This window comes from Nicotiana tabacum, chromosome 20, assembly GCF_000715075.1.
Source record: "Nicotiana tabacum cultivar K326 chromosome 20, ASM71507v2, whole genome shotgun sequence".
In the NCBI taxonomy this organism is placed as follows: domain Eukaryota; kingdom Viridiplantae; phylum Streptophyta; class Magnoliopsida; order Solanales; family Solanaceae; genus Nicotiana; species Nicotiana tabacum.
This window is the reverse complement of record NC_134099.1, coordinates 36,921,215-36,993,258: the sequence shown is the minus strand read 5'-3', so window position 1 is coordinate 36,993,258 and position 72,044 is coordinate 36,921,215. Positions and strand designations below refer to the sequence as shown.

Genomic DNA, 72,044 nt, shown 5'->3' with positions numbered 1-72,044 from the left:
CGATGCACAAACACCACAAAGCTTCGCGAATGCATCTAAATATTCACTAACGCATAAAACAAATAACACCTACCAGCATTAACTCTACGCGATCGTGTCCCTTACTTTGCATCGCGAAAGAGGAAACCAGAAACACAGATTCAGCAGTCTTCAAAGTCCAAAAGTGAATCTGACAACTATCTAAAACACCCAAGGGGACCTGGGACCCCATCCAAGTATACTAATAAGTCCTAAAATACGATACAAACTTACTCAAAGCCTCAAATTACGTTGAACAACATCAGAACCATGAATCGCACTTCAATTCAAGCCTAATGAACTATTGAACTTTCAACTTCTAAAACTAATGCTGAACCATATCAAATAAACTCCGAATGACCTCAATTTTTGTACATAAGTCATAAATGACACAAGGTACCTACTTGAACTCTAGGAACCAAAATCTGAACCCGATATCAATAAATTCAACTCTCGGTCAAACCTCTCGAACTTTCCAAACCTTTAACTTTTCAACTTCTACCAATTCAAGCCAAAACGACCTATGGACCTCCAAATAAATATTTAGACATAAGCCTAAGTCACCATATGAATCTGTTAGAACCATCCAAACTCCATTCCGAAGTCGTGTATACAAAAGTCAAATACCAATCAACTCTTTCAACTTAAGTTTTCAACCTTGGGATTAAGTGTCCCAATTCACTCTGAAACTTCTTCAACAAGTCACATAACCACAAATAAATATAGGAGAAGCAATAAATATGGAAACATGGCTACAATACAATGGTTATCCATCCCATGTATTAGATTTCAGCTCAGTCTAATTGGACAAGGATTTGACTTATGTTGAAGAGCCGGTGGCCATCTTGGACAGGCAGGTTTTAAAGTTAAGGTTAAAGAATATTGCTTTAGTGAAGGTTCAATGGATGGTTCATCATGTTGATGAGGCAACCTAGGAGACTGATCACGACATGTATAGTCGTTATCCTCACCTTTTCATCACTTCAGGTATGTCTCTATGCACATTCGAGGACAAACGTTTGTTTTAAGAAGGGGAGAATGTAACGATCCGATTGGTCATTTTATGTATTTGAGCCATTTCCCCCTTTGATGTTTCGCACATGTGTATTTGTGGTTTTATGACTTGTGGGGTTGATTAGTTTCATTCTGGAAAGGTTTCGGGTTGATTTGGATCCCTTGATTCTTGGCTTAAAGGCCTAAGTTAGAAATATTGATCAAAGTTTGACTTTTGTAAAAACAACTCTAAAACGATATTTTGATGGCTCATATAGATTCGTATCATGATTTTGGATTTGGGTGTATGTCCAGAATCGAATTCGAAGGTCCATAGGTTGATTTGTGTTGTTTTGCCGAAAGTTGGCAATTTGAGGTTTAGGGGATTTCTCAAGTTTGACTGTATGTTAGTTTTTGGATATCGTTTTCAGAATTTTATTTTGGGACTTGGAATAGGTCTGTTATGCTATTTAGAACTTGCCCTTAAAATTTGGTGTCATTTGGAAATAATTTGATAGAGTTCGGATGCTTGGTTACAATTCTAGACGTTCTTGAACTTTTCTTTGAAATTCATGCGTTTTGATGTCCAATATGTAGTTCTAGTTATTATTTTTGTATTTTGATCACCTTTGATGCTTTTAGACTTGTGTCTATATTTGTTTTGGAGCTCTGAGGGATCGGATGAGTTTCAAACGTGTTTCAGAAAGGTTCCGACTGAAAATAGGATTGTTGGTGTGAAGGTTTGGTTGGTAGCCGCAATTGCGAAACTTTCTTCGCAATTGGGAACTCAGTGTCGCAATTGCGACATCTGAAACTAAACAAAATATGAAGAAGTCGGGATTTTAGTCTTATTTTTCGTATTTTAGAACCCTAGACTTGGTGTGAGACGATTTGGAGAGGAAGTTTTCGCTACAAATATTGGGTAAGTGATTCTAATAAATTTCTTATATTTCATGATTATATCTTATACTTAACATCAAATTTATGAGAATCAAAGAGGAAAATTGGGTTTGTCAAAGTTTTAAAAAATAAATATTTGAGTTTTGAGAGTCGATTTAGGCTCGGATTTGAAAACAAAATACATATATGGACTCGTGGGGTTCTAAGTAGTCGAAATCTACCCTTAGACTCGAGTTTTAACCGGGCGATCCTGGGGTTGAATTTTATTGATTTTTTAGAAAATGTGTAAAGATCATGGCTTTATCTATTGTAATTGATTTTCCTTGCATTGTTTGATGATATTAAGTCATTTCTGTTTAGATTTGAGCATTGTGGAGACAAATTTTAGGGAAGAGCTATTTTTGAGGGTTGATTTAGCCTAGCTGAGGTAAGTATCTTGCCTAAATTTGTGTGGAAGAACTAACCCTTAGGATTTGGGTTGTTGTGTATTAATTATACTATATGGAAGACGTATACACAAGGTGACGAGTGTTTACTCGAGCTATATATGGTATTTTGATCGGCTTGGACTTTAGACTTCTTCCATGTATTTAATTGAATTTGTTATAACATGTTACATATTTCATTGCTAAATTTACTCTCATATGCTCTAATTGATGCGGTTAGCATTTGTTTTATCTTTTATTATTGTAATTGCTCTTATATGCCTTAGTTGAAGTTGTTACCTCTCTTATTGTCTTGTTACCTCTTTTATTGTTGAACCTCTCTTACTTGAAGTTGTTATTTCGCGGAATATCTTTTTGTTGAGTTATTGATGTTGAAGTTATGGAAGTTATCATCACATTGAGGTTGAAGTTGTTGATTATTGATATATTTTTCTTGTTGAGTATTTCTCATTCATTTTGTCATCATTGAAATTCTTATACACATTGTGGTTGAGTCGTGGGCTAATTATTATGATAATATTGGTATTATTGATTTAGACAAGTGATATATGGGCACATGTGGTGCGAGTTATTATTGTGTTGTGATATGGATATACATGCAGTGGTATAAGAATAGGGGTTGATACGAATGCGGTGAGATAAGGTAGAAGTTATATGCGTGTTGCTAGTAAGAAAATTACTTGAAGCCACGTGGTGAGATAAGGGGGGCTAAAACGTATGGTGCTATTTCGAAAATATATTTTTAAAAATAAATGCAAGGCTTATTACAGCGGCCCGACCGGTCGTTTTGAGCATTCGCACTTCGCTCAGTAGTTTGAGGGTACAAGTAGCTCCGTATGATTTATTATGACTTGTGTGAATCGTCGGTTTTAGTTTTCTGTCACGACCCAGATTTCCCACCCTCGGAAGTCGTGATGGCGCCTACTCGGGAAAGCTAGGCAAGCCGAGTATTATAAATTCATTACCCTTTTTATTAAGCATATTCAATAATTTAAAGTAAAAAGTGATTTAAGCAGCGTAATAAACTAAATAACCAGAAATACGGAAGACGAAAACTTAATCATTAACCGAACATTTGCTACATGATCTGAAATACAGCACTACACCGAATTTGGTGTCACAAGTCACAGACTATCTAAGAATACTACATTTAAGGTTTGAATGGAAATACACAAGTCTGTCTCTGAATAAGTAAAAACAGAAAGAGAAAATATAGGAGGAGACGACAAGACCCGCGGACGTCTGCATGACTACCTCGGGTCGCCTGAATGGACTAAAGACAGCACCCTCACTACGGTCCAAACGCTCCGGTATGAGTATCTGCACGCAGTCCAGAGTGTAGTATCAGCACAACCGACCTCATGTGCTGGTAAGTGCCTAGCCTAACCTCGGTGAAGTAGTGACGAGGCTAGGACCAGACTACCAAATAAACTTGTGCAGTTAAATCATATACAACGAAAATAAAAGCAGATAAATTACAGCTAATGTTGGGCGGGGAAACATGCTACAGAGAGTAAAAAATAACAACAGAATAACAGTAGAGAAATGTAAGGAACGCCATAAATCAATTACCAGCAAAAGATAAGGAAATAAGAAACAAGTACACATGTAATACCGTTGCAATCGTGCAACCTGATCCCATTTCATATAGTATCGTTGCAGGCGTGCAACCCGCTCCCATTTCATATAGTACCGTTGCAGGCGTGCAACCCGCTCCCATTTCATATATTATCGTTGCAAGCGTGCAACCCGCTCCCATTTCATTTATCAACACCAATCATAAAAGAATCCCGGCAATGGAACAATAGCATAATAGGCGTGCAACCCGCTCTCATTTCATTTATCAAAACCAATCATAAAAGAATCCCGACAAGGAAACAATAATATAACAACAACATCCCAGCAAGGGAATAATAATATAACTACAACATCCCGCCAAGGGAACAATAATATGACAACAACATCTTGACAAGGGAACAATAATATCACAACAACATCCTGGCAAGGGAACAATAATATGACAACAACATCGCGGGAAGGGAACAATAATATCACAACAGTTACAATACAAGACTCACAGGCATGCTTGATACCGACGTATAGATACTCGTCACCATGCCTATACGTCGTACTCCACAATTAATACATAGCAAATAAGACACAACTCCTAATCCCTCAAGCTAAGGTTAGACCAAACACTTAGCTCAAACTTCCACGGCCAACTCAAGCCTCAAACACTGCTTTTCCTTTAGAATTCGCCTCCAAATAACTCGTATCTAGTCCAAATTAATTTAACAACATTAATAAATACTAAAGAATTCATACCTAATGCTTAATTATAGGTTTTCTATCATTTCCCCCAAAAAGTCAAAAATCGACCTTGGGCTCGCTTGGTCGAAACTCGAGGTTGGGACCAAAACCCGATCACCCATTCACCCACGAGCCCGAATATGCAATTAGTTTCGAAATCCGACCCCAAAACGAGGTCTAAATTCCAATTATTCAAAAAGCCCTAACTCTACCCAAATTCCTAATTTCTACTATAAAAATTCTTAGTTTTTGCTTTAAAAGCGATGAAAAACAGTAAGGAATTGAAAGAACAAAGTTTAGAATTGATTACCTATGACTTGGGGATGATAATTGTTGAAGAAAATCGTTCTTAGGGCTGTAAACCTCGAAAATATGGTGAAGAAGAAGGTCTGCCCGTTTTTAAAAGAATATTTATATTAGCTGGGCAACAGACCTATGCGTTCGCACTCAAAAGCATGCGTTCGCATAGGGTAAAGGAAACTGGGCAGTGCGTTCGCGTGGGTGGGGGGGGGGGGAGGGTCAGATAGAGTACTGGCCCTCCCCTCCCCCAGGCCTGTTTTAATTATACGCGTTCGCACAGAAGGGAGTGCGTTCACACAATACATAAAATAGGCCCCCCTGAGACTACACTATGCGATCACGAACCTACCTATGCGATCGCATAGCACAGAAACCTGGACACCAGCAAACAACAAAAACACCAAATTTTATAAGTCCAAAAACACTCTGACACCTATCCGAAACTCACCCGAGCCCTCGGGGCTCCAAACCAAACATGTACACTACCTCAAAAACATCCTATGGACTTGCTCGTGCGATCAAATCGCGAAAATAGCTTCTTAAACAATGAATTAAGCATAGAAATCTAAGAAAAATCTCAAAACTTTCAAAGTTTCAAACTTCATAAATACGGGTCCAAATCATATCAAACGACCTCCGTTTCTTACCAAATTTTACAAGCACAACACAAACATCATATTGAACCTGTACCGAGCTCTGAAACCAAAATACGAGCCCGATACCATAAAGTTCAAATATAATCAAATTTTCAAAAACTCTTATATTTTCAGTAAAACAATTTCTTTCAAAAATTCATTTCTCGGGCTTGGGACCTCGGAATTCGATTCCAGGCATACGCCCAAGTCCTATATTTTCCTACGGACCCTCCAGGACAGTCAAATCATAGGTACGGATCCATTTATCCAAAATATTGATCGAAGTCAACTCAAATTTAATTTTAAAGGCCAAATTAATATTTTCATCATATTTCCACATAAAAGCGTTCTAGATATACTCCCGGACCGTGCACGCAAATCTAGGTGAGGAAAAAGGAGGCTTCTAAGGCTCCGAAACACAGAATTTACTCGTAAATCAAGTGATGACCCATTTTCAGGTTATACAGAATCGATTTGGAAGAATAAATTTCATGATTGAAGCTTTAAATTAGAAGAGTTAACCAAATTTGACTTTTTTTAGTATTTGACCTTGAATTTGAGTTTTGATGGTTTAGTTAGGTTCGGATAGTGATTTTTGACTCGGGCATATGCCCTAATTTGCATTTGGATGTTTCTAGAAGATTTCAGCGCAAATTAGCGAAAGTTAGAAATTTGAAGGTTTGAAAAGTTCATAAGTTTGACCGAGAGTTGACTTTGATGATATCCGATTCGAATTGTGATTGCGTGAGTTGGAATAGCTTCATTGTATCATTGGGAATTGTATGCAAAAATTTGGGTTCATTCCCAGTTGATTTGATATGTTTTGGCGCGAGTTTTGGAAGTTGAAAGTCCAAAGTTCAGTTAAGTTCGAATTGAGGTGCGGTTCGTCGTTTCGATGATGTTATGTGTATTTTGAGGCCTCGAGTAAGTCCATGTTATATTCTGGGACTTGTTGGTATGTTCGGACGGGGTCCCGAGGGGCTCAGGTGAGTTTCGGATAGGTTTGGATTGTGTTGCACTCGTTTTTTTAATGTTTCGACATCGTTTCTTCTCCAATTTTTGTTTTGATTGAAGCAAAAGATCTGTATCGTAATTTTAGAATTATAGCAACTGGAATCATCAAGTTTTCGATATCGTATGAGGAATTTATGATCATTTTACTAAGAATTTAGTTGCCAGATTTTCAGATTATATATGAAATTGCCACTAAATTCGTATTTAAAAATCTGTACTATTTATAAATATTGAAACCAACATATCTCCTTCATTATAAGGTCAAATAGAATGATTCAAAATTCTAACTTGAATGGAATTTCATAAGAAATCCATTGGAGGTATCAAAAGTGAGTTTTAGGGTCATTTGGAACGAAAAGCAAGGCAGAACAGCTGGGCAGAAGCATATAAATCAAGGGTTTGTTCATTTGGTTATATTTTGAGTTGGGGAGCTTGTATTTAGACCATTTTGAAGTAATTTTCACTACATGGATCAGGATAAATGTTCTCTATTCATTTTTAATTATATTTTTAAATCTATCTTCGTTTTTGGCAATTGGTTGGTGATTTTAAAAGTGAAATTTGGAGGTTTTGTCTAAAATTTCATAAAGTATATTTTTGAGTTTTGAACATCGATTTGGAGTCAGATTTGAGTGAAACTAGTATGGATGGACTCATAATTGAATGTATTATAGGATATTATAAGTTTCATCAAGTTCCGAGGCGCGGGCTCAGATTGGACTTTTTGGTTGATTTCGGGCTTTTGAGTAAATATTTGACCTTTATCAATTCGAATTGTTTCCTTAGGCTTTATTTGATGTATTTGAGTTATTTTTGGCTAGTTTTGAGTCGTTCGGAGGTCGGTACGTGTGACGACCTGGCCAGTGGTCTCATGAGTTATCGCTTCGTTTCTCCTTATTTTCGCTTCTTAGTGCTTTCTATAATGGTTCTACATGTGATCGGGTTGATTGGTTAGGGTTCAGAAAGGATTTGGTAAGGTTTGAGACACTTAGTCTCTTTTGAGGAAGGTTAAATTGGAAAAGTCAACCGGATGTTGACTTATGTGTTTGAGGGCTCGGATGTGAGTTCCGATGGTTCAGTTAGCTTCGAGAGGTGATTTGGGACTTAGGAGCGTGATTGGAATGAGTTTTGGAGGTCCGGAGTAGATTTAGGATTGAATTGGCGAAAGTGGATTTTTGGCGATTTCCGGTTGGTAGGTGAGATTTTGATATAGGGGTTGGAATGGAATTCCAAGAGTTGCAGTAGTTCCATTGTGTCATTTGGGATCTGTGTGCAAAATTTCAGGTCATTTAGATGTTGTTTGGTTGGGTTTTTGATCAAAAGCGTAATTTAGAAGAATTTGGAATTCTTAGGCTTGAATCCGATGCGAATTTGGTGTTTTGATGTTGTTTTGAGCGTTTTGAAAGTTGGAAAAAGTTTGAATGAGGTTATGGGATATGTTGGTATGTTTGGTTGAGGTCCCGGGGGCCTTGGTTGAGTTTCGGGTGGTCAATCGGACCATTTCATGATGTTTAAAATTGCAGAAAAATGTTGTGTGTTGCAGAAAATTTAGACCTTCGCGTTCGCGAAGGGTCAGTTGATGAAGGTTGAGATTTAAGCCTTCGCATTCGCGAAGGAAGGCTACGCGTTCGCGAAGGGCTGGGTGTTTGGTCATCACGTTCGCGTAGAGGAATTTGGTCAGGTGGACTTGAGGTATTTTATTCATCGCGTTCGTGAGAGGGGTAATGCGATCGCAAAGAGTGGTCTAAGGAAAGCATCACGTTCGCGATGGGAAGGTCACGATCACGAAGAGTAATTTTTGGTCAAAGTTGATTTATGCTTCGCGAACGCGAGGCATTGACCGCGTTCGCGAAGAAGGATTTCAGGCCTGGGTAGAAGGTTTAAATAGTCGTCTTGTCCGTGAATTTGGGGTTTATTTCTTCCATTGTTGGTCGTTTTTGGAGCTTTTTGAAGGGGATTGAAGAGGGATTCAAGGGGAATCACTTGGAGGTAAGAATTTTGGACTTAAAACTCGGTTCTATTGTGAAATATACCTAATAAATCATGGAATCTAAGCCAAAAAATTGAGGAATTAGGGCTTGAGATTAAGAGATTTTAAAATGAGAATTTGAGGGGTCATTTGGACTTCGATTTCAGTGTTCTTGGTATGTATGGACTCGTGGGGAGATAAGGAATCTATTGATGTAAAAATTTTCGAATTCCGAGACGTTGGACCGATGGTCAGGTTTTGGTAATTTCGAAATTTATGTTGTAAATTGATTATTTTCGCTTGGGCTTTGTTCCCTTAGCATATTTTGACGTCTTCGTTCTTATTTTGGATAGATTCGACGCGAGTGGAGGCTTATTCGAGGGGCAAAGGCGTCGCGAGCTAGAGATTTGACCGGATTGAGGTGAGTGAGGATTGTAAATGATGTTCTGAGGGTATGAAACTCCGGATTGCACATCGTTGTGCTATATTGAAGTGACGCACACGCTAGATGACGAGCGTGGGTCGTGCACTGTTAGGGATTTTGACTTAGTCCGTCCCAAATGACTATTTTACCGCGTATTTGACTGAAATCTATTTGCTATCATCATTATTTGGGCTTCATGCCATATTTGGGCTTCATACCAACTATTTGAACCCTTAGGGGACTTTTATTGATATTTTCTCACTGCTTTGACTTTATACTTGAACTCAGTCATGTTATTTTCTTTCATACTCAGCCATGTTTACTCTGTTTTAACACTTAAATGATCTTTTAATGAGAATCATGTTTTACTATTGCCCAAGTGGTTTGTGAGGATTTTGACTGAGTAAGGCCGAGGGCCTATATTGTGAGGAAACATTTGATATTGGTTATGAGGCCGAGGGCCTAAGATATGTATGCCACGAGGTGGCTTGATTGATATGAGGTCGAGAGCCTAGTGATGACGCCACGAGATGGCTTGATATTGTGCTTGGGCCGTAAGGGGCCCCTCCAGGAGTCTGCACACCCCCAGTGAGCGCGGGTACCCATTGTGATGTGAGATATAGCCCGAGGGGCTGGCATTGTTGTGAGATATTGCCCAAGGGACGGATTTGTTGATACTGTGCCCGAGGGGAGGACCTTTATGTGTTAATCTTTCTTAATTGCATGTCATTATCTGTTTAATTGTTGAAAGGGTATTTTTCGAAGTTTAAACTGAACTTAAAGGATTATTCGTATCTTTACTGATTTATTGTTTTTAATGGTTTTACTGATTCATTATAGCATGTTTTGTGCCTTACGTGATTTTCTGCTTTCAGTCTTTATTTATGATTATTACTCACTGAGTTGGAGTACTCACTTTACTCCTTACACCCTGTGTGCAGATTCAGGCGTTGCGGATCCTGCTAGTGCGAGTTGAGAGCTCCCGGAGTCCACGAGGTAGCTGTTTTGCGTCCGCAGTCCCGTGTTTCTCCCCCTTATCATTTCTATCTTTTTATTAGATAGTTTGTAATAGTTTATAGACTTCTCAGACTTGTATTAGAACTTGTAGATGCTTATGACTAGTGACACCCCGGTATCGGGTTATGTTGGGTTGTTCTTCCACATATTTATACTGTTGACTGCTTAAACCTTGGGTTATTTATCATACTTTAGACTTGAATCTTATTGTTTAATTGCTTAAAAATCGAAATGGGAAATGCCGGCTGGCCTTGTCTTCACGAGAGGCGCCATCACGACCGTGTTTGGGTTTAGGGTCGTGATAGTACGCGCGGGATGGCATTTTTAGCGCATCGTTTGGCTTGCTTGATGTTGGGTTTGACTTGTTCGAGGTAAGTAATACTTCTAAACTTGGTGCTGAGGGTATGAACCCCGAATATACGTGATATGTGTTTGGTGTTGAGGTGACACACATGATAGGTGACATGCGTGGGGGCATGCACCGTGTGAATTGTGACTCGGTTATTTCTATGGTACTGTTAGTCACCTAATCTTATTTGTATCCATGAAATCTCTACGTGCTAGAGTAATTGAGCTGTGATCCATATTAGAAACCATATCTAGGCTATATGCTTATCCTATTGGGACCCACTAGGGTCATTTCTGCTGTTGAGCTATCTGTTTATATTGAAATTACAAATCATATCTCATTCTCTGTTACCATTCATTGATACATCACATCATTATTTTTGGGCTGATCTTTCATAACATTGTGAGCCCGAGAGACTGGAGAGATTGATGAATGAGTGAGGCCGAGGACCTGAATGTGAGGATATCGATGGGATCGGGATGCACGCCGTAGAAGTTATTATTGATTCATGCCATGATAGAATTATTATAGCTCTTGGACTGAAGGAGCCCCTCCGGAGTCTGTACACACTTCCAATGAGTGCAGGTACCTACTGAGTGCGAGTGCCGAGTGATTGATATGACTGAGTGACTGTGGACTAAGTGACTGTGAGGATTGAGTGACTACAAGGATTGAGTGATGGGGATGACTGAGTGCATTGATGCACCAAGAGTATGCATATGGTTTTATCACTGCATGGTATTACAATTGGCATGTATACATTGACATGTAGGCATAAAGATGTATTTTCCTCATGCCATTTGAAAATGAAACATTTACCTGTTGAAAGCTTTTGGAAAAAATCACAGTTTTCAAACTTACTCATATTTTTGGAAATTTCAGTAAAAGATTTAGGTTTTTCACTAATTTATACTTAAAAGGTAGACCTATTTTCTGGAATTGTGAACGAGTTGAGCATTTTATCTCTGAGTTACTTCTTTTATTAGTTTCATTATGTTGTTATGAACTCTTGTTGGCTATTGGTGTTGGACTCCGACCTATGTTCTAGCTCATCGCTACTTTCAACCTAAGGTTAGGTTTGTTACTTATTGAGTACATAAGGTTAGTTGTACTCATACTATACTTCTGCAGCTTGCGTACAGATGTTGGATGCTGATGTTGCTTGTACGGCGGAAGCTGGATTTGAAGATGTATCTGCATTCCGGTTACAACTGCCTCTTGTCCTTGGTAGCTTTAGAATTTTTAATCTGCTCATGTATATTTCAAACAGATGAAGCATTTATTTCATACTAGTTTTGTAAACTCTAAATCTTAGAAGCTCATGATTTGTACCACCAGTCCTTGGGGAGTGTATTAGAGTCGGTTAAATATTATTTGAATCAGATTGTTGTTATTTGGCTTACCTAGCTGGTGAGGTTATGTGCCATCACGACTAGCTGGATTTTGTGTCGTGACATTTATGAGGTGATATAAGGAATGATTGTGATTGAAATTGTGAAATATGAATAGGAGGCGGGGTACCTCGGTTGTGATTCTTGTTGTGCATCCTATGTTAAAGAGGCTTATTGGTTGAACAATTATTGTTATTTTCTTCATCGTCTTACTTGTAATTGTTTGTGTTAACTACTTGTTGTTTTATCATGTGTTCATTACTTGTTGCCTTTACTGCTTAAAATTTCCATTATTAGCTTATTTATTTGAACTGTTTATCTGTCATTTACTTCCTCGCTTTCCATTATTAGACTATGATATATCTTGTTTAGTTTTTCTTATCCTAGTTGGTGTCTTGACCTGACCTTGTCACTACTCTATCGAGGTTAGGATTGATACTTACTGGGTACTGTTGTGGTGTACTCATACTATGCTTCTGCATATTTTGTGCAGATCCACGTACATCTGCGCGTACTAGACACTAGTGATCATTCTGCTATTTTCGGAGACTTCAAGGTATATCTGCTCGACATCTGCAAGCTTAGGAGTCACCTTTTGTTATTTCTTTTACTATTGTTACCCAATTATCAGTGGTGTTGTATTAGAGATGTTAGTACATTCTGTAGAGCTTATGACTCAGTTCCATCGATTTTGCGGATTATGTAGTTAATGTTCTATTTTGGAGTTATCTTGAGCTTTATCGCTTTATTTTAGTATCTCGGTTTGTTATCTCTATTAAGTTATTATTAAATGTTAGGCTTATCTAGTCTTAGAGACTAGGTGCCATCATGACATCCTAAGGTGGGAAATTGGGGCCGTGACATATCTTGTACATGTTTAATGTCTAGTGAGTGTCTCGACTTTCCTCGTCACTACTCCACCGAGATTAGTCTTGATACTTACTGGGTACCGCTGTGGTGTACTGATGCTATGCTTCTGCACATTTTGTGCAGATCCAGGTACTTTCAATTGCATTATTTTGGGGAGTTGTGTCCGCGTGGCTGGAGACTTCAAAGTATTCCTGCTTGACATTCGCAGGCCTCGTCACCTTCTGTTGCCTTTCATTTCCACTGTTTTCTATTATTCCGGGATAGCGATGTACTTGATATTCCTAGTTACTCTTAGAAAAGCATATGACTTGTACAAACGGTTTTGGGATTGTATGACTAATGTTGGTCCAGCTATGTTATTTCAGTTATTAACTAATATTTTGCAGTTAAATTGGTTAAATTTCGTTAATTCTCAGCATGTGTTAGACTTTTTTAGGGATTAGATGCTATCACAACAACAACAGCAGCAGCAACAACAACAACAACAACAGCAGCAGTAGCACCAACAACAACAACAAAAGTTCAATACAGTGTCGGTATTTTAACTTAAATCCTTCCTCTTACATAAATACTGCTGCCTTCTTTCTCATTTGACCTTTTCCTTTTGGTTTTAAAATGAGAAATTTACAACAACAACAACAGCAGTTCAATACAGTGTCGGTATTATAACTTAAATCCTTCCTCTTACATAAATACTGCTGCCTTCTTTCTCATTTGACCTTTTCCTTTTGGTTTTAAAATGAGAAATTTAGTACTCCACTTGGATTCTTAACTCATTGAACTCAATTTGAGGCATTGAGCTGTATAAGATAAATCTTTATGGTAAGTTTCCACTTGCATTACATTCACACTTCTTTCTCGGGAAATCTTCAAATATCAGCCAGTAATTTTAATGTGCAAAAAGTAGATTTGTCATTATAGTCAGTAATTGTTACAATGGATAAAATTTAGTTATTTTAAAGTACATTTTTTTTCAACTTTATCGTTATATTGAGGTAAATTTTAATTAAACTTTATCATTATATTGAGGTAAATTTTAATTACTACGCTATTATAGTGAACAAAATTTAGTTACTAGCTTTAACGCGACAAAAAGTAATTTTGTGATTTTACTAGTATATAATGGATAAAGTTTAGTGACTACACGTAAATTTACTCGCTTGATTGCTAGGAAAATTAATCATGCAGGAGGAAATCATCATGCCTAATTTATACATGCAGATTCTTATGGATTGTGGTTTTTAAAACACTTCTGATGCATAAATACTTTCTCATCACCATATATCAAGTTATTACTCTCTAGAAGAAAAGGGTTCCCAAATTAGATCTTTAAAATTTTGAAGCATGAAGAGGCAAGTATTATGTACTTGTGAATAAATGAGTTAAAAAGATTCTTCATGTAGGTTACTTCCACGTACTCATTTCCTCAAGCCTTCAATTTGCAAAAATATCACTCATCATTCTCTTTTATACGTCTTTTAAGAAAATTAATTAGGATAGAATTTTAATTACTTTACCCTTATTCATGTCTTATGTAATATTTAATTTTTCTTCATTGGTATTTGAGCAAAGTTAAGTGTTTGTTGTCTTCAAGAATAATTATTAATAAGGGTAAAAAAAAAAAATAATCAATTTTGTCTTGAACTTCTAAAATGATTTGAGACAACTATTTTTAATAACCACAACTGATAATATGACACCGAGGGAGTAGCACTGAGCAAGCCAAAACTCGTGTTCACATTTTTTGTGGAGGAGGATAATCATAAAATACGTTAAGAAACGCAGAGGTCTTAATTAACATATATATCCCTTTATTGGCCAGCATAGTAGTGCATTATTCAACAACGCAATACAACACATCATCAACATTTAGGTAAAAGCATATAATCACATTGTTTCCCTTCTGCCTCGTGAGATAAACTACTGCTCCCACCATGGCACATGTCTTCACTTACATTATTATTATTATTATTATTATTAGATATTAAATCATAGTTAATTATTAGTCACACGGTCACCCCTGACCCTGAGTGGACGAAAAAGAAGGGATTTTTCGGAGCAACCCCAGGTTCCAGAGTCAGGAGTCAACTTTTCCGCATGAGCATTCGGTACATGTATCAGTCCACACCCACCTCAATTTACTTCTTTATCATAGTAAATTAAAATAGTTTTGGTGTAAACACGGGTGCGCATATATTTTCATCGCAAAAACAACAGAGAATGTGTTTCTTCTGGCAACCTAACTTTGCAGTCAGATTGGTTTTAAGAGAAGTGAATTTATTGGCATATATGTATGCAATGCAGATTATATCAAGATGGTATTGACTATCCCACCTTCATAATGTGACCTCCAATCAAACTCCATTGAAATGGTCACTGCTGATATATCTGGATTCTAAAACTTGGAAATTAGAGGAGAGGTCAAATTAGGTTTGATCAAGCTGAATTAACCCAAGATCTTATTGCACCTTAAATAACAAAGAAAAATCAAGCCAGAGGGACAAAAGGAAGTCACAACACATTCAAAGACAGTCATAGTGTTACAGAATAGTCATGAAGCACCATTTAAAAGCCTATTCTCGGATTGTTCCTCTTCCACCTCGAGCAATAAGCTACTCTTAACATCATGGTGGTGCTCATAAAACCGACAAATGAAGAGAAAATAGAGGAAGTTAATTATATTTAAGAAAGTGATCAGCCAATAATAGTAATCCAGGTGACCTCTATTTATGTTACGCGAGAGCCAGCTCGTGTTGCCTCCAGCTGAGGTAACACCATCCACCACACTCACCAAAAGACTGCCAATTAAGCTCGAAACAGCAAGGCCAACCGAGTAAATAGCTGCTGAAAAGCTGGACATGCTTTTAGGAAATAGTGTGTATATGAACTCAATCTGTCCAACCACATTCAAAGCCTCAGCCACTACCATTAGTGCAAACTGTGGCACGAACCACATAGCGGACATGTTTATCACAGCCTTCGGGTCATCCTTGAACCCTTCATCAATTGCCTTATTGCGTCGTATAGTTTCTGTTATTGCTGATATTGCCATAGACACACAGGAGAAAATCAAGCCGCTCCCCATTCTGAACACTGGACTTAGCCCTGTCGGCTGTCCGGTATACCTTGATAGTAAAGGCACCAAAGCACGATCGTATAAAGCAACCCAGATTGTCAAAGTTAAAACAGTAAACACGCCGAAAGATCCTGCTGGGATTTCAAACTCAGGGAACATGTGTCTATCCATGGTCATCAGTTGAAATATTGAAAATGACTGAGTTAACGACACAAGAAGCATAATACAGGTAGACTACATGGGAAGAACTCTAAGAAAAGACTTCATTGTTTCCACTTGTTCCACACAGCAGAGACTCCATGGATCTGAAGCTTTTCCATCAGGTTTCAACTCCCGTTAAGGATCTTGAATTATGCAAGCTCTATTCAAGCACCTATAAAATACAATGAATGGAGCAAGCGTATGCCCATTAGTAGCATCATGAAACTGAAAACAAATTTCCAGCTAAAGGCTGGTTAGATTATTTTCATGAACTCTCTATCTCCTGTAACGTACGTCAAACGAGTAAGAGATGGATAAAAGCAGACCCTTCAATACACAAATTTTGCTAAGTTAAATGTACCCGGCTACCCACATTACATGTATCCGAGTTCATGTAACATAACAAGTCGGTAAGACAAATATCGTATCACAGTAAGTGCATGAAGGGACATTTAAGAAGCTATACCATTGAGGAAAAGATAGAGGCGGTAATACCTGAAGTCAGATGAAGGTTCCAAGAGCTTTGATTCAGGTGCCCTATAGTAGTGGATGTCATTATAATTCAACTGAACATTTATATGTCTTTTTCGAAAGGCTGCCGTTGCTACTTGAAACAATCCAGTGAACAAACTCCCTTTAGCTTTAACTTTGATATAAAGAGGAGTTCCCATTAAGAATATGGAAACAGATAAAACCATGAGCATAGCAGGGACACCGAATCCAACTTGCCAACCAAAATGATCTTGGATATAAACAATAACAGTAATTGCAAGAAAAATTGAAGCTCCTACACTGGCATAGAACCAGTTGAAATAGCTATCTATAACCCTCTCGTTATCTGGATTTTCTTTGTTGTCCAATTGGTCAGCACCCAATGCTATAGAACAAGATCTAGCAAAACCAGCACCAACAGAAATGAGCCCAAAAGAACACAAAAGTACAGCAAGTTGACCTGCTGTTGTTCTATTACAACCATGTTGATACGAACTGCAGGGTAATGACCTGAGTTGTGGAAATATAGCGGTAAGCCAAAGAACAAAGATTCCCTGTTGAGAGAAAAATTAAAGAATAAAAATCTACAACCAAAATAGAAGCATTGGTTTCTTCTCAAACACAAAGCCTAGAAATAGTCCAGGAATAGAGGTTATGAACGACGTCTCTGGAACAAATCATATGATTTTTTTTTTTGATGAAGTAACAAATCATATGATATTGTATGCTGAGAGAAAATATTTACCATCTCCAAACAAGAATAAAGTGAAGTGATGAGTATTGAGCGCTAAAAAGTTACTAAGAATATCATAGCTGTATCAATAAAATTTGCTATTAAATGGATGGAGCAAGTAATATAGTACAACAAACAAAGAACTGAGTAATAAAAGTGGCAATTGTGCTACTTTCATATTTTGTTTGTATCCCCCAACATTTTTCGCAACAGCTGATGTTATACCAAACCTTAGTTCAGTAGTAGAGACATCTTTTTATCTATTCACTATCAGTAACAATTTGTGATCTAGGAGAGAGCTCCAAGTATGCAGAGTTTCAGCATTCTTTTACTTATAATTATGTGTACATTTAAGTTGAAAACTTTCTTGTTAGACATTCCCATATAACAAATGCTAGATTTTTCTTCATGCTGCATTAAACAGAACCTTTTCATTTAACAAGAGTTTCTCATATAAAAAGTTTTAGCATTTTTCAACACGCCGCATTAACAAAACAACTCCAAAAAGAGTCCGGATCTCTCTGATTGAAGAGTCACTATATGTTCACCCTCTCATCACATTAAGATGAAGTTTGTCTCTAAATAATGAAATACTCCATATGTTCCATTTTATTCTATACTTTTGCATTTTAGTTTGTTCAAAAAAGAATGTCACGTTTTTATATTTTTTTTTAAAGACTATAAATTTTGAACTTCCAATGTTACCCTTAATTACAGACACGATTTTAAATAATTTTATAGTCTTATAAATATCTTGTCATGTTTAAGACCACAAGTATCCAAAATCTCTCTTTCTTTCTTAATCAGTCATGCCTACCGAGAGTTTATTAGAAACAACCTCTTTATGTTCACTAGGTAGAGGTATAGTATATACACTTACTCAGACCCCACTTGTGGGAATATACTGAGTTTGTCGTTATGGTTGTTAAGCAGTCATACCTAGTCCAACACTTACACATAAAATGAAAATTGACAAACAGGGAAAATTGACAGAATATCAGAAAAAATTAAGAGGGACCACAAAATGACTAACCATTAAGCTGGAGATGGTACCAATAGCAACAACCCTAAACCTTCCCAAGTAAGAATAAGAAACAAAGGCCCCTAAAATGGCCAGCCCATTTGAAGGTGCTGACCACATTCCAAGTAAGACTGATGCAGGTGCAGCTTCCTTGTGATAAAATGTTGTGATGTAGATTATCATATTTGGGAGCAACCCAAAGCTTGCCACTCTCTCAAATGATTCATTCACTAAATAATTCAAAAGAAAAAGAAACATGCAACACAAGGGGGAAAAAATTAAAGAAGAAAGAAAAAAGACCAAGAAAATGTAAAAGAAAGAAAGACACATAAACATACATACTGTTACGCAACACCTTCCTGATGTTCTTTGGAAGGGAAACGTAAGGCTAAGCAACCGATGTCAGTGCGGTTGTTATCTGCCAATGAGGTCCCCTCCGCACGCTAGACTAGATTGTCAGTGCCGTGCGGGAAAACCAATTTCACGAGCAATTGCGGAAGCTGAGAGAAAATTGGGTTTTGAATGATGATGATGATTTTATTGATGACTGAAATGCTGATTACAAAAGATGCGGTGTCGAGGGGGAGAGACACCAGAAAATTGCTTGCTTGAAAATGTTTGATTGTTTGGTCCCCCTTAATAATGTTTTAAAAAAATAAACCAACATTACATGACTAGTCCTAATAAAGCTGTAGAAGCACACTGAATGAAAATGATGTAAACTAGCCTATAATTACAATGAAAAGGACTTAATTTATTACAAGATAGAACTAAGTCCGATGGCAGCAACTTTGTCTTGCGGGTCAGGGTCTGCGCGCGCGTTGCTGTGGGCGCGTACGACACTTGCTGTGTTGGCCTGAGGCTGGGCGCTGGTGCTTGGCATTAGGGTCTGTGCGCGAGGCGCTGTTGGAATGGGCCTGCAGCTGGGCGCTGGCGAGGCATCAGGGTCTGCACGCACGACATTGTCAGGGCGCGCGGCGCTGTTGTCATTGGCCAGCCCTTGGGCGCTGGTGAGAGGCATCGATGTGGCGATAGAGGCGCATGCGCGCTTGTCACTTGGTGCAGCCAAGACCACGGGGCTGACCATGGTGCTAGGCATTGTGAGGCTTGCTAGGCCGCCATGGGGTGTGGCCAAGGGGTCATGGGGCGTGTCTGGAAAGCGGCCCATGACATTCTCCCCCACCTGAGTTGGCGACGTCCTCGAAGCCTTATGATGATGATGATGATGATGATGCTTCTGTTGGTTGTTGGATGGGAGGTCTGCGCCCCTCTGTTCTGTGAGCTTACTGTTGTAGCGACGCAATGATTTCATGCGGCTGACATGGAAGACTGGATGGATCTTCCACCAGGATGGAGTTTTCACCTGGTATGTGGACTTCCCAATGCGTTTTTCGATGGGCAGGGGCCCGATGTATTTTTGTTGCAGGCGAGGGTCATGGGTCCTCTCTGCAAACAAGTATCGCTTTGGGATGCATAACATTACTTTGTCCCCTGTTTGATGTTGGGCAAAGCAAAGATTTTGTTCGGTGAATCTTTTTGCACGCTCTTGGGCTTTGACGAGATAGCTCCGCATTATCCCCATGTTGCGCTCCCATTCGCTCGAGAAGTTGGAAACTCGAGGAGATTTTGGCATGGTTGATGCATTCACCGTTTACGGGAGAAGCGGTTGCTGTCCGGTAACAATTTCAAAAGGGCTTTTGTTTGTATGATGGCTCTTTTGAGAATTGAAACATAGTTGAGCAGTATCCAGGAGCTTCACCCAATGCTTCTGTGATCCGGTTGCAAAGTTGCGGTGATATTCCTCCAGCATGTCGTCGAACCGGTCTGTCTGGCCATCCGATGGTGGATGGATGTCTGAGTTGTGACTCAATGTTGACCCAAAGCACCTGAAGAGATGGGTCCAAAAGTTGCTAGTGAAGCGTGAGTCGCGCCTACTAACAATGTCTTTGGGCAGGCCCCAATGTTTGACAATGTGCGAGAAGAAGAGTCGAGCTGTATCTTCTACTGATGCATTTTGCGGGGCTGCTATGAAGGTTGCATAGTTTAAAAACTGATCTATGACAACCATGATGGATGCAAGATTACCGACTTGGGGCAATCCCGTGATGAATCTGAGGGAAACACTTTCCCATGGTCTCTGTGGGACATGTAATGGCTGCAAGAGTCCCGTCTGTGATGAGTGATCCGACTTGTCCTTATGGCATGGATGACAAGTCTTCACACGCTGAGGAGCGTCACCAGTCTTTTGAGGTCGATGACATGATGGCTGATTGTTGCTGCGAAGAGTAGCCGGAACCAGGGGTTCATGTCTGTTGACTACCTTCTCCAACTGCATGGCCGAGATGTTTTCAGCGGCCATCTTTATGGGAAAACATGGTATGGTGCAGGGCTTGGCCCCGTTTTCTCCCATCATCAGGAGCATGTTGGCATATGGTACCGGTATGGTGTTGGTTTACCTCATGAACTCCAAACCCACTATGATGTCGAAGTCATCTATGATTGCGATGCGCAGGTCGATGCTTCCTTTGTATGGGCCAAGTTTCACCGGGACATTTGTAGCTGTTCCACCCAATGTCTGGGGTGGTGAGTTGAGCCTTGACGCGGCCTTTGCTCTTTTGCACGACAAGACCCAGGCGCTCTACTTGAGTTGAAGCCAAGTAGTTGTGGGTAACATCCGTGTCTATCAATACGTGAAGGGGCTTGCCATTCACTTTCAATTCGACGAATATTAGGGTCCTCGCTTGTTTAGGAGGCCTCTCGTCTATCTTTTCCTTCCCTTTCTTGGTGATTGAGACTGATGTTTTCTTAGGAGGACATGCACTGGTCCCCGCTAATGCATGCGGGATAGAGCCAACAATTGCATTGAAGGCGCCTACCTGGTCTTCTTCTGATGTGTCTGATGTGTCTGACTCATCCTCGACAGTCTGATGAGCATTAACCTTTATGTTTGGGCATTCATTGTTCCAATGTGCCCCGCCGCAATGACGACATTCTGAGGGACGCTTTCTCCCCGATTGTTGTTGATGGATGCAGCACTGTTGCTGTTGGAGGGAGGAGTCTTAGTTTTGGATGCACTCCGATCTCCTCCACTTTTGTTTGGGCCACCATTGCTGGGATGGTTCCCATTGAATCCCCCTCGGACAGACGGCCGGGGTCTGTCGTTCTGAGTTCCCAAATGATAATCGCCAAGGCATTCTGCAGCTTGAATGGCCTTGGGCAGGGTGTCTACCGGTTGTCTTTGTAGTTCCATACGGGCATGAGGTTTCAAGCCTTCCATGAATGCGAAGAGTTTGTCTTTGTCCCCCATGTAGCGTATGTTTAGCATGAGTGTGAAGAATTCGCGCACGTACTCCCGCACTGATTTGGTGTGGCGGAGTTCCCGTAGCTTTCTCCTTGCATTGTATTCCACATTTTCGGGGAAGAACTGCAGGCGTATGGCTGCCTTCAATTCATCCTATGTCTGAAGAGAATCTTCACCGGCCTTGATGGGTTCGTATTTGACCGGCCACCAAAGTTTGGCATCGCCCTGAAAATACATGGCAACAGTCGCTACCTTTTTGGATTCTTCCAAATGGCCCACGACATCGAAGTATTGTTCGATGTCGACGATGAAATTTTCCACTTCTTTAGCATCCCGGGATCCGTCGTATGACTTTGGCTCCGGTATCTTAAGCTTTTGTGGAATGTGGGTGAGGTTTGCTGCACCCCTGATGTGGTTTTCGCCTCCTCGAAGTAGGCTCTATAGGGCAACATTGACAACATTGAGCTTGCCTGTCAAGTCATCTATGGTTTGTTGCATGACAGTTAGTCTGTCTGCCTCTTGTTGCTGAAGGGCTAAATCGTCGCCACGCTCCTATTGGAGGTCCTCAAATTTTCCATGAATATTGGCAGTTTCAATTGATGCCGTTTGTCGGTCCTTGTCAGAGTCACGACTGATGTTTGCAATGTCATTTTCCGCTTGCCGCATTCGGCGGTCCAGGTCGTCCAACCTTTATACTAGGTTGTTGTTTTGATCAGGCACCGTATCCACGATGGGTCGTAATCGGTCAACCGTCTCTTCTAGGGATGCTAGACGCTCCCCATGATTCACCATGGTGAGAAATGGTGATGATGGCAAATGTGTTCCCTCGTCCGATGTCGAGCCTAGGCTCTGATACCAACTGTTACGCAACGCCTTTCTGATGTTCTTTGGAAGGGCAACGTAAGGCTAAGCAACCGATGTCAGTGCGGTTGCTGTCCGCCAATGAGATCCCCTCCGCACGCTAGACTAGATTGTCAATGCCGTGCAGGAAAAACAATGTCACGAGCAATTACGGAAGCTGAGAGAGAATTGGGTTTTGAATGATGATGATGATTTTATTGATGACTGAAATGCTGATTACAAAAGATGCAGTGTCGAGGGGGAGAGACACCATAAAATTGCTTGCTTGAAAATGTTTGATTGTTTGGTCCCCTTAATAATGCTTAAAAAAAATAAACCAACATTACATGACTAGTCCTAATAAAGTTATAGAAGCACACTGAATGAAAATGATGTAAACTAGCCTATAATTATAATGAAAAGGACTTAGTTTATTACAAGGTAGAACTAAGTCCGATGGCAGCAACTTTGTCTTGCGGGTCAGGGTCTGTGCGCGCGTTACTGTAGGCGCGCACGACACTTGCTGTGTTGGCCTGAGGCTGGGCGCTGGTGCTTGGCATCAGGGTCTGTGCGCGAGGCGCTGCTGGAATGGGCCTACAGCTGGGCGCTGTCAAGGCATCAGGATCTGCGCGCGCGACATTATCAGGGCGCGCTGCGCTGTTGTCATTGGCCAGCCCTTGGGCGCTGGCGAGAGGCATCGGTGGGGCGACAGAGGCGCATGCGCGCTTATCACTTGACACAGCCAAGACCACGGGGCCGACCATAGCGCTAGGCATTATGAGGCTTGCTAGCCCGCCATGTGGCGCGACCAAGGAATCATGGGGCGTGTCTGGAAAGCGGCCCATGACAATACCTATGATGAAAGGCATGGTCTTGAGACCACCCTTGTTAGAATTGTGTGAGTGGTTCAGTAAATTTTCTTGTTCTGGTTCATTGTCCCATTTTTTCCTTCTTCAAACTCTTGCTTACTCAGAGCAAACTGAGAGAGAGAGAGAGAGAGAGAGCGCATAAAAGGCCAACACTTTCTGAGTCTGAAGAGAGCTTTAGTTTTGTGGTTCAAATGTCCGTACACAGGAGATATTAATGTCCACTCGTTACTTTAAATATAATATTTATTTTGATTGTTACTTAAATTTTATTGTATTGTATCGTTAAATCCGTCGTTGCATAATAATAAAATGTGTCACTTTATGTAACGATCGATTTGGTGTGATCGTGTCGTTATCTTGTATTTTTCTCTCAATCTCACCCTTTATTATTATTATTATTAAATAATTTTATTTTATCATTTATCCTACCTTTTTGTATACAGTATCATAATTTTTCTTTATAATATTACAAGTATATTCATAATATTACTGGCGCGTGATACCATGAAACGACGGCAAAATGACACAATCCATCCAAACATTGTATTCACCAAACGATGCACTACACTGCAATACGATACGATACGATACATTATGAAACGATATGTAACAACCATCCAAACAAGGTGTTACTGGTCCCGTGTTTCGAAGCATTTAATTTCTTTATACATTTACACATTAATTTTAAATAAAAATATACTGTTTGGACGTAAATTTGGTTGAAACTTGAAAAGGTTTTTAAAGTTTTATTGACTAATAATTTTTTAAAAGCTAAAGTTGTATTTAGACATATATTTTATTTGAAAAAATACTTAAAGTTTTGTGAGTGGAAGAAAAAATTTCTCCCGAAAACTGTTGTTGCAATATTTCATGAATAAACATTATTTTCAAATAAAAAGCATCTTCTAGGTGTATGATCAAGATTGATTTACAAAAAGCATATGATAGAGTTGAATGGTGCTACCTGGAACAAGTTATGGAAGCACTGGCTTTTCCTGGAAAGTTTATTGCATGGCTTACGAAATGCCTTAGAATAGTTAATTATACTATAGTGATCAATAGTGAGCCAACTGAAACCTTTGATGCTGCAAGGGGCCCGAGACAAGGGGATCCAATATCCCTTTTCCTTTTTTCCATAGCAATGGTATATCTAAGCAGGCAGTTGAACAACTTGAAAGAGAGAAGGCCTTCAGATTTCACCCAAATGTGCTAAGCTGGGGATTACACACCTATGTTTTACAGATGACCTCTTACTCTTGGCTCGTGGAGATGTGGTGTTTGTATATTATCTCCATTGGTGCTTTATTCAATTTTCTTCTGCCACGGGCTTACGAGCTAACCTAGGCAAAAATTCATTATACTGTGGAGGAGTAATACATGAAGAAAAAGATAACCTTCTGCGGCTACTGGGATACACCTATGGGGAATTGCCATTCAATTACCTTGGTATTCCTCTATCTACTAAGAAGTTGACAACAACACAATGGCAGCCTCTTGTTCAGAAGATAGTGAACAGAATTTCTTCATGGACTGCTAGAAAACTTTCCTATGCTGGGTGTAGACAATTGGTTAAATCTGTCACATTTGGCATCCAAGTATATTGGTCCCAAATCTTCATGATTCCTGCCAAGGTATTGGATATCATAGATGTATACTGTCGTAACTATATTTGGTCTGGGGTTAACACAATTAGTAAGAAGGCACTGGTAGCATGGGAAAAGGTTTGCTCATCTAAATCTGCAGGTGGCCTCAATCTCATGAATTTAAGGATATGGGTCAGAGCAGCAGTAGTGAAAAATTGCTGGGACTTAGTACATAAAAATGATAGGCTATGGATCAGATGAATTCATAGCTACTACATTAAGGGCAGGGGCGGATTTACCTTGGACAAGGCGGTATCATCCAACACCGATTCGTCAGAAAAAATTTATTGAATAACATATGGTATATAATATGAAAAACGGGTAAATAAAAAAAATGACACTACATAACAGATAAAATGCTGCAGCTCACTGACTGAGAGCTTCTTTTCCCTGGCATAGGTCGGGAGTTCGATCTTGAATTCAACGTTTTTTTGTGAGTTCGAGAGTGTATTTTTTGCCTAATATTTTGGTCATTAGTTGTTTTAAATATAATACTCAAAAAGGATCAATCCTCTATCCTATTTAAGGGTGAGTGCATACTGAACCGCTTTGCCCATACTCCTTTTCGTGCTTCATGTCAACAAAGATTAATTATATTTTAATGAAGCTATTATAAAAATATTTCATAAGGTGTAAACTTATTGAGGCGAGTTATAATAATGTAGTTGAATTAAGTTTATTAATATAATATTAATTATATTTCTTTTAAAGTACATTGTCGTTAATGATTTGTTCACATGTTCATTTTTTAAATATCGATAATGCTTATAGAAAATTTTACGTACGCCCTTATCAAGGGGCGACAACTTGCAACTATAGGGGTGCCAAGACATGCATGTTGGATAAATAGGAAGATTTTCGATACTAGGGATATCATGATGCAAATGAAGGGCCAAACTGTAACAGGGAAAAACTTGATTAAGCAGACTTATTTGCATCTCTTAGGAGCCCTTCTAAGAATATCATGAAAATGCCTACTGTTCTCCAATGATTCCAGACCTAGAGCAAGATTCACCATGTGGCTTCACTTGCATGAAAGACTTCTTAGTACAGATAGGATAGTGAAAATGGGGCATCAATGTGGACCTAAAGTGTACTCTCTGCCAGAAACATAATAAGACAAATGAACACTTCTTTGTACAATGTAGACTCTCGAGGAAGATATGGGAAAGAGTACTACTATGGGGAAGAAAAGCACAACCTTTCCAACTGCATGGATACAATACCAACAATGGACTATTGAGAATGCCAATTTACAAGATTCTATATACTGAAAAAGTGCAAGCTATATGAATAGAGAGAAACCAAAGGATTTTGGAGAAGAAGAGTAAAGATTGGGTCACCATTGCAAAAGAGATAGCTTATATGTGTTGTACTAGATCACTTGTCAGAATTAGGAGTTATTTCCAATCTTGTTTATTCTAACTTCTCCTATGATGGCAGGTAGAGGAAATTATTAGCTATTATTTTTTTAGACAGTTAGTCGAGTTAACTAATTATGGCTTTGTAAAGATCTCCTTTGGTGATTAATAAAATATTTAATTACCACAAAAAAATTAAAAAAATATATTCAAAATCTATGGCTAAATGGGTGCTAAAGATGGTATCAGCTCCCTCTACCGGACCTCTTGGACTTACCTTCTAAACGGACTCGTGGAATTCATACCCAAATTTCTATACCAATTTATCCGATGCGAAAATCCGCCGTTCGCCATTTAAGCCATCTCTTTCATTGTAAACATGCTTCATCTAGCATGCGTCTATTAACAGTTTCTTGGGTCCTTTGACTTCTTTTTCTTTTTTATTATTTTATTCTCTCCATGCAATAAATATTTATGCTGCCATTTTCAAATGACCTTCCAAGAAAAAAATATATAGAGTGGAAAAATGAAGATATTCTTTTTGTTGGAGAAATAGAAAACAAATGTATTATTTGTTGATGAGTAAGTAGAATTTGTATGAGTCAAAATCTATCTTTAGAATATTTAAGTCAAGGTAGTATTAAGGGAAGAGTTCCCAAGTTGTCATTTGTTGAAATGACCCAAGAAGCGGCGAAGTCTGTAGACAAAGAGTCAACAAGGGCCGAAGTTGAAGAATCGACAAGGGCCAAAGTCGAGATATCAACAAGTGTCGAGGCTGAGGTCGAGTACCTCTGACAGGGTTATAACAACTAGTTTCAATATGGGATATTGAAGAGAATATTCTAGTGGATATTCTCTTCACTTGTACTATTAGGGTTTCTTAGGAACATGTTCCCTATAAATAGAAAAAGATACTACGATAGGGGACATGTGATATTCATTTGTAAAAAACACACTTTGACTTAAAGAATCAGATACAAATATCACCTTTTCACTGAGATTCTTGTCTATACTTTTCCACTAGATCTTAGAATAACTTAAATATTCAAGCGATTGTCTATCATTCATTATTGTCAAAAAGAACATCCACTTATACCATCCTTTCTTGGGTGACTCATTCGTTCGATTTACTTAAATGTCATTTATTGCTATTCATTATCGTTGATTGCTATATTATTGCCTTTGATTTCTAGAATGTTTACTGCATGCCACTGCCACTGGCCGACCAGATCTACGTAGTATTTGTTGCTTCTTTAAGAACTCCATCTAGAAATATTATTGTTAGCTAAGATTAATCCTTATTCGTATAAATTTAATTATTTGAACCAAGATCTATATCTTTTAGTCAAATAATTTAGCACCGTCTATGGGAATTTCTTAGTTAAATTCTTAGTCTCCTCTAGATCTACAATTAACACAGGTCACTAGTGTCAAAAAACTCGAGATCTTATTTCTTTGTCTATACAAAACCCTACATGGCAGGTAACCAAGGAGAAAGGATGAGAATAACAAGCGACTTCCCAACCGACCTCATGAATGTCAACAACGAAAGCTATGAAACAGTAGGCGAGGACACGACACCTACCACGTCTCCTAGGCGGGGGAGTTCGGGTTTATGCATTATGTTCCTCAATTGGTAAGTAGTTACAGCACATATGAGGTGACATTGAAAGTATGGTTTTAGCTTCCCAGAGGTGCTTAGCAAAGCGAGCTCCAATTTTTCTAGGTGAGGATACCTAGTTTCGACCTCGCCTAGAGTTCTACTAACATAATAGATAGAAAATTACGTACCTTCTACTTTCCGGACCAGGACTCCACTTACCGCCACAATACTGCTAAGTATAGGTACAACTGTTCGTCTGCCTTCGAAGTGTGAAGTAAAGGTGGGCTCCAGAGGTACCGTTTGAGTTCTTTCAAGGCTTGTTGGCATTCCCGAGTCCATGAGAAGTTATTCTTCTTCTTCAACAGAGAGAAAAACTGATGGCTCTTGTCGAAGGACCTTGAGATGAATCGACCCAAAGTGGCTATGCGCCCGATTAACCTTTGTACGGTCTTGACGTTGTCCACTACGGTAATATCCTCTATGGCCTTGATTTTATCAGGATTGATCTTGATCCCCCGGTTGGACAACATGAATCCGAGAAATTTTTCGAATCCGAATCCGAATGCATATTTTTTTGGGTTCAACTTCATATTGTATTTCTTCAATATGTCGAAGGTCTCCTACAAATTCTTCAAATGGTCCTCTACTCTCAACCAACATATCGTCAATATAAACCTCCATTGATTTTTCTATTTGTTCTTCGAACATCTGATTTACTAGGTGTTGGTAAGTCGCACCGACATTTTTTAGTCTGAATGACATTACATTATAGCAGTAGGTGACGTACTTAGTGATGAAGGAAGTCTTTTACTCATCGCCCGAGTCTATCTGAATTTGGTTGTAACCAAAATAAGCATCGAGAAAACTGAGTATCTCATGGCCGGCCAGCACATCGATCATGCGATCGATGTTGGGTAAAGGGAAAGAGTCATTGGGACATGATTTATTTAAGTTTTTATATTCTACACACATTTTTAATTTGTTTCCCTTTTAGGGACTACCACTATATTTGCTAACCAATCCAGGTATTTAACCTCTCGGGTGGACCCTATTTTAAGGAGTTTAGATACCTCATCCTTGACGAATGCATACTTGACTTCGGGCTGGGGCCTCCTTTTCTGCTTTACCTGGTGGAACTTTGGGTCCAAGCTCAACTTGTGAGTGGTTATTTCCGGCGGGATCCCTGTCATATCAAGGTGGGACCAAGCAAAACAATCTATGTTAGCTATAATGAATTAAATGAGCTTTTTCCTGAGCTTGGGACTTAACCCTGTGCCCAAGTATACCTTACAATTGGGAAAGTGCTCGATCAGTACGACTTCATCTAGTTCCTCGAACATTGATTTGGTGGTGTCGGAATCATCTGGGATTATGAAAGACCTGGGGACTCCGTAGTATCCGTCCTCAACTGTCCTCTACTTCTCTGGTTCGGTCAGGACCGGTGTTGGTGATTGCTATTTGGTTCCTTCCTTGGCGGCCGAGTTCGGATCTTTTGTCTCTGTAAGCGTAGATATCGGGATCACCTCTTCAACTACGAACATTTCCTTTGCGGCTGATTGTTCCCCATAGATTGTTTTAATCCCTCTTAGAATTGGGAATTTCAACACTTGGTGCAGAGTCGAGGGTACTCCCCTCATGTTGTGAATCTATGGCCTCCCGAACAGGGCATTGTACCTAATATCTCCTTCGATTACATAGAACTTGGCTTCCTGAATGATCGCGGCGGCGTTCGCCGGTAATGTTATCTCCCCTTTAGTGGTTTCACATGCCATATTGAATCCGTTTAGAATTCGGACTGTAGGCACAAGTTGATCTTCTAGTCCGACCTGTTCCACGACCCCCAATCTAATGATGTTGGCCGAGCTACCTAGATCAATTAACACACGCTTAACTAGAGATTTATTTATGAGTAAGGATATTACTGGTGCATCATTGTGGGGCTACGCAATCCCTTCCGTGTCCTCGTCATTGAAAGAGAAAGTTCCTTCTGGCACGTAATCCCAAGTCTGTTTTTCCTTGTGATGGATACTTTGGTGCAATTTAGCATCGGCCTCCTGGGGGACATCAACCCACCGATGATCATATTAATGACGTGATGAGGTTCTTCCTGCTCGATCTATTTATTAGAATCTCTATTCCTGAAATGATTCTTGGCTCGATCCATTAGGAACTCTCGGAGATGTCCGTTGTTGAATAGCCGGGCTACTTCCTCTCATAATTGTCAGCAATCTCTGTTCTGTGACTGTGAGTGCCATGATATTTGCACATTATGTTAGGATCCCTTTATGCTGATCAGACTGTAGAGGTCGAGGTTATTTGGTGTCTTTTATGTGTCTGATGGCAGATACGATGGTGGCAGCGTCGACATTAAAGTTGTACTCCAATAACCTTGGCGCTTCCTTAGGCCCGATGGGCCTGTCGAAATTGTTTTTGCTCATGATTCCCCGATTGTTTTGACCTCAATCACTCCTCCTTTCACTTCTCATAGGGTTTCACCTAGACCCATTACCTCTTCGGTCTCCATTGTATGGATGATACCGATCCTTATTTGGTCTTAGTTCACACTCAACATCTATCTTGACTTTATCGACGGCTCTGACAGGATATATGAACCCGGAAAGAGCCCCAAGCTGATCATCTTCGACCCTGATTTTTGATTGATACCGTATATGCATGTCGGCCCAAGTAACAACTGGATATTCTACCAGATTTTGTTTCAACTGCTGTGAAAGCCAACGAGCATTGAACATTGAGTCCTTGAGTGAAGGTATGAACGACCCAATCATCCGCGACCGGAGGTAGGTCCATCCATTCGATTTGAAATCGGGACACGAATTCTCTGAGTATCTCATTATCCATTTGTTTCACATTGAAAAGGTCTGACTTCCTAGTCTCGACCTTGATAGCCCCGGTGTGTGCTTTTAAGGAATCTACAAGCATAATAAACGAATCAATAGAATTAGGAGGTAGGTTGTGATACCATATCATAGCTCCCCCTGACAGAGTTTTCCCAAACTTTTTCAGCAGGACAAATTCGATCTCATCATCCTCCAAATCATTTCCTTTGATGGCGCACGTGTAGGAGGTCACATACTCATTTGGGTCGATTGTTCCATTGTACTTAGAAATCTCGGGCATGCGGAACTTCAAAGGGATTGGCTTTGGAGCTGCACTCGGAGGAAAAGGTTTTGAAAAAACTTCTTGGAATCTAGGCTTTTTAATATCAGTGGCGCTCTTGGGATTTGGTCGACCTTGGAATTGTAGGTGTCTACCTTTTTGTCATTGGCTTAGATTTTTTTCTCCCGATTCTACCTATTTTCTCAACTCCTCAAGCATCTTTATGATCCCGGGGTTGGCTCCCAATTCATTTTTGTTTGGCCTCTTCGTGACCGGTTCATTTATGTGGATGACTTTTCGGGACGACAAGGGCTCAATTATGCTCGGGGCGCGGCTTTGGTTCTGGAGCTGAGCTATTGCTGCCTGTTGAGCCTGTAGTATTTCGAAGATCACCTGCAAGTTGATCCTATCATCTTCGCCGCCATGCGTATTTTGTGTAATGGATCAGATTTCCCTACAGATGTTGTTCTCAGGATCGGTAGGCAAATTTGCATTGATGGCCACATGCAAGCTAGCGTCGACCGGGTCCGCGGATGGAACTACCTTGAGGTTGACGTGGGGCACCTCATTATCGGGTGCTACATTATTGTTCTTGCTATTATGGCCTGATTCAACATCCATGTTTAGAGGGGCAGACTGGGAGTTCGTCATTTCAAACTTTAACCTGAAATCAAAGATACTCCAAAGAACAAATGTAAAATAGGGTGTGTTATAGAATTTTTTATCAAATAGCAACTATTATCCTTATCCCCATGGTGGGCACCAAACTGTTTTCTCTCAAAGTCGGATAACAATTAAATTTATAAGTGTTTTAAGGATACATGGATTAATTTGACACAAAATAATAAATTGAATTAGATTGAACAAGCAAAGATAAAATGAATTCAAACCACGCGAGGAGGATGGCTTTAGCCTTAGTGAAATATTTGCCTTCGATCCGGGCTCGCGATAACCAACACTGATGAACGGGAAAAAGAGCTAAATAATATAAAAAAATAATAATATATTGCTTTGAAATGTGTGATATAATGTGCTTCATGAATTATCATCTCCCTTTATATAGTTAGGGAATCCTACTCTACGTACAACTCCACAATAGGTAAAAAATCTTCTATTTAACTGATTGTCGGTTCTTCATCGATACATGCCGAGATTCACGCCGTGATATCCGGCCGGTCGTGAATATTACGGCCTTCTATCGGTCGTGCTTGATTGCCCGACAGTGTTCTTCGAGGTCGTTCAGTGCTAGGACGGATCCCGGACCATGACCCCGATATTTCTGAGGGAGGGCGTCATGCCTCCGAACTCTGACTCGATGAGGCCCTTGCCTCGATTTCAGTCTCATGTCATCATGTCTTGAGCTTGACTTATCTTATCAGAGACCGGGATATACTATGAGCCCGATTCCACCCGTATACACATGTGAGGTTTGATATTTATGAACAATACCTGGCAGTCAGTTTCCATCATCAGTGACATTAAGTTTTTAGTAAAGGCCAACTCCAATCCCTCGAGTAGGGTTGTGATTTCAGCTTGGAGTGGCTTAGTTGCCACAACGTGGCTAAAAAACCCTGATATCCATCATCTATGCAACAAAATAATGTAATGTAATAATTCCAAAGATAGTTCATGAGGATTATAGTACTCGGCTCTCGCAAAGCTTGTGTACAATTGGCAAAATGGTCGACTATAGGATAATTGTGTATTCTTCCTCAGATCAAACATTTTCTCAAGTTTGAAGTAATTGTTAATTTGTTATCATACTAATAGAAAAAATGAAATTCTAACATCGAGAAAATGGTTCATAATCATTTACTGTAATTTAAATAGAGAAGAAAATGTGACCCCTTATATTTTAGTTTTAAATGTTTTAATGTATAAAATTTTCTTGTCTTAAAACGAATGAAAATGGTCTGTACCCTCACTATGGTCTAATTTAATTAATTTTTATTTTATATAAATATTAAAAAATTCACCTTTTAACATTAATTAACAATGAAATTGATCATGTTAACCTTTTATTCATTGAAAACATAACAAATGCTTCTAGGTTCTTACTCCAAGGATAACTTTAAAAAAAAGGTTAATTCCTTCTTGATATCTGAAAAAACTTAAATATTATGGATTGATGATAGGCTATAATTACGTATTTTAGTCGCTTATTACACTTAAATTTACTGCACTTTAGTTGAGTTTGCGCTTTAATTGCTAGTGTTTTGCACTAACGGTGTTTTTATGCCTTGTAGGAGTGATTCCGATCTATATAGATGTTATGAAATGAATTTAAGTGATTTAAAGCTTTCAAGTCTGTGTAAAAGCCTAAGGAATTAAGCCGAGATCGTATTCGGGGATCAACGGATGATAGCGCAACAAAATGAAGAATTGAGTAGGCATATTGCGCACTGTCTAGTAAAATGCATATAACTTTTCGCTCAGAACTCCATTTGCACTCCACAATATATAGTTGGAAAGCTAACTCAAAGGAATACAACGTTCATGTTTTACGTTTTTCAAATTAGAAATGGAACAGGGTGAAAAACATGGTCGAAACTGCGATCGCGGACCTGACGCGGACAGAAATAGTAGCCTTGCAATGTACAGCGCCCGTACCGCGGTTGACCGCAGCCGCGGCTGTCGAGACGTGAAAAACTGCCCTTTTTCGCGTAGGAGAAGGTATAATTATTTGGGCCCGACCTTACTTGGTATATATACATGAAAAAACGGTATTTTAAGGGTTTTGGACACACTTTTGACATAATTTAGACCTAAGGAGGCGGAGGAGACCAATTTTTGACACAAATTCGACTTAAGGAGGCAGAGACACAATGGGAGGAGACCGATTTTTGACACAGATTTGACCTAAGGAGGCAGAGACACAATAGGAGCAAGACGGAGAATTCTTCTACGAGTTTTTCCTTCCTTTTCCTATTTTTTCATTGTTGGTTATGACTTTTAGTATTGTAGTTTTACATACTATTATGAATAACTAATTTGTTATCTAGGGTTTTGATAGAACCTTTAGTAGGATAAATTCTTGTTATGTTTTTATATAATTGAGTCGTTGGATTTCTCTACCTGTTCAACTACGTGTTTATTGTTGTTGATTGAATGACCATCGATTGACTGTGCCTATTTATTATGTGTTGCTTGAGAAAGGATACATATTTAGGTAGTTGTTGAACAACGTCACTCCTAACGTATGTGAGAAATCAATACAACGGGTTTAAAGGTAGGTTTAGAAATAACAAAGCCTTGACGTGGTCATAATGAGCGGTTAGATAAAGCCAACTAGCGTAATTCGAGAGAATATGTCTAGTAAATTGTTGTAGTTGCTCGAGAGAGAATTACAACATCTAAAGTGCTCACTATCAGTAGAGAATACATTGGCGAAATTATAGGGAACATAGCTAGAAGGCTTCCGACAATTAGGGAAATCATAACTCTAGACCTCCTTAATTTAATTTACCAACCTTTGACTCGTTAGTTGATAATTTTACCGCTTTCTAGTATTTGCTAGTTAATTGGTTAGAAATATAAATCTCAATCTATCTAATTTAGAAAATTGTTCAAACTTGTCTTTTTAGTGATATTAAACAGATATAGATAAGCCTTAGTTCTCTGTGGGATTCGACTCCGGACTTTTAGACTAGATTATATTTGCAGCGACCGCTTATCCTTTTTAGTACTAGAGTTGGGCGTGATCAAATTTTGGCGCCATTGCCGGGGAACTAACAGTGTAGTTGTAGCTGTATATATTGCTAGGGTTCAAGTTTGAACTTTTATTTTGTTTTGTTTTTTTTTGTATTTTTTTATAACTATTGATTTGAGAAACATGACATCTTGGAATTATGGGAATTTAGGTGAAGATAATTCTACTATTGATCCTCATACATATTGTGAAAGAAACCACCCGTATCAAAAATCAAAATATTCCCGAGAGCGAGTTATGTGCACCAACTCAATCTTATTTGTGGAATGTGTGTGATGTGTGTGGTGGTAAAAATGGTCACTTTAATGGTTGGACTTATATTTCTTATCTTCCGCCAATCCCTTACTATGATGGTTCTACCTTTTCTTGTGAAGTTAATAGGAACAAAGAACCTGGGAATGCAGACCTGAAGGAGATCAATGATATGTTAAAGTTCCTTCTGAAACAAAATAATGAAAAACAATTGCAAATAGAAAGGCAAAAGGCAACTATTCGTAAGTTGGAGGCTCAATTGAGTCAAGTGGTTGGAACTTTTAATGCTCAACAAGCCAATATTGAGGATAGTAGCTAAGAAGAACATGAATTTGAGGTGTTAACTAGGGAGGTCAAAGTAGAATATCAACAACCTAGCCAACTACAATTTGAGAATGTCAATGTTGAAGAGGTGAGACTAGAGTCAGCCCTACATTGAGGATACAAATTTTGTTGACTCTAGTATCATTGATGTTGAGGATGCTGAAAGTCCTGAAGTTCATGTGTGTGATCACATTGGTCCTCACTCCAAACATTTTTCTACATTGTGCTTGGATAACGATATGGAAATAGGGTCATCCGAGCCGATTGAGAAGTCAAGGAATGAGGAATAAGGTGCCTACATTCTAGAATTTTTCTTTCCAGAAAGACTTGACTACATACCTCATCTAAAAGCCAAGAAGTGTAGAATAGCACAATGGTTGCTTGGGCCAATTAGATTTGTTCGTCCACCCCTGGAGCATAGCCGAAAACTTGATGCCAAATTGGGGGTTCAATTCATAAGCTTGAGGTGGAGGCAAAAGTGATTTGCGTAGTGCCACGACATTAAATCAAGCGCTTGTTGGGAGGCAATCCAGCTTTATTGCTTTCTTTTTTCTTTTTTTATTTTTTTTAATTGTATTATTTTTGTAGTGTCAATTTTTTTTAGGAGCATGGAAAAAAAAGCTATTGGAATGATGCAACAACAAACCAAATGGTTGGAACTAAGTGTGAGCTACCCGCACAAAGGACCAAGCTTGGGAGAAGTCTGAGTACCCCATGAGCTGTTAGTGCTTCGGCCTTTGGCCTACCAGGGAGTCTCTTTTACCCTTTTATTAGTTATGATATGAATTGGGGACAATGCACAATTTTAAGTATGGGGTGAGGAAATTGCCTGGGTGACTTTCTATGCTATTTTAGTTATGTTAGTTTAATTGAATAATTTTTTTTTAAAATAGAAAAGATTGGACTTTTCCCTACGATGGATCTATTAGACATTTTTCTTGAGGGATTTAAATCTAAAGAAAAAATAAAATAAAAAATTTTCTTTTGTTAGGTAGTGTAGCAATTCCTCCTTAGTTTTTCTTTGTGCCGCGGTTCTTTTCCAATGGTTTTATTTGAACCGGGTGTAGTTAGTTTTTTTTAGGAATATGAGACATTGTGTTGTGTTTTGAATTGATTCAATATCTCTTGACTTTGTTATGCCTTGAGAATAGTGAGTACTTTAGTTGTGACGCTTAGGCTCAGTTTTTGACTCTTATATAAGTACCTTAAATTTGCTTAACTGCTTTGACTAGAGTGTCTTGATGAGTGCAATCCTGAGTGAGTTATGTGCCATGTGTGTGTAAGGATTTGTTATATTCTGTGTATTGCATTTGATGCCTAGAACTTGCCCTGTGTGTTTGCAAAGCGAAATAGTAGTTTTGTTCAGTCTTGGAAGTGATATATGCGTTTCTTTGTTGAACCAGATATGTATAGTTTACCCACCTAATTGTTATGTATCGTAGTTAACCCCTTTGAGCTTGTAATTTTGTTTCTTTGGCAACCACATTACAAGCCTTACCCATTTATTTGAATTAATCATCTATTTGAACCTTTTAACCTCTCATGAGCACTTGAATTATTATGAACTGTGTAAAAGTTAAAGTGTGGGGTGGTTGGTTTGACTTTTGAGTGAAACTAATGAAATAAGGAGAAAGCTGCACTGTTTTGAAAAAAAGTAAGAGCCACTTGAATTGGGAAAAAAAAGAAAAAAGAAAAAAGAAATAGTTGGATTGTTGTGAAAAAAATAATTCCTTGATAAGTGGTGGCTCTTGATGTAAGCGTGCTTAAAGAAGTATGGGGTAATAACAATGATGTGAAGGTGAAATTTGGTTTGACATAAGTATGGGGTTTGAATGTTAAAGTATATGTATTAAAGTACTTAGGGAGATGTAGTCACTCTTATATCTAAATATATCCTACCCGTTCCGTAGCTTACATTATAACCAAATAAAGTCTTAATTGATCCTAGATTGAATGAGCTCGATTAATGGAGTAGTACACTATGGGCAAGCTTATGGTGCATCTTTTGTAGCATATGAATGTTATTTCTGAGAGTGAGTGAATTCTTTCTATCTGGAGTTCCTAAGAGTTCTTAAATTTTATTGTGTGGAACTACTCTCTTTTGCTGTGTGAGGGCACTTGATTCATGAAGGAAGATAATGTCGGTGACCGCTATATTAGAATAAGTGCGTGAGTTGTGAATAATGTGTGGTACTTGTGAGTCAAATCTTGAGGTGAAGATGTTATGCTTTTGTGCTTAGTCTATTTTAAATACTCTTGGTATGATGAGTTAGGAGAATTGTTTAAACGGTCGTGTCTATAAAAAAAGTACAGTTTGATTGCTCGAGGATGAGCAATGGTTTAAGTGTGGGGTGTTGATAATAGGCTATAATTATGTATTTTAGTCGCTTATTACACTCAAATTTACTGCACTTTAGTTGAGTTTGCGCTTTAATCGCTAGTGTTTTGCACTAACAGTGTGTTTTACGCCTTGTAGGAGTGATTTCGAGCTATATAGATGTTATGAAATACATTCAAGTGATTTAGAGATTTGAAGTCTGAGTAAAAGCCCAAGAAATTAAGCCGGGATCGTATTCGGGGATCAACGGATGATTGGGCAACAAAACGAAGAATTGAGTAGACATATTGCGTATTATATAGTAATATGCATATAACTTTTAGCTCAGAACTTTATTTGGGCTCCACAATATATGGTTGGAAAGCTAACACAAAGGGCTACAACTTTTATGTTTTATGGTTATCCAAATTACAAATGGAACACGGTCAAAATAGCAGTCGAAACAGCAACCGCGGACCTGACGCGGACAGAAACAGTAGCCTTGCAATGTACCACGCCCGTACCGCGGTTTGACCGTGGCTGCGGCTGTACAAACGTGAAAAATTATCCTTTTTTACGTAGGAGAAGATATAATTGTTTGGGCCCGACCCTACTTGGTATATATACATGGAAAAACGGTATTTTAAGGGTTTTGGACACACTTTTGACATAATTTAGACCTAAGGAGGCAGAGGAAACCAATTTTTGATACAAATTCGACCTAAGGAGGCAGAGACATGGGAGGAGACCAATTTTTGACACAGATTCGATCTAAGGAGGCAGAGACACTATAGGAGCAAGGCGGGGAATTCTTCTACGAGTTTTTCCTTCCTCTTCCTATTTTTTCATTGTTGGTTATAACTTTTAGTATTGTAGTTTTACATACTATTATGAATAACTAATTTGTTATTTAGGGTTTTGATAGAACCTTTTGTAGGATAAATTCTTGTTATGTTTTTATATAATTGAGCCGTTGGATTTCTCTACCTGTTCAACTACGCGTTTATTGTTGTTGGTTGAATGGCCATCGATTGACTGTGCCTATTTATTATGTGTTGTTTGAGAAAGGATACATATTTAGGTGGTTGTTGAACAACATCACTCCTAACGTATGTGAGAAATCAATACAGCGGGTTTAAAGGTAAGTTTAGAAATAACAAAGTCTTGACGTGGTCATAATGAGCGGTTAGATAAAGCCAACTAGCGTAGTTCGAGAGAATATGTTTAGTAAATTGTTGTAGTTGCTCGAGAGATAATTACGGCATCTAAAGTTCTCACGATCAGTAGAGAATACATTGGCAAAATTGTAGGGAACATAGCTAGAAGGATTTCGACAGTTGGGGAAATCATAACTCTAGACCTCCTTAATTTAATTTACCAACCTTTGTCTTGTTAGTTGATAATTTTACCGCTTTCTAGTATTTTCTAGTTAATTGGTTAGAGAATACATTGGCTCCCTGTGGGATTCGACTCCGGACTTTTAGACCGGATTATATTTGCAGCGACCGTTTATCCTTTTTAGGACTAGAGTTGGGCGTGATCATGGATCATAAAAAAGAGAAGCTAAAAATCAATTAAAGTGGATCTAAGAAAATAGTATTTAAGATCATTAAAGAACGTTTCTCCATAATTCTCCACATTAATCCTAACAATACCTTAAGTAATTCCCAAGGAGGGGTTAATTTCATGAATGACCATTAATTTTTCATTTTGTTACATCAAAATTGTTAAACTATTTTTTTTGTAACAAAAGATTATTCGATTTTACTTAAATATTACGACAAACACTATACAATGTTTTCAGTACTTAAATTTGCCTAAGTATCACATAGAGCCAACGGGTGATTCTTTTGGTTACAAAAAGTATTTTATATTGATTTTTGTGCTACTTCGATAAAAGTTTGAGGGATCTTTCGTTACAAAAATAATTTAGTGAATATAATGCAATAAAACGAGCAAGAAAAAAATTAAAAATTAACCCAAATAGTTGATCACCCAACCGTTTAAACTAAAAATAGCCCGTGAATATATAGTATATGTATAACTTATGTAGTATATGTGTATAATTATATATAATCCTTGTATAAGGTTAGAAAAAGTAAATAGTGAATATGGTCGGCTATTTGTAGCAGAAGAAATGGGTGAAAGTTAAAAATAGTTGGATTTACAAGTGGTAATTGTAAAATAGCCACAGTTTTAAAAGTAATCGAAATTTAGCCACTTTTCATGTAAAGATAAATCTGGACGAATACACTGTTCAAAATCCGGAAAATATTCCAGCATAATATACTGTAGTTCCAGTATAATATACGACACTTTCAATATAATATACTAGAGTTCCAACATAATATACTACTCCAGCATAATATGCTGGAAGTTTATACACATGTGCTCCAATCTCCAGTATATTATGCTGGAACTTTTCGTGTGTTGGAGTTCCAGCATAATATACTGGAAGTTCATACACATGTGCACCAATCTCCAGTATATTATGCTGGAACTTTTCGTGTTGCAGCAAAATAGTGGCTAGTTTTTAATGACTTTGTAAACATTGGTTATTTTTTAATTACTAGTCCGAAAACTGGTTAGCTCGTGCTATTTCACCAGAAGAAACCATAAAGTGACAAGAACCACTAACTCAAAGCCCAACTTTGCTGATTATTTAGGGCCCAAGTACTCAAGAAGTTAAGTAAAAATTGCACGGGGCGTCCTATTTGGTCGACCACATTTAACCTATACCCACTTTTTAAAAAAGTTTTAATTTGTACCCACTGTTTAAACAACTTCAGGTTTCTTTCTCCTCCTCCTCCTCCTCCTCCTCCTTCATTTTTTGAATGCTGAAGATTGAGATATTGTTATGCGTTCTAGCTTGATGATTCATATATATTTGCTTGTCTCATTATGTTTGGTTTGGTCTTATTCACAATAATTTCACCTCTTAGATTTTTTAGCTTTACAAGCACATTGATTTTTGGTTCTAATTTATCTATAGTAACTTGTTTTCATGTCAAAAATATTTTTCATTCTTTTTTAATCTTTGAAATGAACAACATCAATCGCTGCTAATCATGATCTATTAAATTCATTGTTGTTTAAAACTTCAACTCTAAGAATGCTGAAATTTAGCAAATATAAACAAAAACGTCAGCTCCTAGAATGCTGAATTTCAGCAAATACAAAACAAACTTCAGCCCTGAAGTTCATCACAAACAGAACAAAACTTCAGCTAAAACATGCAAAAGTTCAGCAAATACAGAACAAAGCTTCAGCTACTAGAATGCTGAAGTTCAGCAATTACAAACAAAAACTTCAGCCAACACATGTTGTTGTTTTATTGAACTTGAGTTTGCCATTTGCACTATGAACTAAAGTTTGCGTGATTGCCTTTGCAAGTCAGACCAAACTTCATGCAAAAATATCTGAAGTTTTGCTACACTTCAAGCAAAATGTTTTTGCTACTTCAGACCCGTATGCCTGAAGTTACGCGAAAAGTGGGTATGCTTGTAATTGTTTTGCAAAACGTGTATAGATTAAAACGTGACCTAAAAAGCGGGTATAGATGCAAATGCCCCAGAAGTTAATGTGTTAGAAATTGCTTCTAATCCATAAGAGTGGTTCTGCTACTTTTGGGAAACTAATTTTATTAAATTGCCTGAATAATATATTCCTCTAACGATAAAAAGTTGAGATGCTATTTGGATGAAAGATTAGTGAGACGTAATGATGGATATTCATTTTAATGGAGTTTTTGCTTTCTAACCATAATGTCAATTTAATAAAATAGGTACATGTACATGTCACGATCCCGGTTCGCCTTTCGTGAACCATCGTGACGGCACCTAGTCTCTACGACTAGGTAAGCCTAACAATGCAGAAAATAAACCAATTTACGGAAGAAATAATTGAAAACCGAAATAGTGTGAATAACACAGTATTTTAAAGTGCTGTTCGGCATACACAATATTAACTCTCGAAAACTAATAGCATTTTCCCAAACCCGAAATCTCATGATCACAAGCCTTTGAATGTCTACAAACAACTAACTCCAGAATATCTAACAAGGAAGTGAAAGTACAGAAGGGCTAATACAAAAAAAAAGGGAGAGTAGAAAGGGACTCTTCGGTCTGCGGACGCGACAAATATATCTTAGAGTCTCTACAAGTGCCTCGCCTCACGAGTGATAAGTCTGAATGGAGGTACCTGGATCTGCACATGAAAAATATGCGCAGAAAGGGCATGAGTACACCACATCGGTACTCAGTAAGTGCCAAGCCTAACCTCGGTCGGGTAGTGACGAGGAAGGTCAGGGCCCTACTGAGATTACATAAAAAAATAAGGTATAACAGAATAAGATAAATAGTACAGTTGAAAGCCAACAGTAGGAATTAATACATGATAATAAGGATAACAACAACTGAAACAGAGACAAAAACAATCACAAGGAAATACCACTCTTCACAAAGATAATAACCGGGGATCTCTTGGTATCCTCAATGTATGCTAGGGATATCTTGGTATCCCGAGGATCTCTTGGTATCCTCAATGTATGCTAGGGATCTCTTGGTATCCTCATTGTATGCTAGAGATCTCTTGGTATCCCAAGGATCTCTTAGTATCCTCAATATACGTGCTGGGGGTCTTTCGGTATCCCTCACTTCAGCTCAAATCAATAAATACGTACAGAGGATCTCTCGGGATGCCGCCCCGTAGTCCCAAAGTAAAACACACAACAATAGCACAAGGAATACTCAATTAAACTCAACTTCATACCAAAGTAACGCAGACAATTCTAACCGAGCATGCTTCATATAATACAAATAAGAAAGTTAAAGCAAATAAAGTAATTTAAGGTAATTAGACATGCTTCTCTAAGCTAACAACAGACTTAAATTTCAAGTAGTATAAGCAGGCAAGGAAAAACACAATTTAAGTTGTTTTAGTGAAAACATGATTTTCAACAATTAGCACAAGTACGAATTCGTCATCTCACGTACAAGGCATTTCAATTATCAAAATACCAGTCCTAAGGGAAAAATCCCCCACACAAGGTTAGACAAGCCACTTACCTCGAACCAGCTCAAAAATCAATCCGAACCCACGCTCTTGCCACGAGTACTCGACTCCAAATGGCCCGAATCTATTCAATTCAATTGCATAATATAAATAACACTTCAAGTAACTGATTCTACGATTAATTCTAAGCTAATACGCGAAATTAGGTAAAAATGACCAAAACGCCCCTCGGGCCTATATCTTGGAATCAAGTAAAATTTATATTTTCAGAAACCTCATACTCTCATGAGTTCATGCATACCAAAATTATCCAAATCCAAGGTCAAATTCCCAATAAAAATTCGAATTCTAGGTCTAAGAACTTTCTTCCAATTTTTCCCCAATTTTCACTTTCAATATGAAATTAAATGACAAAACTAACAATAGATTAATGGAATACAACTAGAAAGGGTTAAGGAATTGTTACCCAGTGATTTCCTCTTCAAATTCCTCCCAAAATCGCCCTCTCCCGAGCTCCAAATCAATTTCTAACTTTTTGAAACTAAACCCTCGAATTCTGATTTTTCTGCCCAGCAAAGTCGCATCTACGACTCAATTTTTGCATTTGCGATACCGCTTCTGCAGTTCTCACTTAAAATTCCCTCTCCGCACCTGCGGCCCATATGCCGCATCTGCGGTCGCGCAGGTGCGGTAACACATCCGCTTCTGCGGTTCCTGCTCATTTTCCTCTTGGTTACTTCTACAGCTTGGCTCCACATCTGTGGGAGTCGCATTTGCGGCCTCTCAACTGCAGATGCGGTTATGGCAGCAACCCAAAGACTTCAGCTGCAAACTCCAACTTTCCAACTTCCCGTTAACCATCCAAAATCATCCCGAGGCCCCCAGGACCTCAACCAAAGGCACAAACAAGTCATATACCACTATCCAAACTTGTACAAATCTTCCAAACACCTCAAACAACATCGAATCAACCAATTCGCATCGGATTCAAGCCTAAGAACTTCAAAAACTCACAAATATGCTTTCGATCAAAAGTCTATTAAACCTCGTCCGAATGACCTGAAATTTTGCACACACGTCACATTCAATACTACAGAGCTACCCAAACTTCCGAAATTCCATTCCGACCTTCGGATCAAAATCTCACTATCGAACCAGAAACTTCAAAAATTCAACTTTCGGCATTTCAAAACTAAATTAGCTACGGACCTCCAAAACACAATCCGAACACGCTCCTAACCCGAAATCACCCAACAGAGCTAACAGAACCATCAGAATTCTATTCCGAAGGCGTCTTCACACTGTTCTGACTATGGTCAAATTTCCAAAACTTAACCTCTCATTTTGGGACTAAGTGTCCCAAAACCCTCCGAAACTCCAAATAATTCCTCCCGGTTACTCACAATAGCAGAAACAAACATGGGGAAAGTAGTTAATAGGGGATCGGGGCATAGATTCTTAAAACATTCGTTATATCCTCCCACACTTAAACATTCGTTCATCCTCGAACGATCATAGAGACATACCTGAAGTAGTGAAAAGATGAGGGTAACGGCTGCACATATCCTGCTCGGTTTCCCAGGTTGCCTCCTCGACCGGCTGACCCCGCCACTAAACCTTTACTGATGCAATGTTCTTTGACCTCAGCTTTCAAACCTGCCTGTCCAATATCGTCACTGACTCCTCAACATAAGATATATCCTTGTCCAACTAGACTGAACTGAAATCCAACACGTGCGACAAATTGTCGTGATACCTCCGGAGCATCGAAATATGAAATATCGGATGAACTCCTACTAAGCTGGGAGGTAAGGCAAGCTCATAAGCAACCTCCCCAATACACCTCAATATCTCAAAAGGGCCAATAAACCTCGGACTCAACGTCCCTTTCTTCCCAAATCTCATAACGCCCTTCATAGGTGAAACCCGAAGCAGAACGCGCTCTCCAACCATATAGGAAACATCACGAACCTTCCGGTCTACGTAACTCTTATGTCTGGACTAGGCTGTATGGAGTCCATCCTGAATAACCTTAACCTTCTCCAAAGCATCCTGAACCATGTCTGTGCCCATTAATCTGGCCTCACCCGGCTCAAACCAACCCACCGGGGATCTAAACCTCCTACCATATAAAGCCTCATACGGTGCCATCTGAATGCTAGACTGATATCTATTGTTGTAAGCAAACTTTTCCAGTGGAAAGAACTGATCCCAAGACCCTCCAAACTCAATCACACACGCACGGAACATATCCTCAAGAATCTGAATAGTGCGCTCGGACTGTCCGTCCGTCTGAGGGTGAAATGCTGTACTCAATTCCATCTGAGTACCCAACTCATGCTGAACGACCTTCCAAAACCGTGATGTGAACTGAATACCTCTATTTGAAATGATGGAAACTGGGATACCATGCAGACGAACAATCTCCCGGATATAAATTTCCACCAACCGCTCCGAAGATTAAGTAGTACACAGAGGAATGAAATGCGCGGACTTGGTCAACCGATCCACAATCACCTAAATGGCATCGAACTGCCTCAAAGTCCGTGGGAGCCCAACTACAAAGTCCATGATGATCCGCTCCCACTTCCACTCCGGAATCTCTATCTGCTGAAGCAACCCACCCGGTCTTTAGTGCTCATACTTCACTTGCTGCCAGTTGAGGCACCGAGCAACAAACCCAACATTGTCTTTCTTTATCCACCTCCACCAATGGTGCTGTCTCAAATCCTAATACATCTTCGCAGCACCTGGATGAATGAAATACCGCGAACTATGGGCCTCCTCTAGAATCAACTCCCGAAGCCTATCAACATTGGGTACACAAATCCGATCTTGCATCCTCAATACCCCGTCATCACCAATAGTCACATCTTTGGCATCACCATACTGAACCATGTCCTTGAGGACAAGCAAATGAGGCTCATCATACTGATTCTCCCTGATACAATCAAGTAAGGAAGACCGAGAAACTACACAAGCTAGAACCCGACTAGGCTTCAAAAGATCCAATCTTACAAACTGGTTGGCTAAGGCCTGAACATTCATCGCCATGGGCCTCTCCGTTGCTGGTAAATAAGCCAAACTCCCCAAACTCTCTGCCCGGTGACTCAAAGCATTGGCCACCACATTAGCCTTGCCCGGGTGATACAAAATAGTGATATCATAGTCCTTCAGCAACTCTAACCTCCTCCTCTAGCGCAAATTTAGATCCTTTTGCTTGAATAGGTACTGCAAGATCCGATGATCAGTATAAATCTCACAAGGAACACCGTACAAATAATGGCGCCAGATCTTCAGGGCATGAACAATGGCAGCTAACTCGAGATCATGGACAGGATAATTCTTCTCACACACCTTCAACTGTCTGGACGCGTAGGCAATCACCCTACCGTCCTGCATCAAAACCGCTCCAAGTCCATTCCTCGAGGTATCACAATAGACAGTTTAAGAACCCGAACCTATCGGCAATATCAAAATTAGGGCTGTAGTCAAAGCTATCTTGAGCTTCTAAAAGCTCGACTCACACTCTTCTGCCCACTAGAACGGAGCACCCTTCTAGGTAAGTCTGGTCATAGGGGCTGCAATCGATAAAACCCCCTCCACAAAACGACGGTAATAACCCGCCAAGCCAAGAAAATTGCAGATCTCTGTAGCTGAGGATGGGCCAAGTCTGCACTGCCTCTACTTTCTTCGGATCCACCTGAATACCCTCACTCGATACCACGTGGCCTAAGAATGCCACGAAATCCAACCAAAATCACATTTTGAGAACTTAGAATATAACTTCTTTTCTCTCAAGGTCTGAAGCACTATCCTCAGATGTTGCTCAAAATCTTCCCAACTCTGGGAGTATATCAGAATATCATCAATAAAGACAATGACGAATGAGTCAAGATACGGACAGAACATACTGTGCATCAAATGCATGAAGGCTGATGGGGCATTGGTCAGCTCAAATGACATAACAAGGAACTCGTAATAACCATACCGAGTCCTGAAAGCAGTCTTCGGGATATTTGGCTCCCGAAAACACTCGTGCACCTTGTAGTTGATCAAATAAATCATCAATACGAGGCACATAATAACGATTCTTTACTGTAACTTTATTCAACTGGCGATAATCAATGCACATACGCATAACCATCCTTCTTCTTCACAAACAAGAGATGAGCACCCCAAGGTGATACACTAGGCCGAATAAAACCCTTATCAAGCAATTCCTATAACTGGTCCTCCAACTCCTTCAACTCGGGAGGAGCCATATGATACAGAGGAATAGAAATGGGCTGAGTGCCCGACAATAGATCAATGCCAAAATCAATATCTCTATTGGGCGGCATGCCTAGAAGGTCAGCTGGAAACACATCAGAAATTCCCGTACTACTAGGACTGAATCAACGGAAGGGGTATCAATACTGACATCTCTCACAAAAGCTAGATATGAGCCACACCCCTTCTCAACCATACGCTGAGCCTTAAGGAAAGAAATAACTCTACTGGGAGTGTGATCTAAAGCACCCCTCCACTCAACATGCGGTACACCTAGCATAGCCAGTGTCACGGTTTTGGCGTGGCAATCTAGAATAACATAATGGGGTGAAAACCAATCCATGCCTAAGATAATATCAAAATCTACCATGCTGAGCAACAATAAATTGGCTTTGGTATCAAAACCACTAAGATCAACCAAACACGACCAATAAACGCAGTCCACAACAAGCGAATCTCCTACAGGAGTAGAAACATAACCGGGGGAACTCAAAGAATCCCGAGGTACACACAAATGCAGAGCAAAATAAGAAGACACATAAGAATAAGTGGAGCCTTGATCGAATAAAATTGATGCATCTCTATGACAAACCATGACAATACCTGTGATGATAGAATCAGAGGCAATAGCCTCGGTACGAGTAGGAAGGGCATAATATCTGGCTTGGCCTCCCCCTCTAGGGTGACCTCTACCTCCCCGACCTCCACCTTTAGCTGGCTGAGCAGGTGGGGTAGCAACTGGTGTTGTGATCATATCCTGAGAACTCTGCGAACCGCACTGTGGCTGAGAAGTCTATGGAGGTGCACTCCTCCCAAGTCTAGGGCAATCCCTCACCACTTGGCATGTGTCACCATACTCAAAACAAGCTCTGGGAGGATGTTGCAGTTGTGACTAGCTTGGGCCAGATCTGCTGGACTGACCTCTAAAAGTACCCCGCGCAGGAGGCGCACTAGATACTAGAGGTGCATAATAAGGCTCCGAGGCCTAGAAGGAGCTGGAATACCACTAGATGTTGGAAGAGCTGAATGAATAGGGCGACTTATATGACCCCTACCATGACGACCTGCAGCTAGGGCACGGGCACTAGAATAATGGCCCGACTCTAGAGACCTCTTGGCCTCCCTCTCATCTCTCTCCCTAGTATGCATACCCTCAATCCTCCTAGCAATGCTCACCACCTACTGATAAGAAATATCCATCTCCAACTCACGAGCCATACTAGACCTGATGCTGGGAATAAGCCCCTCAATAAACCGACGAACCCTCTAGCGAACAGTAGAAACCAAGGCTGGGGCATGTCTATCCAAGCTAGTGTAACAGACAGCATACTCCGAGACAGTTATAATACCCTGGCGCAAATGCTCAAACTCTGCGCGCCATGCATCCCTAAGGCTTTGAGGCACAAACTCTCTTAGGAACATATCTTAAAACCAAGTCCAAGTCAGTGAAGCTGCCTCATCCGGACTGTCTAACTTGTAGGTATGCCACCACTCATAGGCGGCTCCTCGAAGATGGAAGGTAGTGAAAGAAAGCCCACTTGATCCTGATATACCCATAGTGCGGAGGATACAGTGACACTCCTCCAGAAATCCCAGGGCATCATCTGAAGCTAACCCACTGGATACAAGAGGATCATACTTCTTGAACCTCTCAAACCTCCACTGCTCATCCTCTGAAACCACTGCCCTGTCCTCGGGCTGACCCGCGGCTACATGCGGTACATGAATAATCTCTAGGACCTGATCAACATGCACTTATTGCTCAGCAGTGCGGGCGGCGGGAGTATGTGCTCCTCCCCTTGCCTGAGATATGGCTGCAGCAAGGGGAAACAACCCTACCTGAGCCAAAGCGGTGTACATGCTCATGAACTACGCAAGTGTCTCCTGAAGAGCTGAAGTAGTAGTAGCAGTAGGCATATCAGGTGCCTGGACTCCGGCTAGAACTTCTGGTGGTACCTCGATGGCAGCTTGCGCGGGTGCTCTGGTTGTAACACATGCGCGTCCTCGGCCTCTACCCTGGCCCCATCCTTTGACGGCTGTAGTAGGGGCTGCGGGTGCCTGATCATCTTGGGTAGCCCGTATCCTCACCATCTGTGAGAGAATTGGAGACAGAAGTTTAGAGTTGTGATATCAAAAATCTTGCACGACAAGGAAATAAAATGAAGTAGAATTTTCCTGACAGTTACATAGCCTATCATAGATAAGTATAGACGTCTCTGTACCGATCAGCGAGACTCTAATAAACCGGCTTGTGATTCATGACTCCTATGAACCTAGAGCTCTGATACCAACTTGTCACGACCTCGGTTCGCCCTCCAAGAACCATTGTGACGACACCTTGTATCTACAACTAGGTAAGCCTAACAATCGGAAAATAAACCAATTTGTGGAAGACATAATTAAAAACCGAAATAGTGAAATAACACAATATTTTTAAGTGCCGCTCGACATACATAATATCAACTCTCGAAAACTAATAACATTTTCCCAAAACCCGAAATCTCGTGATCACAAACCTTTGAATGTCTACAAGCATCTAACTCCAGAATATCTAACAAGGAAGCGAAAGTATAGAAGGGCTAATACGAAAAAAGGGAGAGTAGAAAGGGTCTCTTCGGTCTATGGACGCGGAAGATATACCTCGGAGTCTCTACATGCGCCTCGCCTCACGAGTGATAAGTTTGAATGGAGGTACCTGGATCTGCACATGAAAAATATGCACAGAAAGGGCATGAGCACACCATAGCTGTACCTAGTAAGTGCCAAGCCTAACCTCGGTTGGGTAGTGACGAGGAAGGTCAGGGTCCTACTGAGATTAAATAAAAAATAAGATATAACAGAATAAGATAAGCAGTACAGTTGAAAGCCAACAGTAGGAATTAATGCAGGATAATAAGGATAACAATAACTGAAACATAGACAAAAACAATCACAAGGAAATACCACTATTCACAAAGATAATAAGCGGGGATCTCTCAGTATCCCGAGGATCTCTGAGTACCCTCAATATATGCCATGTATCTCTTGGTATCCTACGGATCTCTTGGTATACTCAATGTATGCTTGGGATATCTTAGTATCCTCAATATACGTGTTGGGGGTCTCTCGGTATCCCTCACTTCAGCTCAAATCATAAATACGTACAGAGGATCTCTCGGGATGCCATCCCGTAGTCCCAAAGTAAAACACACAACAATAGCACAAGGAATGCTCAGTTAAACTCAACTTCATACCAAAGTAACGCATGCAATTCTAACCGAGCATGCTTCACATAATACAAATAAGGAAGTTAAAGCAAATAAAGTAATTTAAGGCAATTAGACATGCTTCTCTAAGCTAACAGCAAGCTTAAATTTCAAGTAGTATAAGCAGGCAAGGAAAAACACAATTTAAATTATTTTAGTGAAAACATGATTTTCAACAATTAGCACAAGTACGAACTTGTCACCTCACGTACAAGGCATTTCAATTATCAAAATACCAGTCCTAAGGGGAAAATCCCCCACACAAGGTTAGGCAAGCCACTTACCTCGAACTAGCTCAAAAATCAATTGGAAATCACGCTCTTGCCACGAGTACTCGACTCCAAATCGCCCGAATCTATTCAATTCAATTGCACAATATAAATAACACTTCAAGTAACTGATTCTACGATTAATTCTAAGCTAATACGCGAAATTAGGTAAAAATGACCGAAATTCCCCTCGGGCCCACGTCTCGGAATGGGGTAAAATTTATATTTTCAGAAACCTCATCCTCTCATGAGTTCATTCATACCAAAATTATCCAAATCCAAGGTCAAATTCCCAATCAAAATTTGAATTCTAGGTCTAAGAACTTTCTTCCAAGTTTTCCCCAATTTTCACTTCCAATCCGAAATTAAATGACAAAACTAACAATAGTTTAATGGAATACAACTAGAAAAGGTTAATGAATTGTTACCCACTGATTTCCTCTTCAAATTCCTCCAAAAATCGCCCTCTCCCGAGCTCCAAATCAATTTCAGGCCTTTTGAAACTAAACCCTCGAATTCTGATTTTTCTGCCCAGCCAAGTCACATCTGCTGTTGATACCTAATTTTTCCCTATATATTTTTAACATGCATAAATACTTTTAAAATAGCATACATATGCATATATAAGCACGCTCAAGGTTTTTATAATATTAAACATTTTAAATTGATTTATTTCCTCCGTTTTTTACTTATAAAATCCCCAATAATTATCCCTCAAATTATTTTTGTGGTAATTTAGTCATTTAAATTCTATATTTATGCCAAAATATTGCTAAAATATTTTTAGTGCATTTTTATAATTACATTTATATTTTTAAAACTAATTTGCATATAATTGCAATATTAGCCCTATTAATGTATAATTATATTTATATGCATAAAATTTATCTTCTATATTTTTAAAATGTTAAATATCTATTTTTAATCATTTTAGTACACGAAATTTATTTTTAGAAATTACCTATTATTTATTATAAATTATATGGGGATAAATTGGCTATTTAAAATCTAGCCAGATTGCATTTAAATTTTAGCCTCAATTAAACCCAATACCCCAACCCAATTTCGGATTAAATAACCCGACCCAGGCCCTAAATGCAGCTACCTGACCCAAAACCCATCAAATCCTGGTCGTTGATCTAAAAGATCAATGACCCTCGTTCATTCTTGCTTTTTTTATTCCAAACGACCCCCTAACCCTAACCATTTTCCCACATCCGCCGCCCTAAGATCTTCCCCTCTCTCAAAACACTCTCAACCTAACCATAGCCCTTCAGTCGCCGACCTCTCTTCTCCGGTCATCTCCGGTGACCTCTCATCCTCTCCTAAGCCTCCAATGGCTCCTCTCATGCCACACTTTCCTTCTCTAAGGTTTTCAAGGGCCCAGGGCCATGCCGACTTGCATCTTGGGTTCGTCACTTGTCTGTTGTTGGCTACACCAGTGTGAATTCGAGCAAAATCATACTGTATTTGTTACGATTCTTGGGATTCTAGATAGGTTCTTTCATCTCTATATGAGTTTCTTTTGAAACCCTAATTTCTTCCTATATCTCCTAGATCTGCACAGATCTAGGACCATTTGAGTTTGTTTCTTTAATGTTTTACATTGTCCTTGGAAAGCTTTAAAAGAATCATTTATTTCAAGTGTTTTTCATCTTCTTCTAAAAATTAGGGTTTCAGAACTTCTTTTAAAACTTTGTTTAACTGATTCTTTGTGTTTAAACTTCTATTTCTTGCATATTTTTGACTGATTCTATGATTTTACTACCTCTTCAACTCGTCTATGTTGAAAGCCCTAATTTTCTAGGTTTCTTCATTTTATTCTGTGTATCAGCATGACTGACCGGTTCTTGTTTGAGTTAATGTGACCATCTTGCCTCGAATATGTCCCTACTAAGTTTTTAGCCTAACTTATATCAACTCTATGTGCTTGTGTTCATCTTGACTGTTCAAGACTTGCCTCTTTCTTTCAGTACTGTTTAACCTTCATGTTTGCTATGCCTAGTTATTCTTATCTTACTCTATTTATATGCTAAACACTGACTCATGACTTTCTCTTTGATTGATTATGGATTCCCTATTTTATGGTTTGATTGGAAGACCTTTCTTTAAACCTTCGATTTCTACCTTTTCTATTCAAATTGATTGATTCGCCTACGTTGTCTGCATTGGTACCTTATTCTTACTGACTATCTCCTTAATTAGAGTCTTCTGAACTTAGCTTTAATTGTTTACCCTATACTTACTGTATTTGAAATCTTTCCTTATTGGTCGTACATTGATTTCTTTCCTTATTTGTTACTTGTTCTTACCGCTTGAACTGATTCCCTTAAATTAAGGGAGTACTTGTACTGATTTTGCTCTGATTGGTTCTGAGTTTCATAATTACTATACTATTGTGATTCTTGCCTTATTTTACCTAGTTTTGAACTACTATATATACATACTCTCTCATTAACAAAAACACACAAATACATTGGTTCAAAAAGCTCTCTCACACTCAAAACTTTCTGCTATCTCTTTGGTTACTTGCTATTATTCTGAGTTAGCTGGCTGCAAGCCAAGGCTAACTATTGTGCTTTCCTATTCCTCACTTTGTATTTACCATTTCTCTACTGGTATGTTCTGATTTCAATTCAAGTCTCAAAACCAATATGTTTTTTACTACTTCAGTTTATCATGTTTCTTATTTGTTTCTATCTATGGTTCTGTTGTTCAACATGCAATTGACATGTTTACATTACTACTTCATCTAGCATGTCTAACCTTCTTAGGGATTTTCAGAACATGTTCTACCCCATCCCCTAGTAGTCTGTCTCAACATGACTCTACCCTGCTTTGAATGCTTGTCTACTTGTTATCCAGTTTTGATATGCAAGCTGATCTGTCACTTTAAATGGCTGATTCTATGATTGTTTCTGAAACTCCTACTGTGTTGTTACCAATAGATGTCCCCTAATCCCTTAAACCCCACAAAAATTGCTATGCTCCTAATACTATGTGCTCTATATGTCCCAAATTCCCATTCCCATGTATGAAGGATTGTTACTTGAGTATTGCTGAACTTGTTTGACTGACCTACTATTTGTTTAATTACACCACTGTTTTCAAAAGTTGTTTACCCAACAACTCTCTTGCTTACAAAGTTATTTCAACTAAGTCTTTTTTACACTGTTTTCCTATTTCAAACCTTTCAAACTATGTTAAGCACTCTCACTCTACTCCTAAGTCCCTAGGTTCTGACCCTCAAGTGTTTGCACTGCCTTGGGATCCTCTTGAGATCTATTTAACTCTGGCACACTGAGGTTGGCCCTTCGACACTGCACTTACTCAATTTGTTTACAAAGTCTAGGTGTGTGTACTGCTCGGGATCCTTGAGATCCTTAGGGAACTCTGACGTACCTAGACAATAATATTGTCTATAAAATTGTCATTTAAGGCTATTGGAGGTTTGGGAAATCACTTGGGCCTGCTTCAGGCTCCCTATAATGTAACTTCTTCTTTTTCTTTTTATCTATTACGTAATTCATTCATCTGGTTTGTAATAATTTGTAAACGAATATTGGGGTGACTAGTGAAAAAGGGTGGGTAGTTACATATTGTTGGGGTAATATGGGTAGAAACCATGCATATAGGATTTTATATTTACTATGTTTACCTTACCATGTTAGAAATCATGCCTATAGGTCTCCAGTGGTTCCAATAATAGAAATCATGTTTATAGGTCTTAAAATCAACTTCACAAGTAGATACCATGCCTATAGAATATGATCTAGTTCAACTTCTGTCATAACGGGTATTTACATGTGTTTTTATTTGTTAGCATGCCTACAAGTTTCTAACATCAATTCTTAACAATTAGATATCATGCCTATAAGGAACAACATCAGAAATTCTGCCTATAGATCTAAAATCAGTTTAGTTTAAATGAGTCAATCTAGCTCATGATTACTTTACTTCAAAACTGGTCTAATTAGTGGTTTGTTTTCCCTGAAATGAATTCTTTTGAGTCTTCTCTAATTTACTATTAGAAAGCATGCCTATAGGAACTCAAGAGTCTGTTTTAAAATCTGCCCACTGATTTATTATATCAAACGTAGTTATCATGCTCTTAGGACACCACTATTCAGCGTGTAGGCAAGCCTATAGGGCATTTTCAAATCCTGCAACTCTGAAACTGTTTCTGCTACTTAATGTTGTTTTGATTAACATGCTTAAAATCAGTAGGCAACTGATAGGGCCATTACTTCCGAGTTTATAAAAAATAAACCGCCTATCTTCTATGTCTTGATATTCACTTAGACATTATGTCATAGGATACTGTTTAACAATACAACCCTTATTTGTGTTTGAGTCGTGCTGCTTATGTGCATTGTTTGTAGAGGTAAACATGAGCCTCTAATTGCTTCTTTTTCTGCCTTATGTGCTAAGGTCCTATTTGTTCTAGCCTGTCACCTTAGTATTTTTGCCTTTAAACCTTAGGGGTCTGTCTAGAATTGCCTATAGGTAGAGGTCCTAAATTTCCTCCAGGACCATTAAGAAGGGATGAGTAACAACACGCAATAGAGATCGCTAACCAACACTCGCTTTAATAACCACTAAGGGGGTGAGAAGGGTAGATATGGGATATGATGACTACGCGCTAATGTCACGTGTAGCCCCTCATTGAGGAGTGTTTACCGGACATTGTGTGGGGTGATCCTGTAGGCTAACAAACCTAGGACCCCTCCTTTCCCAAATTCCTTCTGTTTAAAACTTTGTTTTATGTGTAAAACTTGTTCAAAATCTTTGTCTTATTATTTGAGTTATACAACGTCCAACGTGCTTTACTTGCAAATTATTTTATTCAACTATTTATTTGTTAATGGACTAATTCATAAGTTATGTTCGGCCAGGACCCACCGTTGTGGACCGTGAGGGGTGCCTAACACCTTTCCTTCAAGGTTATTTCGAGCCCTTACCCTAAATCTCTGGTAATGCAAACCAATCCAAGAGTTATTCGCTCTAGGTTCCCTAACACACCATGATCTATTAGGTGGCAACTCTTCAAACACCCAAATTCCCAAAAAGGAAAACGAGTTATTACCCCCATGAATGTCAAAACCCGGACTTTCTCCGCAGAAAAAAAAGAGGGCGCGACAGCATGGCGACTCTGCTGGAGATACCTTTTAGGCTCTTGCCATAACGAACTTATCTTTTATGAATTAGTCCAAGCACGCTTTATCCCGTACCCTCTCCCTTATGTGAATTTAACTATCCATTTTCTTTTAAGCATTCATGGTTCCTTATCCCTGAAACTGACTTGTCTCTTTGTTTTCTTTTTTCTGTAACTGTTGTTCCATTATTTAAATACTATATTTATTTTTCCCTACGTGCAAATACTTTACTACATGTTATTAATTGCTGCATAAATCATGTTCCACATCATATTCCACTCGTGTGTATCAAATCTTATAGCAACACTTTAATGAGTGGTTGCGCTCTTCCTATTTATTACCCTTAAATTCGAAAAGGCTTATTTATGGTAAAACCAGTCGATCAGCTGTGCAGTTGAAGGTTCCGTGCCTTCCCCCTCGAGTTGTCCACTTAAGGGTACCAGTCTAAAACCCTATAGAAACCTTACTCTGGTTAAAATTGTGCATACATCATGGTCAAACCTAGTCGGATCAATATGCTATCCACGTAATGATCCTTTAAGATAAGCCTTATCCAAAAGTCCATCAGGTTTTTCATAATCCCTATGACACAACCATGTTCTGTGCATTAATTTGGAGAACTAAATGCCGATATGTTGATCATAAATGTATAAATGGTCAAGTCTAGTAGGGGTAAGGTTTAACCCTTTTGTTTTGCAGAAAATGAGGCACGAGGTCCCCAGATTCGGTATGGTTAGCAACATCCCACCATTGCTACTAGATTGGTGGGATGACCTTTCCTCAAGTGACAAGAAACATGTGAGAAAGCACCTGGGTAACCTGCCTTCCTTGCTAGATATTGGGACAAATAACAAATTGATCGAGGCTGCCACTTTATTTTGGGATAGTGAACGGGCTGTGTTTCGTTTTGGCGACATAGAAATGACATCGCTTCTGGAGGAAATTGGAGGACTTGAGGGATTGACTTGGGACAATCCCGGGCTATTGGTACCAGAAAATCGTACGGGCAGGGGATTTTTAAAGATGATAGGGCTAAAGAAGAATGTCGACCTAGTGTGCTTAAAGAAATCTTACATACCTTTCGAATACCTGTATGAGAGGTATGGCCATATCAAGTCTTTCCGTACCTACCATGATGAGATCTCTCTCACTTCTCTGGGTCACATCCACCGCAGAGTGTTTGTATTCATTGTGTGCTTTCTAGGACTGATAGTGTTCCCAATGAAAAAGGGAAGAGTCCACACTAGGTTGGCCATGATTGCCAAGACTTTGATGGAAGGGATTAATGGATAGACATATACCATGGTCCCTATGATCATAGCCGACATCTACAGGGCTCTGGAGCACTGTCAAAGAGGGGTCAAGCATTTCGAGGGTTGTAACTTGTTGTTGTAGTTATGGTTGTTGGAGCATTTCCAAAAGGGTCGCTATCGCCAAGAATTTCCGTGAAGGGCTGGGAACGACCATATTGCCTTCCATTACCTCAAGCAGATGAATGGTAGAGTTCTTCGATGATCTGACCGAGGAACATGTGGAATAGATGTTTGAATGGTTCCCAACAGATGAATTTATTATTAGATCCAGGGATGCTCTGCACTTGGTGCTGATCGGGTTCAGAGGAATATACCCATATATCCCTATGCGAGTTATGAGGCAAGTAGGTAGAAAACATGTTGTACCAAGGGTTGCCAAGATGAGTCATATTCGGACAGACTTTCATGACGAGGTATCATGCAGGGTGCGGGCTTCTCTACTCGGCATGGTTGGAAGACAATATGAAAGGAATGGTGACACCAGGGGCCGGTCGAGGGAACAGAATCATAGATGAGGAAGATGAAGCTCAAGTCAAATACAACAGGCTGCGCAAGAGGGTCCATGACTCTGAGAATGAGCACCAGGAAATACATGAGAGGAATGTGAGGTTGATCGAGGAGTGGGAAGAGATGGCAGTCACTTCCAACAGGAAACTGGAATATCTGGAGCGAGGAATAGTGGAGCTGGAAGGTAAAGTAATAAAGAGGATCGAAAATTGCCAGAACGCTGAAGGAGCTAAAGGAGGACATTTGGCCAAAGCCTACTTACTGCTTGGGTTATGCGAGCTGGGGGATCTATATGATGGAGTCCGAAAGATTGAATCTGGGGAAGGTCCTTCTGAGACCAAATAGGCCAGATTTATTTGCTTTTTCCTAAGATGTAATAACGCCAAGTGCTAGTAGTGACTTATTTTATTACTATCTTAGTGTCGTTTTGGGATTGGTCTAATTTTATATTATGAAATGAAGCATTTATTGACATTAAAAGTTCTCTAAGTTTATTTGTCTCTAGGCCTACCTCGGGCACAATGAGGTTCCCAAAGTAGGACACGAATTTACATTTCCGCAATATGTGTTTAAATACTACAAATGTTTCAGGATCCTCACTGACTTGTTACCTTTTTGTTTTTGCTTATTTTTATTTTATTTTTATTGTTATTCCCATCCCCTTAGGTTGGTTCACTCATATTGGCCCCATCAACGTATCCCACCAAATCTAGAGGCCCCCCACCTCCTCCTCCTCCAAGCAACACAGAAGGCAGAGGAAAAGCAAAAATGGACGACTTAAGTGGAATCCAAAAAGATAATATTGAGAACGCAGAGACCTCAGATGGCCGTAGTACTCTAGCCCCAAATGATCTAGTCTTGAGACTAGAACATAAGATACTGGAATTGCAAGGAGAACTTGAGCAGGTTTGCAATTTGGCAAACTTGTCACTAACCCTCAATGTCCCCGATATCCACCAACAAAACACAAAGAACCCATAACCTCCTCAGAACACACAAAACCAACAGCGACAAAATCCTACCACACCAAATCAGTACGCAACTCTACCTCAAAATATCAATCCGCTACTAATACCAACTCCCCCACAATATTATCATCAACCAATTCAGTACCCACCAACCACTACTTACCACACTCCCCAAAACACACCACAACCCATTTCCGATTCCCAAAACTCCACCAATGACCATCGTTACACCCAAGTCCCCGACACCCATCAAAGCAACCTTATATATGCAGAAACTGTACCTCACTCTACCCAACCAATATCTTATACACCGGAATCCTCCGAGAAGGACCTTCTCATTAAAAACATGGCTGAAGAACTCAAGAAGTTAACAAGCCGAGTTCAAGGTGTTGAAGGCGACATAGGAATAAAAGGTTTGAACTATGAAGACTTATACATACAACCAGATGTAGAACTGCTAGAGGGGTACAAACCTACCAATTTTGAAATGTTCGACGGCATAGGTGATCCCAGAGTTCATCTAAGGACCTATTGTGACAAGCTTGTCAGGGTCGGAAAAGACGAAAAGATCCGAATGAAACTCTTTATGAGGAGTCTTACTGGGGATGCTTTGTCCTGGTACATTGGCCAAGCTCCCAAGAAATGGTCCAATTGGGTAAGTATGGCATTAAATTTCATGGAGCTGTTCAAGTTCAATACAGAGAATGCACCAGATATTTTCTACATTCAAAATCTTAAGAAGAAACCTACTGAGACTTTCCGTGAGCATGCTACTTGTTGGAGGTCGGAAGCGGCCAAGGTCAGGCCATCTTTGGACGAGGAATAGATGAACAAGTTCTTTGTCAAAGCAGAGGATCCACAATATTATGAAAGGTTGATGGTTATTGAAAATAATAAATTCTCTAATATTACCAAGCTTGGAGAAAGGATCGAGGAAGGAATAAAGAGCGGGATGGTAACAAATTTTGAGGCACTACAGGCCACAAATAAGGCATTACAATCAGGTGGCATATCGAAGAAGGGAGATGTTGGGACAGTAATGGTGGCCCAAGGCCCAAAATCTCCACTTGCCTATCAAATACCTCCACCCAGATATCAAACACCTCCACCCACATACCAAGCACCACCACCCACATATCAACCCTCATCTCCTAGATATTCCCAACCAACCACTGTCCACCACATTTATAACTCCTAACCAACCACTGTCCACCACACTTATAACTCCCAACCATCCCATTTCCAATCACCTCCAACTCGCCAAAAATTTCCAAGACCAAGACCCAACTTCGACCGTAAGCCACCCAGACAATACACCGCCATTGCTGAGCCCATCGACCAACTGTATGAAAGGTTGAAAGTCGCAGGTTACGTCACTCTTATTCCCACTATGGCATTAGAAAATCCATCCCAATGGGCCAATCCGAATAAAACTTGTGCGTACTATTCCGGTATGAAGGGCGCACCACTACTGAGTACCAAACATTGAAGGATAAGATCCAAACGCTAAATGACAATAAGGTCATACAAGCAAAGGAAGCCGCACCTAATGTCCGCGACAACCCCCTCCCTGATCATAGAGGTGGTGGAGTACATATGATAGAGACGAACGAAGAATGGGACCCTGAAGGGTCAATTGGGCTTATTTGAGAAGCTGATGACTTTAAAGTTGCAGTCACACTTACTCATATCGTGGTACAGACCCAGTCACCAATTGAGGTTGAGGTAACTGCATCAGTTTCGTTCGAGGTAGAGGTGGCTCCGCCTGCGGCCACCTCGCTCCATTTGAAGTAGAAGTGGTCACACCTTTCACTGTGACAATATCAACCACACCTCCCTTCAACTCAAAATCAATACCCTAGGATTATGTTGCCGAGGCTCGGCGGAAAGGGAAGGCCAAAGTAGAAGAATTTGACGCTGCTCAAGGAATGACTAGAACCGAAAGAGTCTATACACCTGAACACCTGGGAGGTTCAAGTAAGGAGGACACTACTAGGCAGACTATCACTGAGACCGGGCCAGATGACCTGTGGAGGAAAGTACATGCAAAGGAGTACTCTATTGTTGACCATCTAAACAAAGTCCCTGCTCAGATATCTATCCTGTCACTATTACAGAATTCAGAGGCACACAACAACGCCTTAATGAAAGTGTTGAGCGAGGCTTATGTACCCAATAACATCACCATTAGAGAAATAGACAACATGGTTAGGCAAGTCCTAGAAAGTCATAAGATCATCTTCCACGAAGATGAGTTACCACCCGAGGGACTGAATCACAATCGAGCATTGCATATTACAGTGCAATTTGAAGACAAGTTCATTGCTAGGGTCTTGGTTGATGGAGGTTCGAGCCTAAATATTTGTCCATTGGGCACTCCAAATAGGTTGGACAAAGGTTTCCATGAGATACGGGTAGGAAGCATGCATGTAAAGGCTTTCGATGGGTCCTATAGGGCCACGATCGGGGAAATCAACTTTTGATTGCAGATGGGGCCAACTTGGTTCGACGTTGAATTTCAAGTGCTTGACATACCAGCCTCATATAATCTTCTGTTGGGCCAGCCATGGATCCATGCCGCTAGAGCAGTGCCTTCCACACTATATCAAGCCGTGAAGATTGAATGGAACCGCTAGGAGGTAATCATTCACGGAGATGGAAGTAACCCTATTTACACCGGTCAAACCATCCCGGCCATTGGACATAAAAGGAGGCTAGGAGGGGAAACCTATCATCATATTGAATGGGTCAACGCCATCAAGAAGGATAAGTGGTGGAGTAACAAAATAGAAAGATACTAGCATGGTGAGGATATGAACCCAGCAAAGGGCTGGGAAAGAACCTCCAAGGTATCACCAAACCAATATAGCTGAAAAATCATGGTACCACCTTTGGGCTCGGATACCAGTATACCTGGCAAGATTACAATGATTGGTCGCCTCCATGGAGTGGACCATATTACCCTCTTGAGCAGCCAATGCCACGTTTGGAACAAGCTTTTCACCAGGTTGACACAATATAGGGGACTACAGAAGAAGAAGTACTAGCTGGGTTGAAGAATTTTTTCTTGGAGGATGAGGACATGGATTGCGGTGCCATAATTGAGGAGGAGTAGAAAGAAGGCTTCACTATTCAGACTGTGGAGAAGAGAGTTGTTCTCAGAAATTGGACCGCCACATCATCCCGAGCCCGCCGAGTCCCTAACATTATTATTACTTTTCCTGATGAACCAGTGAGTGTGACATGTAATGAGGAAACGCAACATGAGAATAATGATTCAGAGGAAGAGGATGAGATACCCGAGGAAATTGCTAGGGAGGTTGAAAATTTTGAGAATAAGCCTAAGTCCAATCTGGACGAAACCGAAGCAGTAAATTTGGGAGATGCCGAGACCGTCAAGGAGACCCGCATCAGCATTCACTTGTCACCAATAGAAAAGGAAGAGTACATTCGTTTTTGAAAAGAGTATGAGGACATTTTCGCATGGTCATATGATGACATGACCGGTTTGAGCACTTCCATAGTGGATCACAAGTTGCCTACTAATCCCATGTGTCCACCAGTAAAACAGAAACTCAGAAAGTTCAAACCAGACATGAGCCTGAAAATCAAGGAGGAAGTTACCAAGCAGATCAAAGCCAAAGTTCTTAGGGTGGTTGAATATCCAACTTGGTTAGCTAACATTTTGCCAGTTCCGAAGAGGGACGAGAAGGATAGAGTATGTGTTGACATTAGGATTTAAATAGAGCATGTCCCAAGGACGACTTCCCGCTGCCGAATATACACATCCCGATCGATAACTGCGCCAAGCAAGAACTCCAATCTTTTGTAGATTGCTTTGCGGGTTATCACCAGATTTGGATAGATGAAGAAGATACAAAGAAGATAGCCTTCATCACACCGTGGGGTGTATACTGTTACAAGATGATGCCATTCGGTCTGAAAAATATTGGGGCCACTTGAGAGCCATGACAACCATTTTCCATTATATGATACACAAGGAAATAGAGGTGTATGTGGACGATGTCATTATCAGATTACATAGCGAACCTGAGAAATTTCTTTGACATGCTCAGGAAGTACAATTTGAAACTGCACCCCGTAAAGTGTGTATTTGGGGTTCTTGCAGGAAAGTTACTGGGATTCATCGTCAGTCGTCGAGGGATCGAGCTGGATCCGTCTAAAGTCAAAGCTATTCAAGAGTTACCACCACCTAATAGCAAAAAGGATGTGATGCGCTTCCTAGGACGACTCAACTACATCAGTCGATTCATAGCACAATCTACAGTCAATTGTGAACCCATCTTCAAGATGCTGAGGAAAGATGCTGAAACAAGCTGGACAGAGGATTGTCAGAAAACTTTTGACAAGATCAAGGAATACCTGTCCACACCACCAGTTCTGGTCTCGCCAGAACTAGGACGACCTTTGCTACTATATTTATCTATGTTGGATGGAGACTTCGGATGTGTTCCAGGACAACATGACGAGACGAGAAGGAAGGAGCAATCCATATATTACTTGAGTAAGAAGTTCACGCCTTATGAAGCACGGTATTCTCTGCTTGAATGCACTTGCTGTGCTTTGACCTGGACAGCTCAAAAATTGAGGCGTTACTTCTGTGCCTACATTACATACCTCATATCCAGGATGGACCCTCTGAAGTACATATTCCAGAAACCGATGCCGACTGGAAAGTTGGCCAAATGGCAGATATTGTTGAGTGAACTCGATATCGTCTATGTAACTCAAAAGGCGGTCAAAGGATAAGCATTGGTAGATCACATTGCTGAAAATCCGGTGGGAGGAGCATACGAACCTTTGAAACATATTTTCCTGATGAAGAAGTGTTGTTCGTAGGGGAAGACATTACCGAAGCATACGATGGTTGGAGGATGTTCTTCGATTGAGCTGCAAATTTTAAAGGAGTGGGCATTGGAGCAGCTTTGGTATCAGGAGTTGCTGGTGATCAGTGCTTCAGATTTGTTTGTGCACCAGGTACAAGGAAAGTGGGCCACCAAGAATTCCAAGATATTTCCATACCTGCACCATGTGCAGGAATTAAGAAAGAGGTTCATGAAGATAGAATTCCGACATATGCCCAGAATCTTGAATGAGTTTGCCGATGCATTGGCCACCTTGTCATCTATGATATAACATCCAGATAAGAAATATATTGATATCATTCCGGTGAAGATCCATAATCAGTCGGTATATTGTGCTCATGTTGAAGAAGAAATGGATGGAATGCCTTGGTTACATGACATCAAGGAGTACTTATCGAAAGGAGAATACCCAGAGCGTGTAAATCACACTCAAAAATGCATACTCCGGAGATTGTCAAATCACTTCTTCCACAGCGGAGGATACTTTTACAGAAGAACTCCGGATTTGGGTTTACTAAGGTGTGTCACCGCAAAGGAAGCTTCTAAGCTACTTGAGGATGTACACGTCGGGATCTGTGGCCCACACATGAATGATTTCATCTTGGCTAAGAAGATACTCAGAGCTGGTTACTTTTGGATGACCATGGAGATAGATTACATCAAGTATGTCCTCAAATGCTTTCATTGTCAAGTACATGTCGATATGATAAAAGTACCACCGAACGAGCTCAATGCAACAAGTTCTCCTTGGCCATTCGCCGCCTGGGGAATGGATGTTATTGGTCCAATTGATCCCACTGCTTCAAAAGGACATAGATTTGTCCTGGTGGCCATTGATTACCTCACGAAATAGGTAGAAGCTGCATCTTACAAAGTTGTAACCAAGAAAGTTGTCGTAGATTTTGTCAAGGATCGTATTGTCTACCCACTCGGAGTTCCCGAGTAGATTATTACGGACAACGCCGCCAATCTCAACAGTTATCTAATGAAAACTATGTGCGAAGCTTTCAAAATCAAGCACAAGAATTCCACAGCCTATAGACCTCAGATGAATGGAGCCGTAGAAGCCGCCAACAAAAACATTAAGAAGATACTAAGGAAAATGGTAGAGAACCACAAATAATAGCATGAGAATTTACCCTTCGCTCTATTGGGGTACCGCACCAAAGTTCGCACATCAATTGGGGCAACTCCCTACATTCTGGTTTATGGTACCGAGGCTATCATCCCAGCCGAGGTGGAGATTTCTTCTTTAAGAATCATACAGGAAGCTGAACTCAGCGATGTAGAGTGGATAAGGAGTCGCTATGAACAATTGACCCTTATCAATGAAAAGAGGATGAACACAGTATATCACGTCCAACTTTATCAGAAAAGAATGTCCAGTACTTTCAACAAAAGGGTCAAACCAAGACAGTTTGCACCAGGGCAGCTGGTATTGAAGAAAATCTTCCTGCATCAAGATGAAGTCAAAGGGAAATTCTCTCCCAACTGGCAGGGTCCGTACATGGTTCATAGTATGATGACAGGAGGAGCACTCATACTTGCAGAAATGGATGGAGAAATCTGGCCAAAGCCAATCAATTCAGACGCAATCAAGAGATTCTATGCTTAGATATTTTACATTTCTTCATTTGATATAATTGAACTATGCTTGACCTGATTCCCATTTAAGAGTGGATACGTAGGCAGCCTTATGGGTTCGAGCATATCATAATAAAATTTTTATTTCCCCCAAGACCAGAAACTGGGGCAGAATTTTGAGGAGGACCCTCAAAATTCTGGAGCACATCCAGCCAATGCCGCCGCATGCCAGAAAGTTAGTTAAGAAATTGGGGTAGAATTTTGAGAAGGATTCTCAAAATTCCGAGGAAGATTCAGCAAAGCCTTTATCCGCAAATGGTCAAAGGTCATCTACTAAACTGGAGCAAAATTTTGAGGACCCTCAAAATTCCAACATAAGAGAGCTGCAATGCCTTTGAGATGTGTTACAGTCACTAGTTCATCAAAATGTATCAATATATTTCTGAAATAACTCTATTTTTATTAAATTGCATATTTTCAAAAAACTCTATTACCATAACAGTCAGGTGTTACCTAGGGGAACTCGAAAGGACTTTCAGAATGGAGCAAAGCAAGGCCAGAAGACGAAGCACGAACCAACCTCCCCTCACAAAACTTATAATTTTTCTTTGAACGCAGACACATTTGACGTAACGATAGCATTCAAATATGTATACAAACAGAGATCACTATCAATCAGGCCATCAGACACCGAATATATCTCCAGCTAATACATATACTACTCTCATTTGCTACATGCTTTCTGCATAAGGCTAATCCCTGCCTCCCTATATGCACGAGGCTAATCTCTGCCTCCATACTTACATGAGGCTAATCCCTGCCTCCCTATTTGCATGAGTCTAATCCTTGACTCCATACTTGCATGAGTCTAATCCTTAACTCCATATTTGCATGAGGCTAATCCCTGCCTCCATACTTGCATGAGGCTAATCCATGCCTCCATACTTGTATGAGTCTAATCCTTGACTCCATACTTGCATGAGTCTAGTCCCTGACTCTATATTTGCATGAGGCTTATCCCTACCTCCATACTTGCATGAGGCTAATCCCTGCCTCCCTATTTGTATAAGTCTAATCCCTGACTCCATATTTGCTTGAGTCTAATCCCTAAATCTCTATTTGCATGAGTCTAATCCCTGACTCCATATTTGCATGAGTCTAATCCCTGACTCCGTACTTGCATAAGGCTAATTATTGCCTCCATATTTGCATGAGTCTAATCCCTGACTCCATACTTGCATGAGGCTAATCCCTGCCTCCCTATTCGCATGAGGCTAATCCTTGCCTCCATATTTGCATGAGTCTAATCCCTAACTCCATACTTGCATGAGGCTAATCCTTGCATCCATATTTGCATGAGTATAATCCTTGACTCCATATTTGCACGAGGCTAATCCCTGCCTCCATATCTACATGAGGCTAATCCTTGCCTGTATATTTGCATAAGGCTAATCCCTGTCTCCATATTTGCATGAGGCTAATCCTTGCCTCCATATTTGCATGAGGCTAATCCTTGCCTCCAAATTTGCATGAGGCTAATCCTTGTCTCCCTATATGCATGAGGCTAATCCCTGCCTCCCTATTTGTATGAGTCTAATCCTTGACTCCATAAGGCTAATCTTTGCCTCCATACTTGCATGGGGATAATCGTTGCCTCCCCATTCGCATGGGCCTAAGCACTATCCTTTTCGCACAAATTTCGCTCTATTTCTAGCACTATCTAGTCGCTCTTTTGATGGGCTAAGCTCTGCCCCCCATTTCGCAAGACTAAGCCTTGTCTTGTTAACATCACTATTGCATATCATGGGCTGAAATATTGCCAACCTATCCAAAGGCGTCATAGTCTAAAGGCATCATCCTCATAGCCGAAAGACACCATGCCATGTCCTGAGGACCTTTCAAATTCGCATATCATGATTCAAAGGCGTCATAGTTCGGAGGCATCATCTTCATGGCATGCGAATCCCTCACTAAATAATTCATGGCTCAGGACGTCATCTTTAACCGTCCGAAGACAACCTTCATGGTCCAAAGGGAATTTGCATCATGTTTAAATCTTCCCACACACATATTTGTAGCATCGTTTATCTGCAGGTAACCAGTAAGCAACCGCTATCCTAGCAGAAGCGATCTCGCTCCAGCTCCTTCAACCGTCCCAAGCTTTAACCGCTCACCATAGCCGCTTCAGCACCTCGTGTCCGTTCTTGCAATAATTCCAAAGCATCCCGCCGATCAAAATTGGCCATCAGTTCTTTACCCAAAAATTCTTTCGTCCTTCCCGGGTAAAAAGGGGTAGCTGTTGATACCCAATTTTTTCCTATATATTTTTAACAAGCATAAACACTTTCAAAATAGCATACATATCATATATAAGCACGCACAAGGTTTTTATAATTTTTCTATAATTTTAAAGATTTTAAATTGATTTATTTCCTCCCTTTTTTCTCATAAAATCCCCAATAATTATCCCTCAAATTATTGTTGTGGTAATTTAATCATTTAAATTCTATATTTATACCAAAATATTGTTAAAATATTTTTAGTGCAATTTTATAATTACATTTATATTTTTGAAAGTAATTTGCATATAAATGCAATATTAACCCCATTAATGTATAATTACATTTATATGCATAAAATTGATTTTCTATATTTTTAAAATGTTAAATATCTATTTTTAATCATTTTAGTAGACGAAATTATTTTTTAGATGTTATCAATTATTTATTATAAATTATATAGGGATAAATTGGTTTTTTAAAATCTAGCCAGATTGCATTTCAATTTTAGCCTCAATTTAACCCAATACCCCAGCCCAATTTTGGATTAAATAACCCGACCCAGGCCTTAAATGCACCTACCCAACCCAAATCCCATCAGATCCTAGCTTAGATCAACGACCCTCGTTCATTCTTGCCTTTTTTATTCCAAACGACCCCTCAACCCTAACCATTTTCCCACATTCGCCGCCCTAAGATCCTCTCCTCTCTCAAAACACTCTCAACCTAATCCTAGCCCTTCAACCACCGACCTCTCTTCTCCGGTCATCTCCGGTGACCTCTAATCGTCTCCTAAGACTTCAATGGCTCCTCTCATGCCGCACGTGCCTTCTCTAAGGTCTTCAAGGGCCTAGGGCTATGCCGACTTGCATCAAGGGTTTGTCACTTGTCTTCACTTGGCTACACCAGTGTGAATTTGAGCAAAACTATGCTATATTTGTTACGATCCTTGGGATTCTAGACAGGTACTTTCATCTCTATATGGGTTTCTTTTGAAACCCTAATTTCTTCCTATATCTCCTAGATCTGCACAGATCTAGGACCATTTGAGTTTGTTTCTTTAATGTTTTACACTGTCCTTGGAACTCTTTACAAGAATCGTTGATTTCAAGTGTTTTTCACCTTCTTCTAAAAATTAGGGTTTCAGAACTTCTTTTAAAACTTTGTTTAACTGATTCTTTGTGTTTAAACTTCTACTTCTTGCATATTTTTGACTGATTCTATGATTTTACTACCTCTTCAACTCATTTATGTTGAAATCCCTAATTTTCTAGGTTTCTTCGTTTGATTCTGTGTATCAGCATGACTGACCGGTTCTTGTTTGAGTTTCTGTGACCATCTTGCCTCGAATATGTTCCTACTATGTTTTTTAGCCTAACTTATTTCAACTCTATGTTCTTGTATTCATCTTGATTGTTCATGACTTGCCTCTTTCTATTAGTGTTGTTTAACTTTCATGTTTGCTATGTCTGGTTATTCTTATCTTACACTATTTATATGCTAAACATTGACTCATGACTTTCGCTTTGATTGATTCTGGATTCCCTGTTTCATGGTTTGATTGGAAGACCTTCCTTTAAACCTTTGATTCCTACCCTTTCTATTCAAATTGATTGATTCGCCTACCTTGTCTGCATTGGTACCTTATTCTTACTGACTATCTCCTTAATTAGAGTCTTCTGCACTTAGCTTTAATTATTTACCCTATACTTACTGTATTTGAAATCTTTTCTTATTGGCTGTACATTGATTTCTTTCCTTATTTGTTACTTGTTCTTACCGTTTGAACTGATTCCCTTAAATTAAGGGAGTACTTGTACTGATTTTGCTCTGATTGGTTATGAGTTCCACATTTACTATACTATTGTAATTCTTGCCTTATTTTACCTAGTTTCGAACTACATATATACATACTCTCTCATTAACACAAACACACGAACACATTGGTTCAAAAAGCTCTCTCACACTCAAAACTTTCTGCTATCTATTTGGTTACTTGCTATTATTCTGAGTTAGTCGGCTGCAAGCCTAGGCTAACTATTGTGCTTTCCTATTCCTCACTTTGTGTTTACCATCTCTCTACTGGTATGTTCTGATTTTAATTCAAGTCTCAAAACCAATATGTTTCTTTTACTACTTCAGTTTATCATGTTTCTCATTTGTTTCTATCTATGGTTATGTTGTTCAACATGGAATTGACATGTTTACATTACTGCTTCATCTAGCATGCTAGTCTAACCTTCTTAGGGCTTTTCAGAACATGTTCTACCCCATCCCCTAGTAGTCTGTCTCAACATGACTCTACCCTGCTTTGAATGCTTGTCTACTTGTTATCCAGTTTTGATATGCAAGCTGATCTGTCACTTTAAATGGCTGATTCTATGATTGTTTCTGAAACTCCTACTGTGTTGTTACCAATAGATGTCCCCTAATCCCTTAAACCCCACAAAAATTGCTATGCTTCTGATACTATGTGCTCTATGTGTCCCCAATTCCCATTCCACTGTATGAAGGACTGTTACTTGAGTATTGATGAACATGTTTGATTAACCTGCTATTTGTTTAATTACACCACTGTTTTCAAAAGCTATTTACCCAATAACTCTTTTGTTTACAAAATTATTTCAACTAAGTCTCTTTTTTTTACACTGTTTTCCTACTGCAAACCTTTCAAACTATATCAAGCACTCTCACTCTACTCCTAAGTCCCTAAGTTCTGCCCCCTCAAGTGTGTGTACTACCTTGGTATCCTCTTGAGATCTTTTTGAACTCTGGCACACTGAGGCTGGCCCTTCCACACTGCACTTACTCAATTTGGTTACAAAGTCTAGGTGTGTGTACTGCCCGGGATCCTTGAGATCCTTAGGGAACTCTGACGCACCTAGACAATGATATTGTCTATGAAATTGGCATTTGAGGCTATTGGAGGTTTGGGAAATCACTTGGGCCTGCTTCAGGCTCCTTATAGTGAGCTTCTTTCTTTTCTTTTTTATCTATTTATGTAATTCATTCATCTGGTTTGTAATAATTTGTAAACGAGTATTGGGGTGACTAGTGAAAAAGGGTGGGTAGTTAGATATTGTCGGGTAATATGGGCAAAAACTATGCCTATAATATTTTATATTTGCTATGTTTGCCTTACCATATTAGAAATCATGCCTATAGGTCTCAAGTGGTTCCAATAATAGAAATCATGTTTATAGGTCTTAAAATCAACTTCACAAGTAGATACCATGCCTATAGAATATGGTTCAGTTCAACTTCTGTTATAACGGGTATTTACATGTGTTTTCATTTGTTATCATGCCTACAAGTTTCTAACATCAGTTATTAACAATTAGATATCATGCCTATAGGGAACAATATCAGAAATTCTGCCTATAGATCTAAAATCAATTTAGTTTAAATAAGTCAATCTAGCTCATGATTAATTTACTTCGAAACTGGTCTAATTAGTGGTTTGTTTTCCCTGAAATGAATTCTTTCGAGTATTGCTCTAATTTACTATTAGAAAACATGCCTATAAGAACTCAAGAGTCTATTTTAAAATTTGCCCACTATTTTACTATATCAAACATAGTTATCAAGCTCTTAGGACACCACTATTCAGCGTGTAGGCATGCCTATAGGGCGTTTTCAAATCCTGCAACTCTGAAACTATTTCTGCTACTTAATGTTGTTCTGATTAATAGGCTTAAAATCAGTAGGCAAATTGACAGGGCCATTACTTATGAGTTTATAAAAATTAAACTGCCTATCTTCTATATCTTGATATTCACTTAGACATCATGTCTTAGGATACCGTTTAACAATACGACCCTTATTTGTGTTTGAGTCGTGCGGCTTATGTGCGTTGTTTGTGGACGTAAAGTTGAGCCTCTAATTGCTTCTTTTTCTGCCTTATGTGCTAAGGTCCTATTTGTTCTTGCCTGTCACCTTTAAACCTTAGGGGTCTATCTAGAACTGCCTATAGGTAGAAGTCCTAAATTTCCTCCAGGACCATTAAGAAGGGACGGGTAACAGCACACAATAGAGATCGCTAAGCAACACTCACTTTAATAACCACTAAGGGGGTGGGAAGGGTAGATATGAGATATGATAACTACATGCTAATATCATGTGTAGCCCCTCATTTAGGAGTATTTACCGGAAATTGTGTGGGGTGATCCTGTAGGCTAACCAACCTAGGACCCCTCCTTTTCCAAATCCCTTCTGTTTAAAACTTTGTTTTATATGTATACAACTTTTTCAAAATTTTTGTCTTATTATTTGAGTTATACAACGTCCAATGTGCTTTACTTGCAAATTATTTGATTCAACTATTTATTTGTTAATGAACTAATTCATAATTTAAGTTCGGTCGGTACCCACCGTTGTGGACCGTGAGGGATGCCTAACACCTTCCCCCTCAAGGTTATTTCGAGTCCTTACCCTAAATCTCTGGTAATGCAAACCAATCCAAGGGTTAATCGCTCTAGGTGCCCTAACACACCATAATCTGTTAGGTGGCGACTCTTCAAACACCCAAATTCCCAAAAAAGGAAACGAGTTATTACCTCCATGAATGTCAAAACCCGGACTTTCTCCGCAGAGGAAAAAGGAGGAGGACTTTCTGCGGTGAAGGGAACCACTTCTGCAGTTCTCACTTAAAATTCCCTCTCCGTACATGCGACCCATATGCCGCATTTGCGGTCACGCAGGTGCGGTAACACATCAGATTCTGAGGTTCCTGCTCACTTTCCTCTTGGTCGCTTCTACGGCTTGGCTCCACATCTGCAGGAGTCGCATCTGCAGACTCTCAACCGCAAATGCGGTTATGACAGCATCCCAAAGACTGCAGCTGCAAACTCCAACTATCCAACTTCCCGTTAACCACCCGAAATCATCCCGAGGCCCCCGGGACCTCAACCAAAGGCACAAGCAAGTCATATACCACTATCCAAACTTATACAAATCTTCCAAACATCTCAAACAACATCGAATCAACCAATTCACATCGGATTCAAGCCTAAGAACTTCAAAAACTCACAAATACGCTTTCGATCAAAAAGTCTATC

The 72,044-nt window shown here is 39.6% G+C and overlaps 1 pseudogene; it reads right to left on the bottom strand.

Moving 5' to 3' along the window:
- Nucleotides 1-15,187: 15,187 nt before the first annotated feature.
- LOC107809499 (protein NRT1/ PTR FAMILY 1.2-like) lies at nucleotides 15,188-30,526 on the bottom strand (annotated as a pseudogene).
- Nucleotides 30,527-72,044: the final 41,518 nt, after the last annotated feature.